The 72,089-nt window shown below is 34.9% G+C and overlaps 1 protein-coding gene across 1 annotated transcript; it reads right to left on the bottom strand.

Annotated features, from left to right (window-relative positions):
- Window positions 1-15,108: 15,108 nt before the first annotated feature.
- LOC131876596 (uncharacterized) lies at window positions 15,109-56,534 on the bottom strand. Its single transcript, XM_059222035.1, has 4 exons — window positions 56,373-56,534; window positions 56,089-56,219; window positions 30,978-31,289; window positions 15,109-15,496 (listed from the first exon to the last, which is right to left on the bottom strand). The coding sequence occupies exons 1-4, from the start codon at window positions 56,532-56,534 to the stop codon at window positions 15,109-15,111; spliced, it is 993 nt and encodes a 330-aa protein (XP_059078018.1).
- Between the last annotated feature and the right edge of the window lie 15,555 nt (window positions 56,535-72,089).

Genomic DNA, 72,089 nt, shown 5'->3' with positions numbered 1-72,089 from the left:
TTTGAAAGTTGGGGGCCTACAACAAGATCCTGGTCAGGCGATGGCAAATGAGAACTCAACAAGTAGAAAATTTATTTTTTTATTCATCATTTCCCATTTAAGCTTTCTCAGTACTGCAGAGTTAGCTTGGTTGCACACCTTGACTTAGTCACACAATCATAAATGAATTGTGGTTGTTGATCCTCCACCAAGCTATCTATGTTTATCTTCACTTAAGAGATGGGGCACTACGCCCATGTACCAAGAAAGCTCCAACGCATACCAACCATCAACTTTCATGTCAGCATGGATCAACTTTGGTCCCCACTTTATGTTGTGACTTATTGACAAGAGCTAGGACCTTGACACTCCCATTAAATCATCTTGTCGAACTTAGATGTTACATCGAACTCCCTTGCCTATCACCGAGATTCAAAAGTGTCTCATCAACAAAACAACATTATGGAGTTAAGCTCTATATGCACCTTCAATCAATCATGCAATTGTGCAAGCATCCAATCCGTTAGATTGATAAAAATGGCTCTTCATTTAGTGCACGGAATATTACTAGAATATTGAGCCCACTTCGCCCATGTGTCAACAAGTACCAACGAGGTAACCATTCATTGGTCCACTTGGGCCACAACTTATTCAAGTGGGGCCCTTCCTTCTTTTGTTTGGCATTCACTTCTTTCAACAAGACATAATCCTTTGGAAAGGCTCCCATCGATCATGGTAGACTTCCACTTTTACAACAAAATTGACATTTCAGTAAGACTATGATTTTCAGCAAGATCTCTTTTGGCTCTAACAAACCATTGTTGTCACACTGATATTCATGTTTCGGTAATCCCTTTTCAGCATGACGTTGGCTTTTGATAAGACCTTTTTTTCATCCCATCGGCCTTTATTACTATGTCGATATGATTTTTTCATTCCTATAAGGGGCTCATTTTTGGTGTAACCATATGAAATCTTGGTGAAATCCTACTAGAATAAAAGATTGACTTTGAAAACTCATCAGATGGATTTATGGGGCTATGCCAACTAACACAAGGCCTCATAAAGATGTAGACAATCATGGAAAGGTAATGATTTGGCCTGATGATCAACTAGTACCAAAATATACGCACTCTAAGTGGACAACTTAGGAGGATTCTACAAAGGTTATTCTAAGTGTCTTAAGAAAAATTTCCCATAGGCCATCAAAATTTGGCGGTTTTTTGAGGTCTCGACAGTTACAATGCATTTAGAGGAGAGTGTTATTTGTTGTATAAAAATGATTCAATAAAGAGCTATATTTTTTGATTCAAATGTCTCAATAAGGATGCTTGATACATTTTGAGCATTTCCAGCAGCCATTGCATGCCTTGAAGACCATGTTTTGCAATATCTTGCAATCATAGTATACCTTGAGATCACTTTCCATTTTATACATCCTATCAAACAAGTCCACGTGGTATTTAAAATCTATTTGAATAGATATATTTTGTGCATTGTCTACCCTACACAACCCTTCACCTCTCTAATCTAACCACCCCCCCCATGCCTTGTTTAGCTTTACACATTTTGCATGCATTTTTGCAAGTTAGCATTTTTGCCTAGCCCATGTTCTGCTCACATTTTACAATCATTAAAAAATTCCACATGCCTTCTCTTATTATAAATCGGCCAAAAAAAAATTTAATTTGTTCCACATCTCTGAAAAAAACTTATGCCTTTGCCAAACAAAGAACATGTTGCCTACAAAAAATTGTTTTAACAAAATCATTTTGTGCATATTCTGCAAGCATCTCCTAGCATGCATGGAATTCCAGCCCTGCATAATGTTTGGTTATATATATATATATATATATATATATATATATATATATATAATTTTTTGGTTATTGTTTTTTTATTTGGTTTGTTGATTTTTTTATTTTATTTTGATTTGTTAAGTTTTTTATTAGAGGTGGTTTTGAGTTTAGATTAGATTTTGTTATTGTTTAATTTAGAATAGAGTTTGTTAGTTTAAAATTAATTTTATATTTTAGGTTAGTTTTAGATTTTAATTTGTTAATTTTAGATTAAGTTTTGGTTTTTAATTTTTTAACTTAGATTAGTTTTTGTTAGTTTGCTGGTTAGTTTAGATTAGTACTAGTTTTTTTGGTTAATTTAATTAGTTTTTTTACAGTGTTTGTTAGTTTTGATAATCTCTGTTAGTTTTTAGTGTTAGAGTGTTACTTGTTTTGTTTAGTTTGTTAGTTATTTTGTTTAGTTTCTTTTTTCTGTAGTGTTATTGTTTGTTAGTATTTTTTATTCATTAGTTAGTGTTAGCATTTTATTCGTTAGTATTAGTGTTTTGTTAGCTTGTGTTAGTCTTGTTTTAAGTGTAGTGTAGTTAGTGTTAGTTTTTGTTTTTTTTCATTTAGTGTGTTTAGTGTCTTTGTTAGTTTGTTAGTATCTTAGATTGTTTTGTTAGTTAGAGATAGAATTGTTAGTAATTGTTTTGTTAGTCAGCTTAGGCTATTTCTTGTCATGTTAGAGTTAGTGTGTTTGAGTGTTTTATTTTGTTTAGTGTGTTAGTGTTATAGTGTTGTGTCTAGTATCGTTACTGGTGTGTTTAGAGTCTTTGTTTGTTGTTTTGGTTGATTAGTGTAGTGGGATTTTGGGTTTTAGTGTGTTTTTAAGGTGAGTGGTCAATTTTTCAATTGGCTATTTTATTTTCAAACCAATCCTTGCATTTTTGTGCAGGTTTCCCCCTCGTGTGTCAAAGATCATATCTTGAAACTACTAATGTTATTTGATGCAGGATGTTTGTTGAAGAAATTGTGATTTGAAAACATTGTCTAATTTTTAGATTAAATCACATTTCGATTTGGGCTTTAAAATGAACCTTTGTATTTTGTGTTTGGCACACTTATGCATATCAGTGGACCTACTACTAACATACACTATTCTCTGTTAGAAAGTTCAAATAACCAAAAGACAACTAAGAGGGGGGGTGAATCAGTTGTCACAGATTAGCAGAACCATTAGCAATTTAAACTTTAATATCGGAACCTAAAACATCAATACCAGAATAGCAGTTAAACCAATTAAGCATAAATAATAATCACTAAATAAAAGCCATCCACATAACACCAAGATTTATACGTGGAAAACCTAGTAAAGGGAAAAACCACGATGGGAAGCTTACCCATAGTCAAATAATACTTCTACAGTAAGTATGTGAATTACAATTGAGGGGCCTGCACTTGTAGGAAGGCCAACAATGTAGAGTGCACTGCTCATCACAAAAGGAGCCTCACTAACTACATATAAATCTAGACTACAATCCAGAGAAGTCTTGAGCTGCAAAAGATAGCATCTCCTATGCCTGAGTACAGTTCTGGTTAAGCTCAATACTAGAGGACTAAATCCTCTTACATAAACCCAATTCAATCTCCAATGATCAACCAAATCCTCCGCCTGAATGGTATTACATTATTTGTACATTACATTCCTTGACCATGACCTCTAACATATAACCATGATAATCTACAATGAGATCTTACATCTATATATACAAACCCTTGACCATAAACAATTAGGTCAGCCACCAGATAATAAACCAATTACATAATTACAAACCATGTCATTCTTAGACCAAACAAATAATATCCAACACATAAGACATCCAGGAAATACATCGAGAGGTCCAATCCACATGTTACATTAAATTCAGTCCATAACCTAGATCAATCAGGACCCAGTATAGGTCCACACGCTTCAACAATGATCTCCATCCACCAAGTCTCAAACATGATTACCAACAACATCCTAAAACTCCACTAGAAGTTGTACCAACACCACTTATGCAATTCATCAAAGATCTTCACCAAAAGATCTGTTAGTGAAACCCTCATCAGAACCAGAAACCAAGCTTCTAAGAAAGTAGGATAGCATCCAATCACCAGACCTAAACCAACTAACCAAATATGAGAATGAATATTATGAACAAGCCAATTCCATCACCAAACTATACTGGATCCTACCAGATCATTTTGGATCCAATTTAACTAGAAACCACTCAACCTATCGGGACCAAAAGGTTGTTAGTAGAGCATCGAAATAGCTAGTGTTGGCATCAATGACAAAATATCAATTCAACACATAATCAATTCCACCAAATGGCCAACAATCTCCCCCTTTGGTATTAATGGCAACACTATATGTGAAAAACATCTAAGTACCAAAAGAATGCCAAACAAGTCTCCCCCAATGGAAGACAGCTAACAATCTCCCACATATAGCTCTGAATATCAATATCTCCCCCTGTGAATAATATCTTTGTAAAGCTCTGAGTTTATCCCTTTTCTTTTCTTTTCTTTTTCACATCAATATCACTCCCCCTTTGACATCAATGCCATAAATCTGATAGAAATATCAAAGCAAGAACATAAACCACTAAATCACAAAGCTGACTACTCCCCCTGAGAAGTAGCATCCCACATCAGTGTCAGAATGAATAGTATCTCTGATAATGCATATTGGATTGATGCCAAACCGCATCAATCAAATCTCTACTAGAGGGTTAGAAACTCCCAATCTATCTCTCAGGTACTCAAATGATTCATTGGGCAAAGGTTTAGTGAAAATATCTACAATATTCTCTTTAGTGTTCACATAAACCAGTCTAACTTCATTTGCTTCCACCTTCTCCTTCAAAAAGTTGTACTTGATAGATATGTGCCTTGTTTTGGAATGAAATATTGGATTCTTTGATATATCAATAGCAGCAGAGTTATCACAATGAATAACTACGAGTGCATCACAATCCACCTTTATATCCTTCAACATTTGCTTCATCCATAAAACTTGTGTACAGTTAGTAGCAGCAGCAACATGCTTAGCTTCAACAGTAGATAAAGAAGTACATGACTCCTTCTTGCTGATCCATGAAACCAACTCCTTTCCAAGAATGAAAGCTCCACTAGAACTGCTTTTCTGGTCATCAACATCTTCAACCCAATCAACATCTGTATATGCACATAAATTAAAGTTATCATCCTTAGGGGTACCACAAGCAATATTCTAATGTACCTTGCAAGTATCTAAAATTCCTTTTTCATCGCCATCTCATGATTTTCTCTAGGATCACTCTAAAATCTTGAAACAATACAAATAACATTCATAATGCTAGGCCTAGTTTGAGTCAAATAAAGTAAACCTCCAATCATAGATTTGTATCTTGTAGGATTTACCGATGCTGAAACATCTTTTCTTGTCAATTTCTCACTTGTAACCAGAGGAGTACTTACTAGTTTAGAATCTCCCATACCAAATTTCTTCAACAATTTCTTAGCATATTTATTTTGATAGATGAAAATAACTTTGTCAATCTGAGTAATCTGCAAACCTAAGAAAAATTTCATCTCACCAATCATAGACATCTCAAATTCTTTCTCCATATTCTTAGAAAATTCTATGCATAACTTATCTTCACCTCCAAAAATAATGCCATCAATAAATACTTCAATAATCAGTATATCATCATTAGTAATCTTATAATATAATTTACTATCAACACTACCCTTAGTAAAACCAAGCTTTAAAAGATGTTTATCCAACCTTTCATACCTAGCTCTAGGTTCTTGTTTCAATCCATATAAAGCTTTCCTTAATCTACAAACCATATTTGTATCATCTGATAGTGAAAACCCACTAGGTTGCTCAATATAAACTTCCTCATCAAGAACCCCATTCAAAAATGCATATTTAACATCAATATGATAAACCTTGTAGTTTTTATAAGCAGCATAGGCAAGAAATAATCTCACAGCTTCAATCCTAGCTACGGGTGCAAAAGTCTCTCCATAATCAATTCCTTCCTTTTGAGAATATCCTTTACAAACCAATCTAGCCTTATTCCTTATAACTTGACCATCCTCATTCAGTTTATCCCTAAAAACCCATTTGGTTAAAATAACATTTTTATATTTAGGTTGGGGAACCAAGGTCCATGTGTTATTTTTCTCAATTTGATCTAATTCTTCTTACATAGCTTTCAACCAATATTCATCTTTACATGCCTCAATTATTGATACCGGTTCAACTTGTGAAATTAAACATACCTCATTAATTGCTTGTCTTCTTCTTGTCATCACTACATTTCTCTTATCCCCAATGATCTAATCTTCTGAATGATTGAATCTCACATACCTAGGAGTCTTCTAACTTTCTGTTTCTCTTCCCTATTCTTCAGTTACTGTATAATTCTTTGATAATGTCGGAGTAACTAGTTTAAATCTTTGTTCTGGTAAAGGTGCTACCAATTCAGATATAATTACTTCCACTATTGGTTCCTTCACATAAACTTTGATTTGACTTATGTTTAGCTCATCTACTTTGACATTAGCACTCTCCACAATTCTCTCTAATCTCTTTTTATAACATCTATATGCTTTGTTTTCATTAGAATAACCAATAAATATGCCTTCATCACATCTAGGATAAAATTTCCCAATGACATCATCTCTCCTGATATAACATTTACTACCAAAAATTCTAAAATACTTAACTGTAGGTGTATTGCCAAACCATAATTCATAAGGTGTCTTGTTAGTTTCTCCTTTGATATATACTCTATTGAATGTATAAACTATTGTGCTCAGTGCTTCTCTCTAGTAGATATGAGGTAGACTAGCTTCCATCATAATTGTTCTAGTAGCATCCAAGATAGTTTTGTTCTTCCTTTCCACAACTCCATTCTGTTGAGGTGTCCGGGGAGAAGAAAATTGTCTTCTTATACCATGCTTGTCACAAAAGTTGTTAAACTCACCGGATGTGAATTCTCCACCATGATCTGACCTCAAACATTTAATCTTCAATCCTATCTCAATTTCTACTTTAGCCTTAAAGATAATAAACTTCTCAAATGCTTCAGATGTTTCTTTCATAAAAGTAACCCACATAGTTCTAGAATAATTATCAATGATTAGCATGAAATATCTATCACCTTGAAAACTTTTAACTCTAGCAGGGCCACACAAATCAGTATGAATAAGATCAACAACATCATTTAATTTATCTTGTATAATCCTAAAAGAGGTTCTGACCTATCTACCCATTTGACATTCTTTACATACCAGATTATAGGGCTTCATAATCTTAGGTATATCCCTAACTGCCTTAGTTGAATTTATCTTCACAATACAATCAAAACTCACATGATACAGCTTTTTATGCCATAGCCAACCCTCATCAATCTGTGTAATCAAACATGTCTTCTCACTGGAGTTCAAATGAAATATATTACCTTTTGTCAGTGTACCAGTTGCAATCTCCAAACCAGATCTATTAATGATTTTGCATTTTCCATGCTTGAACTATAATTGAAATCCCTTATCTACCAATTATCCTACACTCAAAATATTATGCCTCAAACCTTCAACATAATAAACATTGTCAGTATTGTTCTTACCATCCAATGATATAGTTCCTTTTTCCTTGATCATACATACTTTGTCATCTCCAAATCTAACTACACCACCATCAAATTCTTGCAAAGACAAAAACTTCCCTTTATCTCCAGTCCTATGAATGGAACAACCGCTATCAATTACCCATTCATACTTGTCTTCAATTTTAGCAACGAGTGCCTTCTCTTCAGGTACATTCTCTTCCAGTTTTGCATCATCTTTTTTGATAGCCAGGAACACCCATTCCCTCCCATTGTTGGATCCACTAGTAGAGTTTTCTATCGGTTCATCATCAGACTCATTAATACCTTCCTAATACACTATGTAGCATGATTTGTCTTTATTTTTCTTGTACTTATATTTGTTCTGAAATCCAGAGTTAGGCTTAAATGACCTTCTAACTCTTTCTTCAAATCTTGAATTTATTTCAAGACATCTAAATGCAAAATGACCAATCTTATTACATGCAAAACATTTAAAAGGCACTTTTTCCTACCGGTCCTTTAGGTACTCTTCTAGCAAATAGTGCTTCAAGTTTCTCAAACTCATCATCTTCTCTCTTCATATCTTCTAATTCCTTTGCATACAAAGCTTTCCAATCTTGCTTACCGGTTGTAGATGTAGATGCATGGAAAGCAGGTTCAGTCTTCACAGCTCTAGAAGGTCCAAATTCTTCAAACTCAAAAGTAGATAGTTTCCCAACCAAAGTATATTTGTTGATAGATATATTAGCCATTATTATCAACTCATTAATAGTAGTAGCCTTCATTTTTTAAGCCAATGGTAGGGCTCTTAGGACTTTAGAAATAATTTCATCTTTGCTCAGAGTTCCACCACAACATCAAATTCCCATAACAATCTCATTTGCCCTTTCCATGAATACAGTAATCCTTTCATCTTCTTCCATCTTTGGGTTTTCATATCTCACCCAGTAACCATCAAGTTTAGCAATCTTCATTGTAGGGTCACCTTCATTAAGAGTCTCCAACTTATCCCATATAGCCTTCCCAAATAATTTGTTGGTTAATCCCATTATTTGTTGATCAGAAAGTGCACACAAGAGGGCTTCTCTTGCTCTACAATCATTCTCAAGCTCCTTGTCTAGGTTTGTCAAAGGAGGATTGCCAAATCCCAAATTATAGAGTATGACACCATTCTATGTGATCTCCCAAATCTCCTTTCCAAGACATCTTAGATGAGTCTCCATCTGAATCTTCCATACTATGTAATTTGTTTCATCAATCCTCAGAATATCCCTTTGAAAGATAGCTCCAAAAGAACTGGATGAACTTGAACTGTTAGTCACCATAGGATCTTCCTCAAGTGGTTAAGCTTTTTGCAGAGAGGACCAAAGCTTTGATACCAATTGTTAGACAGTTCAAATAATCGAAAGATGACTAAGAGGGGGGGTAGAATCAGTTGTCACAGATTACTGGAACCATTAGCAATTTAAACTTTAATACCAGAACCCAGAACATTAATATCAGAATAGCAATTAAACCAATTAAGTATAAACAATAATCACTAAATAAAATCCATCAACATAACACCAAGATTTATACATGGAAAACCCAGTAAAGGGAAAAATCATGGTGGGAAACCTACCTACAGTCAGATAATACTTTTGTAGTAAGTATCTGAATTACAATTGAGGGGCCTACACTTGTAGGAAGGCCAACAGCCTAGAGAACACATCTCATCACAAAAGGAGCCTCACTAACTACATATAAATCCATACTACAATCCAGAGAAGTGTTGAACTGCAAAAGATAGCATCTCTTATGCCTGAGTATAGTTTTGATTAAGCTCAATACCAGAGAACTAAATCCTCTTACATAAACCAAATTTGATCTCCAATGATCGACCAACTCCTCTACCTAAATGATTTTACATTATTCGCACATTACATTCCTTGACCATGACCTCTAACATATAACCATGATAATCTACAATGAGATCTTACATCTATATATACAAACCCTCAACCATAAACAATTAGGTCAGCCACAAAGATAATAAACCAATTACATAATTACAAACCATGTTGGCCTTAGACCAAACAAATAATATCCAACACATAAGACATCCCAGAAATACATCAAGAGGTCCAATCCACATGTTACATTAAAGTCAGTCCATAACCTAGATCAATCGGGACCTAGTATAGGTCCACATGCTTCAACAATGATCTCCATCCACCAAGTCTTGAACATGATTACCAACAACATCCTAAAACTCCACCAGAAGCTGCACCAACACCACTTATGCAGTTCATCAAAGATCTTCACCAAAAGCTCTACTAGTGAAACCCTTGTCAGAAACGAAAACCAAACTTCTAAGCAAGTAGGATAGAATCTGATCACCTGACCAAAACCAACTGACCAAATATGAGCATGAGTATCATGAACAAGCCAATTCCATCACCAAATTATACCAGAGCCTATTGGATAATGTCAGATTCAAGTTAACCAGAAACCACTCAACCTACCGGGACCAGAAGTGTGTCGGTAAAGCATCCAAATAGCTAGTTTTGGCATCAATGACAAAACATCAATGCAACACATAATCAATTCCACCAAATGGCCAACATTCTCTTCCCTAGGTTTCGTGGTCCTTGTTGCAAGAGAAAAGTGTTAGTGACACTCAAGTTTTCATTTTCTCAAAAGGCTTACCTCCCAAGAATCCCTTAAGGTTGGGTGAGAGGGAATGACCCGAGTGATAACAAGCTAAAGCCAATCTTATTCCAAGCCACTATAAATAAATTTTTTTGTGAAGATACTCATAAGCAATAGGTGTGGATGTGTCATACCAACATATTCCTCCATCTATATCCACAATGATACATTAAAACCCACAAGGGCTGGGAAACCTCTTAATTGGGAAAAACACCACATGTATGACCACCTGAATGGATGCCCTTGATAGAAACCAATTATTTTAGTAGCCAAAAAATTTATATTTGTTGGTGCAAGAGGTTGGACTTCTGAAGTCATCCCACATTCTTGCAGTTCAAAGTTGAGATAGAAAATTTCTCAACACCTTCAGGTCTTTAGAAATTCAAAGTTTGGTATGCCTGAGAAGTGAGTGTCATGCAAGGAGGAGCCAATGCCAACCAAATTCTAAACTATCAACTTTGAATAAGTGTGGTTTGGATTTATTAATAGTAGGAACCTATCAAATATTATCTCTTTTAACCTAGGGTTGTAATTGATTGTGCTCTTCTTTTGTCAAAAATTCAAATGGTCATTCTGCCTACTATGATTTGCATGTGTTCAAAACAAAAAATTCAATTATAATCAAACACAACACCTAAAACTCATAACATTGAAACTGCACTTTGCAAACCCCCAAGCTTGTCTAACAGTCAAACAATGCAAACATTTGCATGATCTCTTGCAAGACCAAGCCCCTAAACGAAGACCTACACTCTACTTTTTCAAACAAAGACATCATAGTTCAAGGTCCATTAGAAAATAGATCTTGAATAACTACTGTAATTGGGACATATTACTGAGATATTTTTATGAGCGCCCTTTGAGGAATGAACTAGACCTACATATTCAATACAATCCTAGTGCTCCTACTTTAGACTGCATATCCTCGGGGAATCATTTTGCAGTCCTAATGTTTTAAGGTTTCAAACCTTTAGTCCTTGTATATTAGTCCTTGCATACCTATTCATTCATTTATTCAAATCCTTAGTTCTTAACCATCATTGGTAAAAAAAAAAACTCTTGGCTTGCAATTAGGTCATTCTCTTTGGTCTTAAATTAAGCATTGTCTATCTCATCACCTTTAACCACTTGAGTTCTATCATACTTGGCTTGGGGAAAATTATGAATATATAGGTATAGTGTAACTTTATTGGAGTTCATCATATCCTACCTTACAATACCCTCTTTTTCTATAACATTGTCCTTGTGTCTATCTATCATAGCACAAGTTAAATCTAGCCTACATAATCATTTTTCAGACCTAGAGTTATTGGTATCTTAATTTAAGAATTGTAATCCATTTGAGGTCTTGTCTTTGTACTCCTTAGGTTATCCTCGCATTCTATAACTTGCATTTCATTCAAAACTTTGAGTCTCATATATAGTGTCATTTATGTCAATGATCAAAAGTATCATATATACCCATGGCTACCTTGGCTTTACAAATTCAAGATCTCAAGAGATAAATATATGGCATTCAATTCCAACACAAATAGTTAATGACCCCTCTTGAGAGATGAACTCACAATATTAAGAATGACAAACTTCAAGGAATGCTAAACAACTATACAAGGTGGAGCAACAAGTAATTGAAAATCAAAAGCCAAATCTCAAACAAGATCACATGACTCATTCACCAAGACAACAAGACATTTCTTCCAAATACCCCCCAGATAGACATATTACACCTCTAGTACAATCTATTGAGTCATCTTTGAAAGAACTTCTTGAGCATAATCTTATCACATTGTCTAACACAATCACACAAGGATGTTATTTTTTGAGTAACTATTATGCATATCATAGATAAAACAAACATAAGACTTCAGATTGCATAGAATTAAAACATAACATTCAAGACCTCCTTGATAATGGTATCATTGAAATTGAAGATCCTAATGACACCCAAAGAGAAACAAGGCACTGCTCAAGCATAATCAAAATTATGAACCTATATCTAGAAAGGCTCCACATGTATCCTCCATCTCTTCTACCATTCCTTCATCTCCTCAAGCTTCTCAACAACAATCCATACCATATCCCTCAAACAATGAACCTAATGATGACACTTTTCATGTTGACCCTTAAGGGCTATCTCTTATGGAAATCCAAGCTAATCCAAATATTGACACAAGTTCCTCAAATCATTTAAAAATCCTAGAACCTATGGAATTTTGTACTCCAATTCCAAACATACCCACTCTAGAGAGCCTCATTCAAAATGCTTCCCCATCATGCCAAAACATGAATACCTTCCAAGAATCCCCCATGCATATGAAAAATCTTATCCCTTCCTTAGAAGTGCCTCCATTTCAAGAGGTTAATCCAAAGAATTAAGAAACAAGTCCCATCATAAATCAAGATCAAGACACTGAAACTCTCCAATCCCATTCAATGGCTGGCCAAGATCCTATCTCCCTATAATTCCATGATGATCCTCTTATAAATTTCCATTTATTCCAAGATAATTCCCTTGCATTGAAATAGATAAGAATCCTTCCAAAAATTATTCCTAATTCACTTCCTAAGAAATATCATGATGCCTCTTCCACCTTTTCAAATGATCCTATTCAAAATGAAGAGTTGAACACCCTTTCTACTTTATCCAATGGTCCTCTTCCATGTCAAAATAAAAGTATCCCTTCATTTCTCTATCATAATCCTCCATGTCCTCCATAAGATTCCATTTTCCAAGATGAGAATATCATGCCTCCATATCCACCTAAAGATCCCATCATTTCTCTTATTCCCCCTTGTTGTTGCCCAAACCCACAGATTGGAAAACTTAAGGGTTTGCCAAATCCTCAACTAATCTAACTAGCCTTGACCAATAAATAGGGATGGTTGTAGACCAAATCCCTCTGCACTTAAGGCTCCACTGAACCTAGGTGGGAATACCTCTTCCTCTCAAGCACAAAAGAGATTATTTAAAGTGGATTTAAGCCTTTTAGCAAATTACAAAAACTGGCAAATTGTTGTTCTACAATTATGCTTTATTATGTGCTTTAAGTGAATGCCTTTGAAAAGAAATGAAAATGATTATGATAGTATATTGAGAATAAGAATGCTTTTAGGACTTAAAAGAAATATGTGAAGATCAGTTCATATAGAATTTGGGAAGAATGTTTCTCTATCAAGGACCTTAAATGCATGGCCAACCAGAACCTTAAAAGATAAATAATAGACCAGTGCCTCTATCTAGGGGTATTTATGACACTTTGTGGACATAAAATCTTATCAACTCCTGAGACAATATTAATCATCAACTATGAAGGTTTCAGTATGTGTTACACAACAATGAAAAACACAATCTCACATTTAATGTAACAACATGTGATGACACATCATAGAAAATCATATGACACATTTATCAAGAGGACAAAGATAACTCATCAACATAGAAGTCTGCACAATACTTAGAAAAAGAAACAATGAACCTTTATATATTAATCCTTAGGAGATGATTACATACATAAGTTGCACTTGAAAATACTCCATTATAGTTTGTTTGCAAAAAAAAAGATACTTCTTCATTCTATAGACTTCCCTAATACATATAACTTGCAGTCCTTCCAAGTAGTATGTTTTTTTTGAATCCTAGATGCCATTACATACAAAATGACTCATTATAAATACACATGCTAAGAGATACGAATGAAAAGACATACCCTTTCATTATCCTAAACAACTAACTGAACAACAACTAAATAGCCTAACTAAAACATCAATTGCACTATAAACACAAAACTAAACAATGACTTAAGATTTTCAATCCAACCACTGTCTGCACTTCTGAATGTGCCACAAATAGCCCGCATCTTTGTAGGTTGTAGCATTGAATACTACATCCTTGGTTGCATTATCTATCACGTAAAATTTCTCCAACTGATCATCTGTGTCATCCATATCAAAAATATTTATTTTGGCAATGGCTTGGGTTGCACTAAGCAAAGACTTACACTCAAAAAGCCATACGGTATTATCCTTGATTACACCTGCATCATCTACCAAACTGGGAACCCCATGCTGAACAATTTGTTGGTACTCATCAAATTCAGATTTCAATTCCTTTGTAAATTCATCATGTGTGACAAGAAAACCTTGAACCTTCTTCTTTACCTTTTCCCTAGTCGATTCATCTTGTAACAACATGTTGAGTCTATCTTGAATTCTGGTATTAGACACCATATTATCCATGTTCCGCCAATATAAATCCCAAAATTCATTCAATGCCTTCTCCATGTTATCATATCTTTTACTCATCAATACACAAGCAATATCAGCCCTGATGCTCTTCATCTCCCTCTTCAACTTAGTGTGCTCATAAGATAGTTTTCAAATTTCTTCTTCCAGTGGCCTCCTGAATCAGTAATTTGAGGGATTAGATGCCCACTCCTCTTAAGAGTTTCCTCATATAAAGCCTTATATTTATTTTTCTTCGCTATCTCGTGTTTCATCTAAGCTTTATTGAATTTTTAGATATTAATACCTATGTAAGCAGTGACCATAGGATCTACCTCTCCAACTTTCGGGGTCATCATTTGACCAAAATATTTATCCACATCTATGATTTTTAGCCTTTTATTTGGGGGGTACAATGCCCATAACAACATTTCTTGTTCAGCCAGATCATACCTCGATCCAATGAATATATCTTTAACCCTTTGGACATTCAACTTGAAGTTCTTATTGTATGCATGTAATAAACTATCAAAAATGAATGATGCACTCAAATCCCATCCTGGGAAAAGAATAATACCTACTTCCACTAGCAACTACCTTCCTCTTTGAGGGATCATTGTCTCCATTTCTACATCAATATCAGCTTTAAGCTTTTGCAACATTTCCTCCTCATTCTCTGGTGTGATATTTGGCATTGTTTCCCTCAGCTTCTTCCCTTTGAAGTGGTATAAGAAGGATTTAAACTCTTTAGACTTGATGAATTGATCATCTAAAATAAATGAAGTGTGCTATGTCATCCTTTCATATGTTTTTGGATTTACCACAATGAGGATCTTATCTTGTGCTTCTGGTTCCTTCTCTTTCCCAGGTGCATGGAGCTTGGAAACTACCTCGTTCTCCCCTGAATCACTTTGAGATAGGTCTCCCTCCATGTTTTCTATTCTTTGTCTTCTCATCTCTAGTTCCTTCTCCAAGGTCTCCATAACCTCTGCAAGCTCCTCTACTTCCTTATTTTTATACATATCTTCAAACTCATCCTCCTGATGAAAGTAATCTCCCAACTCTTGTCTCTTCCTGCTTGTGTGGATGTAGCCCTCAGGATCATAATGTGTTCTAGATGTGTCTTGGAACAAGTTGTACACATCCACCAACTTCCTATCAATAACCTCATATGCTCTAGTAGATACAATTTTAAAATCTAAGAAATGAAGTGTGCCAGGGAGGAAGTCTTGCTTGTGTGCACCTCCAAAATGTTTGGCATTAAAAAAACACTTAATTCCTTACAATTTCCAAAAAGCAATCATGTCCAGTGCAGGCTTCGATGGCACATAGGGGTAACCTTCAAATCCATAGCAACGAAAAAAGTGAAGTTTTGGCATGAGTACCAATCACCCTAATTGTTATTAACCTTCAGATTTTTATGCTCATGAGACCTAAGAAACTTCTTTACATCCTCAGAAAATGATCCCTGTAGAGGCTCACCAAAGAGCAAGAAATTCGGCTTAACAAAGAATTATTCAAATTTGAGGTAAAGAGAATTTACATATCTGTAATTCCAAAGAGAAACCCATAACTGCACTGGTTGATCATGTCCATTCTTCCCAACTGTACATACATTCAAACCTTTTGACCATAACCCTCTAAATCTCCCATAAAATAAAATAAAATAATATGCATTAACAGTGAATAATGTTTGAAATGCTTTTCTGGATTTTCTTTCAAGTTCATGAAGTCTATCCACCAGGTATGAAGAAAAATCAAAAGCTCTAGGCTCATGTCTCTAAATATCTACTACTAAAACCAACAGTCCTATGTTTGCCACATCAGGAGCTTCAACTCCTCCAACTTGACCACATGCCATATATGTATACTGTAAACAATTATTGAAAATAGTCATATATCATAAGGAGGACCATCTTCCTCTATTAGCCTCCCCTTCTCTGGTTTGTAGATAGCAAGGTTCCAACCCTGGTATGTAGTATCCATTTTTATGTATTCCTCTTCCAAATCCACAAATAATAAGGGCACATTCGCCTCCAGATCTACTACAAAAACTTCCTGAACTGTGGCTACTACAAAGTGAACTAAAGCAGTCCTGTCGAGCAACAAAATGCATCGCTTGTTTGTATCATAATTTCTTACCAGGAGCTTCAATAAATCAATATTTAGAAACACATTAGGTACCACAAGTTTACCTAAATTGGTACTCCATGGGTTGTAAATTGGCATAGGCTCATTCCTACAAAGGTAATGAAAAAGAAACAGCTTGTGCCCTCGCACTGTTGTGAGTACATGTCCAATTTCTCTATATCTGTCTTCCAACTGGTCACGAATAGGAAAATTTACCTTAGCTCTATGTGACCTAGCTCCTGGAGAGTCCATTTGATCTATCATGTCTTGATTTAATTTCCTTCGAGCCTCACTGACTTCACCCTTTGATTTTTTTGATGGACTACTGGATATTTCAACGACCTTTCACTTCCCTTTTGAGCTTGACCCTTCCATCTCTACCAAGTCTTCTTCTCTATGCTCAGCAACTCAAAATATTTCTGTAATGAACACTTGATAACTTTCTACAATAACTTTGTGCAAAATGTTGTTATGCAACACTAGCTATATATCCCCAAGGAGTCCAATCTTGTACTTAATTACTACAATCTTGATGGATATTCTTCGTGTGGCATCGGACCTACTCAATGGATGCATTTAATGGAAGCCATTTTGTCAGTTTTTCACATCAAGACCTTCAATGCTTAATCGACGAGACTTTTCCCGATGATTCAATTGTTTGGTGTCGTTTGTTATGACTTTACTGCTTCTTACCTTCTAATCGGCACAAGCTATACCAACTGACTTATCGAGTCTTGGGATAGGAATTTTTCTCCTATCCTAATGGTTCACTTTATCTTGATGGGCACTCCTTCAATTTCGTCTTTTCTTTTTGTTTTCACGCTCCATCGAAATAACTCTCCCTGATTTATTCGCCTTCAATTTTCTTTTACTTAACCCATCGAGTATCGGCATAGTTCATTTTATGTCCCTCTGATGGTCCGATGATCTTAATATACCAATCCGCATTTTGACTAGGCCCCCCATGTTATCGACATAACTCACCCCGAAGAATTCCTTGCAACTCACCATCTGCCTTAACAGTCCTATCGGGATTCGGCATAGCATAAAAGTTCTTCTTTCAATGACCCAATGAGTCCTCACTTAATGTTTACTTTATCGGTATAATTTACACCAATATTCCTGATGATTCTCCAATGCACTTTTATGCTTTATACCTCCGAGTCTATTTTATTAGTATAGGTAATACTGATAGTTCCGCCTCCTGATTCTCCATGTCATTAGGGATCATCCTAACTATTTTTGCACTATCCCGATATTGTATTTTTCTCCGATGGACCCGCCTTTACTTCCCTTTAGTCATCGAGTATCAGGATAGAGTTTTTTCATTATTTCCGATAAGCCGATATATGCCGATAGAAAATACCCACCTTCGACCTCATCAGAACAAGCTATCCCGATGGTATGATTTTCCAAGAGCACGCAACGTGTTGAATATTTACTTAAGTACCTTAATGAATCTTCCCTCTGATTTATTGGTATATATCATGTTGATAATCCTTCTTTTGTTGTTTCATCGAGACTACTTATGCCGATAATTGAAATTTTGCAATTTTGAATAAATGAGCCATCCACCTTGAATATTAGTGATCCCAACTATCCTACATGGTTTGATACATGCTAGAAAACAATCTTAGATTATACCATAATGACTTCTCCACTGCTAAATGCTTCCATACTGGATTTCTTGTGCAATCTATACTTAGTGCATGCCCTTAGTGTGCCCAAGTGATACCTTGACATTCCTGAAACAGTTGATCCTTAGAGAACTTTACTCATGCTAATAAGGTTCATGCACATGCAAACCAGCAATAAATACTCATATGATAAAAGAAAAGGCCTCCATATAGCACAAAATATTTTGTAAAAATATGTGCTAACAGTGGGTCTTTTTGGGGATGTATGTTCTCTTCAAGGACATAGCAAGATCCTAGTTATCTCTGGAAAGTAGACCAAAAATGAAAATTGAAAATTGAAAGCAAAAAGAAATTTAAATATTATGATACAAAAATACTTCCTGCTCATCAATAGAAAAAATGCTTAAGATACTGAGCATGAACTGGGAACTTCTGCACCTAACCATCAATATCCTTCAAGTAATAAGATTTTTCTCCACCTTTTTCTGAAATGATAAAAGGTCCTAGCCAAAGTGCATCAAACTTGCCATGCTTCCCTTTATCTTGATCTTTGGCATTCCATTTTAACACCCATTCCCCTTCTTCAAATGACCTATCACATGCTTTCCTATAATGTAAAGCCTTTACCATTTGTTGTCTTTGTAGGTTTCTTTCCTGAGCTTCTCTTCTACATTCATCCAACTTAGCCAATGCCATCAATCTGTCTCCCATAAAGTTTACTTCTTCTGAAAATTCTTCCGCAACAAATTTATAAACTGGGAGCAGATTATTCAAGGGTAATCGTGCTTCTTTTCCATATACAAGCTCATATGGAGCGAATCCTATGGACTTCTTAACTGTCACTCTGTTAGCCCATACTGTTAATGTCAATTTCAAATCCCATGCTCTTTTATTATTACCCAACATCCTTTTGATAATTTTCAACAAGTTTTTATTGTTCAATTCTACCTGTCCATTTCCTTGGGGATGATAAGGTGATGAATATGACAAAGTGATGCCATAATTTTCATAGAAATCAAAAAACTTATTTGATTTTAAAACACATCCCATTATCTACCACAATCTTCCAAGGCACCCGAAATCTAGTCAAAATATTTTCCAAAAGAAACTTTATCACAACTTTGTTGGTATCTTGTCTTGTGGGAATGGCTTCAACCCACTTAGTAAAATAATCAGTAGCCACCAAAATCCATTTATTCCCACCACTAGATTTTTTTTCTATCTCACCTATGAAGTTAATACCCCACATCTATAATGGTTCCTTTGTATGCATGGGTCTGAGAGGAATGGCTCCATTATATTTAAGCTTCCCTGAAAAACTTTTGACAAGCCTCACATTTCCTGATATAAGTATGGCAATCCTTGAAAACTTGAGGCCAGTAATAGTTGGTATTAATAATTTTATGAGTAGTGGTCTTAGCTGAGAAGTGGCCTCCACATACACCTTCATGTAAATCTTTTAAAACAACAGACGCTTGACACTCATCTAGACATAATAGAAGAACACCATCTCTATTTTTCCAATAGAGGTCTCCATTAAGTAATACATACCTAGATGTTTGAAGCTTTAAAGTTCTCTTCTGACTATCATTTAAGTTATCCGGACATTTCATGTATTTCAGGTAATATACAATATTTGCATACCAGGGACACCTCTCAATGCTAATATGTACATCCTCCAACTCTACCTGTTTTACTTGTGCTGCTTCAAGATTGGATTCTGCCATCAACTTTGCTAGAGCTTGACCTCCTACCAACTTTGTGATTTGTAGATCAATATTGAATTGTTGGATCTGGTTTATCCATCTGCATCTTCTTCCAGTAGTCTCCAATTGTCTGAAGATGTCTTTAACAACAACATTTGGTACATAGGCAATAACAGTGGCACCAACTAGATAGGGTCTAAAAGATATCACATCTTTCACAAGAGCATAAGCTTGTTTTTCATTCAAATCATAATTCAATTCTAATGCTTGCAATGTTTTGCTAAAAAATGCCACTGGCTGTTCATGACCCTCATCATTTTTTTGTAACATGACAACAACAATAGTATGGAATGAGGAAAATGAAAATACTTGAAAAGAATTAGAGAAATCAAGTGATTTTAAAATAGGGGATTCCTTGATGGTTCTTTTGATATTTACAAAGGCTTCAAGAGATTCATTAGTCCATTTTATTTCAGCACCCTTTTTCAACATTTTAGTAATAGGCTTTATGATTTCAGAGAAATTTGAAACAAACCTTCTCACAAAGTTGATTTGACCAAAGAAAGATTGGATTGCTTTAACATTTTTAAGGATTTGAATTTATCAATAGCAGCAATCATTTTTGGATCAATTCTAACTCCATCTTTTGAGACAATATGACCTAACAATTTTCCTTCAGTAACCCCGAAATGACATTTTTAAGATTCAAAGATATGCCATATTCTAGTGCTCTAATAAAAATCTTTCCTAGATCATCACAATGATTTTCTGCCTTTTTAGAATAAGTAGCCATATCATCCTGATATACTGCCAAGATACAATCAATCATACCCTCAAAGGCCATGTCCATAGCCCTCTAGAATGTAGCTCCTTCATTTGTCAGTCCAAAAGGCATCCTAGCATAAACATAGGTACCCCAAGGTGTAGTGAAAGCAGTTTTGAACTTTTCTGCCTCCCTAACTTTGACTTGATTATAGCTTGAGAAGCCATCCATCATAGATAACAATTCATTCCCTATGACTTTCTGCAATAGAGCTATCATGTTAGGCAAAGCATAGTTATCTTTCAACGATGAAACATTTAGATTTATGAAATCTACACATAACCTAATATCACCATTTTTCTTTTTTACTAGTACTAAATTCAACACCCATGTTGAGTGCCTTATAGGTTCAATAATCCCCGCATTTCTCATTTTCATTAACTCCTCCTTCATCTTAGGAGCCAAGGTAGGGTTTATAGGCCTTTACTTTTGTCTAAAAGGTTTCACATCAAGCTTCAAAGGTATCTCATGCTGAAACAAATCTTCCTTGTATGCTTTAAGGTCATCATATGACCAAGTGAAAACGTGCCTATACTTCCTCAGTAAATTAATCAATTATGTTCTGATTTTTGGTGTGAGCTTCTTTCCAATATATACTTCTCTTGGGTTTCTTTCACTTCCCATGTTTACCTTTTCAACTTCCTCACATCCTCCTGAATTAGGCCTGAAATTCATTACATCTTTATCATCAAACATTCTTTCAATCTCTATCAATCCTTTTGGGATTTTATTAGTTTTTAGCTGCAATACTTCTTGCCCAAGTATAGTTGCTTTGTCATCCTTATCCTCCATAAGTCCATTCCAATCAATCTGCTGGTTCTCATACTGATCTTCACAAAATAAGAATTTTAGTAAATCCCTGTCATCATCAAAAACTTGCCAACTTTTTACATTATCAGGCATTGATAGTCTGGTCTTGATTTCCACTTGCGTAATGTCATCCAAAGGGATGTCATTGTGCTTGATAGCCAAGTTAGCCATGAAGTCTACCCAAATATTATTTGATCTTTCAATCCAATTGATGGAGAAAGCATCAAATAATTCAATGCAATCCCAAACTTCGTTCCTGTAGTTTCTTAATTTTTCATTTTTTGCAGCAAATTTGCCTCTAACTTGTGAAATGGCTAATTTTGAATCACCATAAACCATTAGTAATTTAATACCATGTTTATTCGCTAGTTTAAGTCCTAATAAGAGGGCCTCACATTTGGCAACATTATTAGTGTTGGCAAATGCACACTCCAATGAGAAATTGTAGGTGATTGAAGGTATTGTCATTGACGGCAACCTTACAATCATGTGATACCAGCAGGCAGACACAGGCATCCGCACCGACAAACTATACACCAACATACAGATCACCGGCACTCAAAAAGATTGATCACTGACACCCTGGCCAATAGGAATTTTGTATAAATGTATTTTGTAATTAATTGTAAAATCTTTTGTAAGCCGACATGGCGGATTGTAATATGACTCATATATGTATGAGATCATTGTAGATCATTTAGTGTAATGAAATAATGTAAAATATGAAAAGAAGGTAGCAGACCTAATATGCAAATTATTGGATAAGGGTTTATGTATATTGCAGAGCTTAAACCGGTACTGAATCTAGCATAGCAAATGCTGATCTGAAGCAGTACAAGACACTGGACTAGTGTAATCCATTTTTGTAAGTCAGTGTGACTTCTTTTGTAATTGAGCAGTGAGCTCTAGGCACTTGGCCGTCCTGCATGTGCAGGCCCCTATTGTAAGTAGTAATATTCTCTTATTGGCCAGTAAGTGAATATTATGGGTCACAAATCCCACTGAGGTTTTTCCCACACCGGGTTTCCTCATGAAAATATTGTGTTATGGTGTGTTTTTCATGTTGTAGTTGTTGTTCTTATTTGTTGCATTATTTCTAGTTTACCAGTACACAGTTTTAATATGCTTTTCATGTTATAAGTTAAGAAAATTATTATACCAGTCAGATACTGATTCACCCCCCTCTCAGTATCTTTGGGAATCCTAACAATTGGTATCAGAGTCTGGTCCTCTATTTTCAAAAGCCTAATAGCTTGAGGAATATCTTGACACCGGTAGAGATGGAAAATTTGAGAAAGCAATTAGAAATAGCTCTTTCAGACTATGATGCGAAAAAAGTAAAGAATATCAAACTTGAAGATGATATGAAGGCTGCACAGGATATTATTCGAGGAATTCAAGAGAATTTCACTATTGCAAGGAATAAAAGAAGAGAACTTTGTGAAAAGATGCAGAATGAAGAAAATGAAAAGGAAACTCTTAATGATCTGGTGAACCAACTGAGACAAGATAACTGTACAAGGAAGAATGAGATGCAATATATGACTATGAGATTTTGTAAAGAAATTGAAGATAGAAAGAAGAATGAAGATGATTTGGCTAGAATATTAAATGATGTTGAAAATGAAAACACAAGACTTAGTCATGAAAATGATATGTTGAAGATAGATTTGATGCACACATAGAATGATAGAACTGAACTCATAAGACAAAAAGGAATCTTGGAGAATGAACTAACTGCTGCAAATCAAAACAAGGAGAAATTCAAGAAAAGTTCAGAAGAACTTGTCGACATGCTGAAGAATCAGAAACCTAATGGTGATACAAATGGCCTTGGCTTTGAAGTTGGTGAAAGCTCTGGTATTGTAAACAATCATGATCATAGTAAACTGGTAAGACAACCTAATGCTTACAAATTTAATGGGAAATGCTTTAATTGTAACAAGTATGGTCATAGAGAAAATCAGTGTAGATCTAGAAATTATCAGAACACTAATGCACCCACCGGTCAATGTTCTAAATGCAACAAAGTTGGTCATAATTCAGAAAATTGCAGAATGAATGTAAAATGTTATGTTTGTGGAAGATTTGGACACTTATCTAATCAATGTAGAACACATACTGGCATAGGATATGGGAAAGCTATTCAGAAAAACAATGTGACTTTTTATGCTTGTAACAAGATTGGACATATTGCTAAATTTTGTAGAAGTAATGCATCACCAGCAAACAACAAAGGTCCTACCCTAAAGGGTAAAGAAAAGGTTGAAGAGGTAAAGCAAGAATTCTGAAAATAATGGATGAGAAAGTTAGATCAGAATGTCTATGGGAATACTCCTCCACCGGTAGAACAGAGTAACACTCCACCGGCAGGAGACTCTTCATCTAACTGAAGGAAAATCCTTTGGGGGTTTAGCAACAAACTGAAAAATATGCTATTATACCCTCAGTTGATGGTAAGAAGTTGAATTACTTCTTTACTAGTAGATGAGTTAAGTTGAGACTTAACCGACAAGCATTAAATGCGATAGTTGGAGAAAAGAACATTATAAAGTAAGTGTTTTGGCTCTTTTTCATTCACCGAGCATTCAAATCTTTGAGAGCGTGAAAATTCTCGAGCGAAGGCATCCTTAACAAAGAAGTAAAGCAGTTCATCCAAAGAACTCATGCCTAAGGTAGATTGAGGTATTTATAAACATGGCATCCTCCTCTGTTCCTGAATTTATAGAAAAACCTACTGTAATTGAGGTTATCAAGTAAGTGCCCTAGACCCGTATTCAAGCTTGTTCCCAAAATAGCTAAGAAAGATGATAACATAGGTGCATTCTCTCAAATTCCTAAAGTTGTAGTATATGTTGAAGATCCTAGAATATACATACACTTTCATATAGAGGAATTAGGAGATGATGAAATCAAGAACATATATAAAACTATGATTTGTGATGAAAATGGCAATATTAAACCAGAACACAAGGTAGTAGAAACCTTAGGTTTTCTGGATATTCTTAGCATTCCTAATTTTCCTGAAGATGTGATAAGAATAGTCCTAAGAAGAGTCTATGGTGAATTCTTTTGGTTGGATTCAATTCATAAGATCACCAAAGAAGTCATTAAAGTAGTAATAGGGTAACCTTCCACTAGTAGCAGACCTGGCAGAACTAAAAGGGTCTCAAATGACACAGTGATAGATCTAACCGGTGCAACATTTGATAAAAGGTCTCTAAGGGTAAATGATGTGAAGGACATCGATGCCAGATTTATCAGTATGAACTTAGGCTACAAAGCTACACATGCAAATAGGGTAAACTCAGTATCTAGCTTATGTATCAAAAGTGCATATGACATGGTTAATGATAATGCTAGAATAGATGTGTGTGAATGGCTCAAAGATGAATTGATAGACAATCTGAAAAAGATCAAAGGAGATAAGAAAAGAACCTTTAGATTTGGAAATTTTCTTGTATGTTTAATGTTGTACATTACTAAGCAAGTAACCGGTATTGGTAGAAAAGATTTTGGCTTTGGTATACCGGTAGGAAAGGAACTATTGGATCTATTAAACAACATGGGAGAAAACAGAGAGAAAAACATAAATGAACACTTTCAAGCACTGAAGGCTCAAATGAAGACAAGAATAAGACTATCACAAGCAATTGTAGATAAATATCAGAAGGAAATATGCTTTGTAATTAAAAAGGATGAAATCTGGATGGAGGCAGTTGTCCCTAGGACAATATGGGTAACTGAAATGGGATATGAAACAGGTGATAACATTATTGAAACTTATGCAAAATCCCTCCTTGAAGCACCCAAATAACCCTCTAAGAAAATCTTTAGCAGTGCTGAAACAATAGAAAGTGGTATTCAATCTAGGAAAAGAGTCAAGAAAGTTGAACAAACAGTAAGGAAAGGCACTAGACAAGAAAAAGAACTTAAGGAAGATGTATTGAAGCAAATTGGTATCAAAGAAAGTGAGTTGGAAGGACTTCAACTGGAAACTCATCTTTCACCAGTTGCAACTTCCTTTGAGAATGACATGCCAGCATTATTCAAAAGGGTAGAAAGGAAAATAAAACCCTCACCGGTACCCTCACCCACACCTAGAAAAACAAGACAAAAACAACAGGCAATGAGGTCTCCAGTTAAGAAGTTAACTCCTAAGAAGAAGAAGAAGGTAAAACAAGATATTGCTCCACTGGATAAACTCCTTAGTAAAATAACAGAAGATGGAAAGTTGAAAAACATCAGCAAACTGTACGACACACTTTCCGCTGATGACAAAGAAAGCATAGAAAATAGTGTAATCTTACACTTCGATATTTACAAGAAATTTTTGATGAAAATTGTTGATGAAATACCAAATGATTTGTATAGAAGACTAGAAGTTAGAAGGGTAGCCATTGTTGAGTTGGACACGAAGATAAAAATTGAAAAATTACTTGCAGTGCATCCAGTAAACTCACCTGATGAGATAGAGAAATTAATCAATGAGGCCAACCAGACAGTATTTTCAACTGCTCACCAGTATGTAGCACTGATGGCAGGGAGAGTGAATGAGTTAACAGAAGAAACTATAGACCAATGGAACATATTCTTTGTAGAAAAGGAGAAACAAGAAGAGCTACTAAGACCTAAGACCATCAGGGTATACCAAAAGGACAAGGATAAGAAGAAAGGCAAGGTAGGTGGACCTCCAAGCCTAAAGATAACTAAAAACTTACCCCCACCTCCTTCTGTAGAAACTACAGACAATCAATCGGCTACTGAGAGTATGGAGACTCCAGTAGAGGATACAAATCTGGAATCCAAAATTTTTTACACTATGAATATAGACACACAAGAAGTAAATGTTGTGGTTGATAGAGAAACCATTGAGGATAAAAGGAAATATGTGGCTATTGAGCCACCGGCTATAGATGTTGAGGTTGAGGTCAATGATACTGTAAACATAGGCATAAAAAAACCTACTCAAACAGAGCAACTGACAGAAGACACCACTGATAAAATATTAGAAGAACCGATAGATAAAATTGTAAAATAATCAGGAGAACCAGAAATGGACAGTGCAAAAGTACAAACTGAGAAACCAGAAGTGCATACAGAGACTACATCTGAGAAACAGGCAATTGAGAGCTCAGAGAAACCTTCTGAGACACAGATGGAGAAACCAGAATAGGTTGAGACATAGGTTCAAACTGAGACAGTGCCACCAGCTAAAACTAAAAAGCCTAAGCCTTTGCTAATAGAAATGAAAACACAAAGTGACCTACCAGAGGTTGAAACAAGCAAGGTTATCACTACAACCGGCAACATGGATATTGTGAAAATAGTTGGGTAGACATCTGGTACATCAATAGCAAAGTTCCAGCCTACAAATGTGACAGAGGTCTTACTCGACTCAATAAAGAAATTCACATAATGTAATGCACAAGCCTATAAGGCTATCGATGACACAATTCCTATTCTCAAATTGGTAGCACCCAAGTGGATTGTGGATAATAAAGATTCTTTAGGTCAACTAGACACATTGTCTAAGTTCATCATCGGCAACATTTTGACAATTGATCAAATAAATGAAGACACATTCAAAGAAATGATGATTAAGGAGAAAGATAAATTCTTTGAGGAAATAGTGAAGAAGAATAAGGAACAAACAGAAACCTTATTACAAACAATTTTGGATTTTAATAAAATGTATAGGGATACTTGCAAAACCGACATCTTGACACAGGACATAGATTTAGAAATCAGCAAAACACAAACTAAGATTAACAATATTGCTGACAATCTGATAGGCACATCGGATTCATTTTTGGAAATAGAAAAGAAAATTGCAGATCTTGAAGAGAAAATTGAGAAGTTAGAAAAGGATAAAGAGAAAATAAAGGATAAGGCAAAGAGCTTAAAATGTAAACTTGGTCCTAAGCTAGATTACCTCATTTCTTTGAGAAAAGAAATTTCTGAGGCTCTAGTTCCCAGACTTAAGACATCGGAAGAGAAAATGCACATACTCACCAGTACATTTTAGAGAACACAAGAGGCATTACAGGATAGAAAAAGATTCAATGATAGCTTAAATTTGATTTTGGTAGATATTTTCCAAATTGTAACCCACTGGTTACAAAAATCTAGGCAGGAACCACACTCCACTGACAATGAATGATAACCTTTGTCATTGATGTCAAAGGGGGAGTAGTGCAATGAGAAAAATGATCAAAACATGACATCATCAGCTCAGGGGGAGCATACATTTTTGGGCACACAGTTTTGGTAAGTCAATTTTGGTAGATTCTTTTTGGACATCATTCTGGACAACTTTTTATTTTTCTCATGAGTGTTGCCATCAATGCCAAAGGGGGAGATTGTTGGCAAATGCACACTCCAATGAGAAATTGTAGGTGATTGAAGGTATTGTCATTGATGGCAACCTTACAATCATGTGATACCGATAAGAAGACACAAGCACCGGCACCGACGGACTCTACACCGGCATATAGATCACTGGCATCCAAAAAGATTGATCACCGGCACCCTGGCCGACAAGAATTTTGTATAAATGTATTTTGTAATTAATTGTAAAATCTTTTGTAAGCCAACATGACAGATTGTAATATGACTCATATATGTATGATATCATTGTAGATCATTTAGTGTAATGAAATAATGGGAAGTATGAAAAGAAGGTAGCAGACCTAATATGTGAATTATTGGATAAGGGTTTATGTATATTGTAGAGCTTAAACCGGTACTGAATCTAGCATAGCAGATGTTGATCTGAAGTAGTTCAAGACATTGGATTAGTATAATCCATTTTTGTAAGTCAGTGTGACTTCTTTTGTAACTAAGCAATGAGCTCTAGGAACTTGGCTTTCCTGCATGTACAAGTCCCTATTGTAAGCAGTAATATTCTCTTATTGGCTAGTAAGTGAATATTGTGGGTCACAAATCCCACTGAGGTTTTTCCCACACCGGGTTTCCTCATTAAAATATTGTGTTATGGTGTTCTTTTCATGTTGTGGTTCTTGTTCTTATTTGCTGCATTATTTCTGGTTTACCGGTACACAATTTTAATATGCTTTTCATGTTATAAGTTAAGAAAATTATTATACTAGTGAGATACTGATTCACCCCCCCCCCCCTCTCAATATCTTTGGGAATCCTAACAATTAGTACATTCAAAAGTTAATAAGAAAGAGTATTTAAAAAAAATTCCATTAGGTGAAATAAGTACAACTCTTGCTCCATTTCCTTCCTTACTACAGGCACCATCAAAGTATAATTTCCAAATTAAGTTTTCATTTTGTTTAACTATTTGTGTAACTTTATTGATCTCTAAAGGTTTATAAATACTTACTTGAAAGTTGTCCATATCAGAATGGAAAAAGAAAGTTGCTTCATCAAGATCAACCTCTTCTATGAGATATGGAGATCTTGGTTCTCTATTTATCCTCACCGTTGTCCCTTCTACTAGAATAGTAGCATAGGATAGATCGAGTTGAACATGACCACCCACCAAATTTGACCATTGCCTAGACAGCAACATTTCATTGTTTGAAAGAACTTGTACCACTGTGATGTATGTCTTATATGTGGTATCTAGGCAAGCTGGAAAACTGAACTCTACATCTTTCATAATACCCACCATAAGTACAGACCTATTGTCCATGGCATAACACTTACCATAAGGTGTGTCAACATGCATCCTGAGCTCTCTCATGACATATTCAGGCATGATGTTCAATGTTGCCCCTGAATCTATCATACAGTTCTTGACCATTTTATTGTTAATTAACAATATCAAACGGAATGGATCAACTTGTGTGAGGTTTTTTGTGATAGACATGCCTAAGTAAATCACTGGAGGATCTTCTTTCAACCTAGAAGCATCTTTGTTTGTATCACCAACATTCGATATGATTTTCAAGGTCTCATCCTTATATTCTGGAAATTTCATCACTTCAAGCAAAGGCATAGAAACTTTTACTTGAGACAATGCTTGAGACATAAAATTTCCACAGTTTGAAGTAGGCTTACTGATCTATTTTTTCTCCACTATTTTGACCAATTTTGGCATTTCATTTTGATTAGTGTTTTCCGGTTTTGTCCCTCTCTTGGTACCCACATCCTTGCCCTTGGTTGCATTGTTATTGGTTCCACCAGATTTTGTGACCTTGGCAAAAATACATGTTGGCTTGCCCTGCTCATTATTTGCATTCCTATTTCTCAGTTGGTAATTACTTTTCACTTGTTCCATAGCTGCAATAGTGAAAGCTTTCTCCTCTTCAGTCAAATTTCTCAAAAAAGGAACTGCTTCCTCCTAAAACAATTTTCTCAAGGTAGGGATATCTTCATCATCATCAGAAAAAACCTGCTATATACTATATTGCAAATTCTCTCTTCTTTGGTGCATATCATAATTTTCTTCTTCTTCTTCAGATAAATCCTCATTCCTTCACCAATATGGATCAAATGAAAGGGTATTCATAGTTGGTTCATAATCCTCATTGTTATCTCCCTCTTCTATCAAGCCCTGGGCATTCATGCACTGCTCTGTAGCATGAGGTAGATTACATACATTACACCATGGATATTCATCTACAAAGTTTGTGGCTTTCTTTAATGGGTCAGGAGTTTCTTTGTATGTACTTGGTTTTACTGGTTTTCCATCTTTCCAATTTTTGTTATATGGCATGTCATGCAACCTCATCCTATTGTAATTTAAGTTTGTGGCTTTCTTTAATGGGTCAGGAGTTTCTTTGTATGTACTTGGTTTTACTGGTTTTCCATCTTTCCAATTTGTGTTATATGGCATGTCATGCAACCTCATCCTATTGTAATTTATTTGATTATTGTTCCTATATGGTGGCCTTTCATTATGATTTTGCTTACCCTTTAAGTCCTTAAGCATGTCCATGATCTGAGAAAGATCATCTTTCTTGGAAATCCTGGAGTTGTACAGTTTTGGATCATCTCTCTTAGCAACCTTCCCAGCCACCTTCCTATTATTTTCAATAGTAGAAGTCTTGAATTCTTGTTGTAAAGTGTCAGGTCTATGAGACAAAATCTCATAATGACTTTTGCTATCAAAAGAACTCAAATAAAAGTTAATAAAAAATGAATCAACTGGTCTAACATCTTTGGGTATTCTATTTAATACTTTATTAAATTTAGCAACTGAATCATTTTGATTCTTCCTTATGCTTGTTAATTCATGGGATGCAAATGAAGGATCATTGTGATCTCCAAATTCTTCCAAGAATAGTGTTACAAATTCATGCCAGCTACAAATACATCTATCAAGAAGGCTTCTATACCATTCCCCTGCATCCTGTGTCAAATATTGAATAAACAACTTCATGAATACATCTTCACAAGGAATCTCAAATTCTTCAATGATATGCATTACATTAATTACATGCTGCTCTACTGAATCAACTCCATTTCCTAAGAATTTTGGGATTGCTAATCTTAAATCATTAGTGATATGATTTGGATAACCAACAATGCCAGTGAAATCCAATTGTTTGTATCTTTCAATGATTAAGGGTTGCCTGTCAACATGATGGTTTCTTTGATTGTTCATAATTCCTCTATTGAATCCACCATTGTTGCCATAGTTTCCGTTGTTACCATTGTTTCCACTACCATTATTATTGCCATTATGATTTCCATTATTACTATTCCTACCTCCACCATTGCCACTTCCATAATTACCATTGTTACCTCTATTATGTCCATTATTTTGATTGCTGCCATATCCATTATTTCCTACATGGTTGCCCCTATTTGTATTAATCCAGTTCACATCATTTCCCCCATCTCCATTCCTTCTTCCATCCTCCTGCCTCTCTTCACTTTCATCCCTATGCACATCCCTCTATTGTCTATTATCATTTACCAATGGGTTATCATAAGTTACAAAAGGTTGGTCCATTCTTCTCATATGAGGGGGACTATAGTTTGGAACTACTTGTCTACTTGTTTCACCTCTCTCTTCTCCTACCTTGTTTGTCTTGGGGTTTGAAATATTATTTCTCTCTATTCTGAGCTTCTATAACACCCAATTTGGTTGCCTTTTAAGTGCCCTCGCCATCTTGGCATCATCGGCATTCATATCAGCCATCTTAAGAATAAGTTCATCCCACTATTTTGCTTCTTGTTCCTTAGTAGTCATGATCTCATCATGGCTATGTCTATTATCCTTTGAATTTATTTTATAAAAAGGGTTTTCCTCTCTATTCTCAGATTTGCCAGCAGATGAAGAATCTTCCTCCCTACTAGGAAAACTCTTATATCCTTCAAATTCCATGTTTGATTTTTTCCCTTTGTTCCTTTTCTTGGGACTCAACTGAACAAGATCTTCTTGTCCTTTGTGCAAAGACCTCCTCCCTTGCATAAATCTTAATGACAAATTTCTAGGGGTTTCTTTAATTTTCTCAACATACCAACTATTATTCATGTATTACATGTAGAGTCGCCATCTCTTAAGAGGAACAATATATTTTACTAATCTTCCGAGCTCCCTCCTCCAGAAGAGTATGAAGAGAAACCACCAAAAATTTTGAATACTTCTTACCACAACATCCCAGAAGACTCACCAATTTGTTGTGTGACTCAGATGGGGAAAAGAAAACTTATAATATCTTCAATGAAAAAATACTAGAGCTTCTAGGTGAATGTCAAATTATGTATGACAACTCCCCAGCAGAGTCGTCGGTCTGTTGGTGCCCAAAACCACAGATTGGAACACTTAAGGGATTTCCAAATCCTCAACTAATCCAACTAGCCTATATTGTCCATGTTCCTCCGATATAAATCCCAGAATTCATTCAATGCCTTCTCCATATTATCATATATTTTACTCATCAATACACAAGCAGTATCAGCCCTGATGCTCTTCATCTCCCTCTTCAACTTAGTGTGCTCATAAGCTAGTTTTCAAATTTTTTCTTCCAATGGCCTCTTGAATCAGTAATTTGAGGGATCGGATGCCCACTCCTCTTAAGAGTTTCCTCATATAAAGCATTATATCTATTTTTCTCTGCTATCTCATGTTTTATCTGAGCTTTATTGAATTTTTAGATATTAATACCTATGTCAGCAATGACCATAGGATCTACTCTCCAACTTTTAGGGTCATCATATGACCAAAATCTTTATCCACGTCTATGATTTTTGGCCTTTTATTTGGGGGGTACAATGCCCATAACAACATTTCTTGTTCATCCAGATCATACCTCGATCCAATGAATATATCATTAACCCGTTGGACATTCAACTTTAAGTCCTTATTGTTTGCATATAATAAACTGTCAAAAATGAATGATGCACTCAAATCCCATCCTGGGAAAAGAATAATACCTGCTTCCACTAGCAACTATCTTCCTCTCTAAGGGATAATTGTCTCTATTTCTACATCAATATCATCTTTAAGCTTCTGCAACATTTCCTCCTCATTCTCTGGTGTGATATTTGGCATTGCTTCCGTCAACTTCTTCCCTTTGAAGTGGTCTAAGAAGGATTTAAACTCTTTAGACTTGATGAATTGATCATCTGAAACAAATGAAGTGTGCTCTATCATCCTTTCATATGTTTTTGCATTTAGCACAATGAGGAGCTTACCCTGTGCTTTTGGTTCCTTCTCTTTCTCAGGTGTACGGAGCTTGGAAACTACCTCATTCTCCCCTGAATCACTTTGAGCTGGGTCTCCCTCCATGTTTTCTAGTCTTTGTTTTCTCTCCTCTAGTTTCTTCTCCAAGGTTTCCATAACCTCTACAAGCTCCTCTACTTCCTTATTTTTACACATATCTTCAAACTCATCCTCCTGATGAAAGTAATCTCCCAACTCTTGTCTCAACCTTCTTGTGTGGATGTAGCCCTCAGGATCATAATGTGTTTTAGATGTGTGTTGGAACAAGTTGTATTCATCCATGATCTTCCTGTTAATAACCTCATATTCTCTTGTAGATACAATATTAAAATCTAAGAAATGAAGTATGCCAGGGAGGAAGGCTTGCTTGTGTGCACCTCCGAAATATTTGGCATTAGAGACACTTAATTGCCTTACAATTTCCATAAGAGAAATCCTATCCAGTGCAAGCTTCAATAGCACATAGGGGCAACCTTGAAATCCATAGCACCGAACAAAAGTGAAGTTTTGGCATGAGTACCAATCACCCCAATTGTGATTAACCTTCGTATTTTTGTTCTCATGAGGCCTAAAAAACTTCTTTACATCTTTAGAAAATGATCCCTGCAGAGGCTCACCAAAGAGCAAGAAAATCGACATAACAAAGAATTCTTCAAATTTGAGGTAATGAGAATTTACATATTTGTAATCCCAGAGAGAAACCCATAACTGCACCAGTTGATCCTGTCCATTCTTTCCAACTATACTTACATTCAAACCTTCTGACCATAACCCTCTAAATCTCCCATAAAATAAAATAATATGCATTAATAACGAATAATGGTTGAAATGCTTGTCTAGATTGTCTTTCAAGTTCATGAATCCTTCATGAAGTCTATCCACCAAGTATGAAGAAAAATCAAAATCTCTAGGCTCATGTCTCTAAATATATGCTGCTAAAACCAACACTCCTATATTTTCCATATCAGGAGCTTCAACTCCTCCAACCTAACCACATGCCCATATCATAAGGAGGACCATCTTCCTCTATTAGCCTCCCCTTCTCTACTTTTTGGATAGAGAAGTTCCAACCCTGGTATGTAGTATCCATTTTTCTGTATTCCTCTTCCAAATCCACAAATGATGAGAGCAAATTTGCCTCTAGATCTACTGCAAAAACTTCTTGAATTGTTGCTACTGCAAAGTGAACTAAAGCAGTCCCATCGGGCAACAAAATGCATCTCTTGTTTGTATCATAATGTCTTACCAGGAGCTTCAATAAATCAATATTTACAAAGACATTAGGTACCACAAGTTTACCTAAGCTGGTACTCTGTGGGTTTGAAATTGGCATAGGCTCATCCCTGTGGAGGTAATGAAAAAGAAACAGCTCGTGCCCTCGCACTGTTGTGAGTACAACTCCAATTTCTCTATATCTATCTTCCAACTGGTAGCAAAATAGGCAAATTTACCTTAGCTCTGTGTGACCTATCTCCTGGAGAGCCCATCTGATCTATCATGTCTTGATTTTATTTCCTTTGAGCCTCACTGACTTCACCCTTCAATTTTTTTGATGGGATACTGGATATTCAATGACCTTCCACTTCCCTTTTGAGCTTGACCCTTCCATCTCTACAAATTCTTCTGCTCTATGCTCAACAACTCAAAATATTTCTTTAATGAACATGTGATAACTTTCTCCAATAACTTTGTGTGAAATGTTGTTATGCAACACTAGCTATATATCCCCAAGGAGTCCAATCTTGTACTTAATTACTACAATCTTGATGTATCTTCTTCATGTGGTATCAAACCTAATCAATGGAAGTCATTTTGTCATTTTTTCACATCAAGACCTTCAACAGCTAATTGGTGAGACTTTTCCCAAAGATTCAATTGTTTGGCGTCATTTGTTATAACTTTACTACTTCTTACCTTTTGATTGGCACAAGCTATCCCAACTAACTTATCAGGTCTCAAGATAGGAATTTTTCTCCTATCCTGATGGTTCACTTTATCCCAATGGGCACTCCTTCAGTTTTGGCTTTGCTTTTTGTTTTCACGCTCCATCGGCATAACTCTCCCTGATGCATTCGCCTTCAGTTTTATTTTACTTAACCCATCGGATATCGGCATAGTTCATTTTATGTCACTCCGATGCCCCAATGATCTCAATATACCAATCCGCATTTTGACTAGGCCCCCTGCGTTATTGGCATAACTCACCCCGAAGAACTCCTTGCAACTCACCATCCACCTTAACAGTCCTATCAGGATTCGACATAGCATAAAAGTTCTTCTTTCGATGTCCCGATGAGTCCTCACTTAATGTTTAATTTATCAGTATAATCTACACTGATATCCCCACAGGCACTTTTATCTTCATCAGGGTTCGAAATAGCCTTTTTCTATTCCTCCCAAAGTCTCGATGAGTCTTTGATGCACTTTTATGCTTTATACCTCTGAGTTTGTTTTATCGGTATAGGTAATACCAATAGTTCCACCTTCCGATTCTCCATGTCATCGGGGATCAACCTAACTATTTTTGCACTATCGCGATATGGTCTTTTTCTTTGATGGACCTGCCTCCAGTTCCCTTCAGTCATCAGGTATCGGGATAGAGTTTTTTCACTATTTCCGATAAGCCGATATATGCCGATAGAAAATACCCACCTTCGGCCTCATCGGAACAAGCTATCCTGATGGTATTATTTTCCAAGAGCGTGCACCATGTTAAATATTTACTTAAGTGCCTCAATGAATCTTCCCTCTGATTTATCGGTATATGTCATGCCGATAATCCTTCTTTTGCTGGCCAATGTTGTTTCATCAGGACTACTTATGTCGATAATTGAAATTTTGCAATTTTTAACAAATGAGCCATCCACCTTGAATATTAGTGATCCCAACTATCCCACAAGGTCTGATACATACTAGAAAACAATCTTAGATTATATCATAATGACTTCTTCACTGCTAAATGCTTCCATACTAGATTCCTTATGCAATCTATACTTAGTGCATGCCCTTAGTGTACCTTGACATTCTTGAAATAGTTGATCCTTAAAGAACTTTACTCGTGCTAATAAGGTTCCTGCATATGCAAACCAGAAATAAATTCTCATATGATAAAAGAAAAGGCCTCCATATAGCACAAAATATTTTGTAAAAATATGTTCTAACACCCCTCATGATCCCAACATCTCTATGCAAGTTGTTAATGAACCTTTTATAGATCAAATGAGTTCCTCTACTTTTATTGGGTCTGATCTACATTGTGTCCCTATCATTTCTTTCATTCTATATCCATCTCAAAATGGACTCACATCTTCTTTCAAAAGCAATGAGCATCCCATTAATCAAAGGATTAATCAAGGCAAGTAGTCAGGCCTCCATGAACAAGGTACATCAAAATCCCTCCATATCAAAGAAAATTTTGATGATCGTGATCCCAACAATAAAGATGAATTTCAAGATATTGGTATCCCTATTAAATCCCATATCCCTTCTTCTATGTCCAAATATAAACCTACCCCTTCATCCCTTCCATCCATTTTAGGTCCGTATACCCCTCCAACCCTTATTTAGGATCAACAAAGGCATGCATTTCTAAGAACCTTACCACCATCTACTTATATCAACCCATCCAAAAGGCCTTCATATCATTCCTATCCATATATGAATTACATTCCCTTGAAAAAAAATATTGATGCCAAGAATAAAACCCACAAGTCTAAAAATCCACATGCATTAAAGGATCAACATGTCACATCTAATCGACATGTAAAAACAAAGCAAAGTGTGATCCAAAAAGAAAAAAAGATATACGAAAGGCCACAAAGGCTCATTGAGAAAAATAAAGAAAATTCAAAAGCAATATGGGTTCCTAAGGCACTTGTTAAAGTAGTGTGTTCCAAGGAACTACAAAAGAGAGAAAATTCAAAAACCATATAGGTTCCTAAGGAATTTGTAGAAGCAATGCATTCCAAGGAACTGCAAAAGAAAGAAAAATAAAAAACCATGTGGATCCCCAAGTGACTCCTTGAAGCACAGCATCCTAAGAAAAAATTCGAGTTGACATCCAAGATTTCTATCATTTCTTATAAACCTCTACAACCTTTCAAATCCACTTTGGGTCCTCATGTTCCAAAATCCATTGCCATTCCTCCATCAAAACCTCAAAATCCAAAATACACTTTTCCTCCATCACTCCACCAATCCTCAAGTTGTGTGCCAATGTTGATCCCACCTACATTTCCATTCACTTATGCTCTAGTCTTTCAATATCCCATCTATTATCCAACACCTATTTTCCATCCTTCCATTTCTCTTATCCAATCCTTATCGTAGTTTCACTTCATTATCCTACCTATATCTTTGAGAACAACTTCATAGCCAAGGTCTATTGCAACATATATTTCAAGGGTACCATCCAAAGAAGTGAGATTCTTGATTCCTTCTTCCATCTTCTATCATGCATCCATTATCTTCCAAAAAATCAGAAAAGAGAAAAAACAAAAGGAAAAAAGTAAAAAATAAATAAAAAAAATTAAAGAGAAATAAATTGATCCATGTGTGAAAACCACTTCTTGCAGCGCCTTGGGAAAGTACCATGATGAAAACCTGGCAAGCAAGCATCATGCGTAATCCATTATTTTCTTGCACTATTCACTAGGAGTAAGTTCCATTCATGTTGTCTTATTTGCCACATCCATCTAAAATCCCTCATCCTCCATTATCCTTCATCCTCTATTATCCCTCATTTCTTTTATATCCATACATATCCTTTTTTCACCTTTGATCTTGACATGGTTAAGGACCTTTGCAGGCTTCGTGTGTCCTATCTATTACACCTAATCCTACCCTTCAGCTCCTATCCATTATTTTTTCCATTTCTTGCTTCCATCCTTCACTACCACCTTTGATCTTTCTTATCATATCTGCCTCCTATCCAAATATATTGATTGGTCTTGATCAAAACTAAGGACAAAATGAAAAACATGTTTTCAAAAAACCTCTTGACATGGTCATTTCTTTGGACCATATGACATTTGTTACACTATATCAATGCCTTATATTTCTATATATTGTTCATTTGCTTGGATGAACATGTTATCTTATTAAGAGGTAGTCCTTGAAAATCACATAAGCTTCCTCCATCATTCACTTATTTATTCATATCATGTTAGTTCATTCACCCACTCAAACTCCCTTGTACCTTGCTAGACACTAGATGCATACATTTAAAAATCTTAAAAATCATAAAAAGTCCTAAAAAAATCGTTAAAATCATAAAAAGTCCTAAAAAACCCTTAAAAACCAAAACATTTAAAAACCCTAGAAATAACAAAACTTTTCAACAAAATCTTTAAAAAAATCATAAACATTGCAAAAACACAAACATTTAAGACAAGCTTACAAATTTGGACTTCAACAAGGTCATGGAATAATGAGACTACGATTGAGAAAGCATAACAACACCCTATCAACATATCTAAATCAATATGATAACTGGATAAGAATCATTTCAACAGGAAACATAACGTCCATTTGTTTTCTTATGTCTTTTATTTTTTTCTGATTTTATCTTTGGTGACATGTTTTTTTTCTTTTCCATGATGTCTTTGAATAGAAAGGTGAGGATGGGACATGTTGATTGGTTTTCGGCTTGTAGATTGTTCCTTAGTAATATGATGACTTGTCTTAGGAAATTATTGTCTAAGATCATCAAGGACGTACGAGTCTCATGTGAACTGGGGAATTCCTTAACTATCTGATGTGTTTTCCTACACGCAAATTGTATGTCAATTAATTTGGGTTGTATCTATATCCAGATGAGTTTATCCTTTTACTATAATAAGCTCAATGATGATATAAGCTCTTAAAGATCACTAGTACATTTGAAGCACTTTTCTGATGACCGTTCGTCGGAACTCAAACAACAAAATGTTAGAATTCTAGCGCATTTTGTTGTCACTATTTTTTCATCGATGATTTCGATGACGGGATTCATGTTGAACTTCAAACAACACCACGTCAGAAATTTCTATGCACCCGTGGTATGTTTTTTTGATGAGGAGACGTCAAAATTCTGACCCTGTTGCATCCTTTATCACCATAACCTCTATCAATGACCCTTTATATATCATCATAACCTTTGTCGATGCATTTTTACTTTGGTAGTATCCATCGGGATAAGTCTTACTAATAGCCTCATCGGCTATCGGCAAGACAACATTTATGCATTGTCGCTAGGCAGCATGTTTGTTTGACGAGGAGACATCAAAATTCTGACCTCGTTACATCCTTTTATCATCGTAACTTTTGTCGATGACCCTTTAACATCATTATCTTTGCTGATGCATTTTACTTTTGCTAGTTTCCATCAGGATGCGTCTTCCCGATAGCCTCATCGGCTATCGGCAAGACATGATTTCTCCATTGTCACTAGTGTGTGTTCTTTTGATGGACCATCTTCAAGGAGATGTCAAAATTTCAATGATTAAGATGATGGAGGAGGCTACATCTTGTGACATTTTTGTCATCATAGGTATGGCAACATTGTCAGTTGTATTATGGTGTTCATTGGAATTCCAACCTTTCGCAACATTTTAAAAAAAAAAAAATCCCTACTGCTTTTGTCTACACCGATGACCCTTTATTGTTGTAACCTTTGCCAATGCATTTTACTTTTTGCTAGGGTCCATCAAGATAAGTCGTATCGATAGCCTCATAAGCTATCGGCAAGATAGGATTTCTCCATTTCCACTAGTGTGTGTTCTGTCGATGGACTTAAACAGTGTATGCTATCCTGATCACATGCTTCTACTTGTCGGTGTTACCATCAGGTTGACTTTTGCAAATTACAAAGGATTAATATCAGTAGCATTAATATCAATGAGCTTACAAAGGATTAAGCACAATAGGTACTTCATTATCAGGAAGATAAAGATAAAATAGCTACAATAATGCATGAGAAGACTTATCATAAGGAATCATAATAGTAAAAGCCAAAAATGTCTTGAAACCAGTACATAAATCATTCATAAATAGTCATACAGATAGTCATATTGTTGTTTAAAAATACTATCAAAGGAGGATATTATAAATATAGAGCCTAGAACTCCGTATGTAGTCATGGATAATAGTGTAGGGTTAGGTATAGTCCTAGACCTTGTTTAAAGGGTAACATATGATAGTGCACGTTCCTAAGGAAAACTCTACAAAATAGTGAGCAGCAAGACTATCAAGAATAGTCAGTCTTAGGCATGCATAGCTCAAGGAGATAATGATTAACAAAGAAATCACTTACAAAGATATATCTAGTCATAAAAGATAATCATCTGAGTTGGAAAAATGAGAATATTGAAGAACACAAAGTAGACAGTGCCATCATAAGGCGTACACTCCATTTCAAGGCCCCAAACTTAAGGGAAATACAAGGAGATTCCATCAATGCCAATTGTAGTCCATAAAAGTCTTGACGCAAAGCAAATCAAAGACAAAGTACAGTCATAGAGAGATAAGAAGATCAAGTCTATCAAAGAAAAAAAGAACTCAAAGGCATTCAAAGATGTAATAGTCATAAGGCATGCACAGAGGCTCAGTACAATGGTGATACATTGTTGCAGACCAGTAGTGAGGAGTGAAGAATAAGGATTGTGATAAAAATCAGATTCTAAATATAGAGGCACATGACAGTAAGTTTGAGATAGACAATGCAACATGGAGATATGATCACCTTCTATGAGAAATGAAAGTGTGGTCATGATAGTATTTTTTAGTAGATTGGACTACCATAAACATGCACATGGAAATGACTAAAGGGTGGGAGTTTTAGTTAAGTGAACTTCAAGTTAGAATGCAAGTTCTGAGTATCATTCATCAGTTCAAGCATTAGTTTTTAGAGAAAATGTGGATTTCTAAGCTCATCATTAGTTTGAGGCCTGAAAAGGTGGATTTTTTAGGATAGTTTCATCAGTTCTACATTAGTTAGAAGCCCCTCATAGGTCATACATGAGACAAGATGGCTTTTAGATAATTTAACAACTAAGTTACCAATTTGGGTATGCATACGGATATAGAATCGGGTACGGATTCACAGAATCGGCAAAAAAAAAATCATTGGGTATGGGTACGGGTATGTCCGTACACACACACACATATATATATGACATAAAATCTACTCCAATGATATAAAATTAGCTGAGATAAAATGTAATCTTGAATTTATTTAGTTTATGACAGACTTAAATGAAATCAAAGTAAACACTCATACAGTGAATTGCATAGATGCAGAAACTGATTTGATTAATGATGCTCAATTAGGTCTTGAAACCCTTAGAAAAATATTGACAATACTAGATCTAGTCATCAAGATAGTAGGATGGCAAAATATAGTGATAAATAATGCCACTATAACTATTGGAAGATCTCAGAGCTGATTACTAATCAATATGATAACTAGTTGACCAATAAGAAATCACTAATAACAGTTTCACATCCTTATGACAGTATGAAGAAATCAACAAAAATAGAAATAAAGATCAGATTGCAGCAATGATGATAGGTTGTGTATTTATGACAATTGCAATTTGAATAACAATTTGGGTCAGATCACACCCCTTACAAAAGGTTACAGCGTATATGAGAAAGCAATTTAAATTGTAAACTTTGTAGCCAGCACTACTTTATTAATTTGCCCCAAAATTAGGCACAACAGATGATGAATAATCACTGAGGACCCAACCACCTAAGAAGGACCTTGGAGGAATCCAAGGGGAATCAGGCTCGGAAGAGGACCCAGGTAGAATCAGAATCAAGATCCAGGGGTTTTAATGAAGAATCGGTAACTTAGTTTAACAATCAGTTTCCAGTAGTTCCACCTCCTTTTATGCATGCTCGTTCTTGAAATTTGACACAAAATAAACTCAAAACGAACAATGAATGAACAAAATATGTCTATTCTAGAACAAAATAAACTCACAAAACCAATGAGGCATGCATTCACTTGTAATGGGGAACTGTCTCATAGAAGCATGTTCACAACCTGCAACACTGAATATGTAACCTACAAACAAGATGCTTAGCATCAATAAGATTAATAGTGGAGCATAATGAAATATTGAAAAATGTGTTAATTTATTGAGCTTCTCTTTGTTTCAAGAATAGTTTGATTTTTACTACTTAACAGGGCCAACCACGCGAATGTGGAAGCTCATTTGGCCCCTCCCCCCCCCCCCCTAATATCACTCTAAATTCCCCGTTAATGTCTAACATTATTTCATCCATTAATGAAACATAAAATTCATTAATTATCATGTAACATTTATTAGCACATAACATTCATTAACATGTAACATTCATTAACACATATCATTCTTCATTAACACATAATTAAATTCACTAACACATAAAATCCAGTTGTTAACATATAATAAGATTACAATCATGTTTTTTCTTTCTTTTTGAATCTTGGAGGTAAAGACTAATTGGACCATCGTTGTCATCATCATTTGTCCCCTCTTTAGTTCTTTTGCCATGTTCTCATGATCTAGTTAATGTATGCCTACTCTTGTACTCACAACGAGGACGTGTATGCAAAGGGGGGTCCGCTGCAATAACAAAGAAATGGGTTAAATTCATGAGTTGTATTATTATTACAAGTATTACTTTAATTAAAAGAAAATTTTAGGGGTGCTCTTTACCTGATGGGGCCACATCATCTTCCTAATCATTTTGTCTAGCCTCATCCTCAACATCTTGAACACCCTCTAAATCCTCTGGAGTTGAAACACGGAAGGTTACATTAATCAATACACCAATTACAATAAATTCATTTAAAGGAATAAGCGTGGTCATCTTTACCTGGTGGGGCCCCATCATGTTCCTGATGTTGTCTACTTGGATCATGCTCAACTTGCTCATCGTGGTCTATATGCTCTAAAATAAAATAAGGGCTAGCCGAAACTCTATCTGTTTCCATTTCCTGCGGGTGGCATGGCTCTACTATTAGGACATCATGAATAAATTATGTAATGACATTAGAATTTAAAACACAATGAATTAATTATGTGACCATATATATAAGTGAAATAAATTTCTATCAAGAAATCAATATCAAATAGATAATATTCTAATCACATACCAATACATTTAATTCATGTCATTTATCTTCTTCTTCCAACTCATCATTATGACCATCATCATCATCATCATCATCATCATCATCATCGTCGTCATCATCATCATCATCATCATCTTCATCTTTTTTTCTTCTTCATGAACATTTCCATTAGGAACATCATCAACTAACTATAGATCATGATCCTCATCTACATCATCTTCTACTTCTTTGGTATCTTCTTCTTCCATCACATTGTACTTTACCGGCCTTCCTCTTGGATCATGTGTAACAAAAAATGACCAACCTGGTTTATGAGGAACATCTGAGTAAAATACCTTCTCACATTGTCTTGGAAGAACATAGGGCTCATTTCTAGCTTGCTCAAACGACCTTGTATTAACTATTGTAAATCCATTATCATGTTCAATAACAGTTCTGTCAGGATCATTTTCATTCAATTGTAGCCTATACCATTGGACGATGAAAAGAACTAATTTGAAGGACCTAAATTCACACTCAAGTATATCATCCAAAATCCCATAGTAGCGATTTTTTGAGAATCGATGATGTATGTCGCTTCTAGACAAAATATTAGTCACCTGAAATACTGCACTTATTCCAGAATCACAAGTTTTCTTCGTGTCATCCAACTTTTTGATGCAAAATTTATAACCATTACACCACATAGCCTTGTGGTGTTTCACCTACAAAATGTCAAACATGTATAATATGTACATCATTACAATTGTAAGAAAATTAAATAATATGGGTGATTAATATATTTATACATACATGTTTATCTCTTAAACCATATGTTAAATCAATTTCTCTTTGTGTAACACTGGAATCTCCATTACGGTGAGCTTCTTTAACCAATGAAGCCACACCTTCCCATGTTAATGCGCGACTAGATTGTTGACATCTTTGAATCCATACCATCATCCAATCAAGATTGTTTGCAACATACAAATGTAGTGCATCCCACTCTCAACCAACTATACAAAAAAAAACTAGAAATTTACAACTGAAGTATATTGAAGATTACAAATAAATTAACTGCAATATATATAAAAATAACTACAATATCGATTAATTACCTCTCACTTTTCTCATTGTACCTTTCCCCATCAAGTTCTCCCCTTCAAATTTGTTAATGGAGTTGGGATCCTGAATATGATCTACATGGATCTTTGTCGTGAACTTAGGAAGGTATTTAGTAATGTACACCATAGTCTGGTATACCATATATCCCTCCACCATAGAACCCTTAGGATGTGCTCTTTGTCGAACCAAAGACTTCAAAAATTTCAAGTGCCTCTCAACCATCCACATTGATCTTGTGTGTATAGGTCCACGCAATTAAATCTCCTCAACTTGGTGTATGAGGTAGTGTTTTTGTGCATTGAAAAAAGTTGAAGGTAGACACTTTTGCATTTCACACATTAGATGAGGAATTTTTCTCTTCCAATATTTTATATCTTCCATATGGATTTCTTTAGATGACAACCACCTACAAGAGATTCAAGATGCAAATATCTTAATGAGACTTTACAAAATAATATAAAATATTACATAGCAAGTAATATCACTTACCTCATGTATTTTCCAAGATCATATATAACTTGCTTGACATTATTGTCGAAGTGGTCTGGGAGAGATAGAGGTAGAAAATACTGCAACAATTATAAAATCATCTTTTTCATTATTTTCTAACATAATACAATGAAAAGTATATACAGTATACAAAAATATAGTAAATACACAAGAACACGAATTACCTTAATGAAGGTATGCCAATCATGCATTTTCATCCCTAGCCCAAATTCACTTTTCTTTGTTATGAAATTGTTTATGTTTGCATCAAATCCTGTGGGAAATCAAATTTTTTGTATGACTTCTTTTATAGCATTGCTTTGTTGCTCTGTTAATAACCAAGGAAGGGCACTTATATTAATCTGGTCTCCTTCTCTATTTGATTGAATGACATTTTTCATTGCATGATTGGATTCCTGAATGTCACTACCAATTTTGATAATTTTTTCTTTGTCACACCTTCCATCAAATATTTTCTATATTGTCTCTATTATATTCTTTCCAATATGCATAGTATCAAACAAATGCACAACTTGTAGCTGCTCGTAGTAGGGCAACCTACCAAATTGTCTAGGATAACTCTTTAGTCTCTTTAAAAGGTGGTCATTAATGCCTTGACGACCTTCATGAGGCATATAATATGTTAAAAAAGTGAACGATGATCATCATCAATTACATCATCAGTAAGAAAAAGACAATATAAAATTACAAATTCCAAACATAAACCATTAGATGGAATGACATTACCTTGATGATTAATTCTATTATATTCCAACTTCCACAGGTGAGGTGTCATTCTTCATGGCTTTGATGTAGTCTCTTCTTTCCCATTGAAAAGATATTTTTCAGTATTTTGATACTTATGATTTTTGTGGAGGAAGTGTCTATAGTCATCAAATACTTGCTTTCCTAAACTTTTTGAATAATGAGATTTCATCTTTGGACCACAAACTGGACATGCAAATTCTCTCTTTGTTTGAATACCTACAAGATCATGTATAATTTGATTAAATATGATAATTTTTATATTTACAATTAGGTGCAAGTTGATCACTATAACATACCAGAAAAATGTGTTAGCCCTAGGGCATCATGAATTGTCCATACAAGCATTGCATGGAATTGAAATTGTCTTTGTCCTATTGGTCTAGAGACATCATACATAGTGACACCATTCCATAACTCCAACAACTCGTCGATAAGAGGCTCAATATATACATTCATATCTTTAACTTGGTACTTACCTAGTTGAATGAACAAAAATATTACATTATTATTATGACCATTTTGCTGTAATATTTATAATTTAATGTGGATGACTATTAAATGAAAAAATACCTGGAACAATCATTGCCAACATTATGTTCTCCCTCTTTACTGACATCCATGGAGGAATGTTATTGTTGATCACAAAAATAGGCCACACCAAGTAAGTAGATCTCATCTCTCCAAATGGATTGACATCATCCGCTGCCAATGAAAGCTTGAGATTACGAGGTTCTTCTTTAAAGTGTGGCCACTTTTCATCTATGTATATACATGCAGAATCATCTGCAAGCATTCGAATAAATTCATCTCGACTTCTATTGCGTACATGGTAGTCCATAAATTGTGCTAAGCTTTCACACCTAAATAATCGTTGCAAACATTGAATAATGGGAATATAATGAATAACCTTGCGAGGCACATTTTTTGTTAGTTGATCTATTCAATATCTACTCATATGATATTTAGGGCATTCTGTTGCAAATTCATGTTATTTATGATATATAATATGATCATTGGGACATGCATCTATTGCTTGATACTCCATTCCAATATCTTTCATAATGGAAAACAATTCCCAGTATGAGAGAGGTAGAATATTTGATGGTGGTAACAAAAACTCACCTATCAATCTACAACCAAAAATATAATTTTTTAATATAAAGAATCTTAATGGTGCATGTTTCACCCTTTATTAACTATAATAAAATAACAAGAAAAATAGATGAAAAAAGATGACATATATGACATACCTTAACATACATGAGATTTTTATGTTGGATAAATTGTTCATAACCTTAAAGTTCACCAACAACAATATAGTGGAGAGAAGAGTTGTTTGGGAGCCTTCGTAAAGGGGCTTGTATGCCTTCTCAAGTAGAGGTACATCATAAACAACATCAAAGTCATCTTGATCATCATGATCAGTTGCGCTAGCACTAAATGTGTCATGGATCAATGTATTTGTACCATCATCTTCAATTATATTTTCAATGTGACCATGTTGCCTACAATGTTTCTCAACTATTGTGATTATAAGTCTTCTAGTATTTAAGCCCTTACAATTTTTGCAGGGAAAATAACATTTTCCATCACCTTTTCTTTTCAAGCTAGACCACAATCTAGCAATTGTCTCCTTATTTTGTTCTTTGTTGATATTATTAGACATGATCTTTCTTCAGAGGCAAAAAAAAATTGGGCTATGGAAACTTTGGTCTATAACCTTCACAAACTAAGCAAAACGATGTCGTAAGTACTAAAGTTTTCTTAGAACTAGTTATAAAGAACTTGAAATTTTAGTTATGAAATGATGTTTCAGTATAATATACCAAATTGAAATACTTAAACATAGAAAAATTACAAAATGAACCAAAACCATTGAACATTAAACACAGTAACATCATGAACAATAGTCATTGACAAATCACAAGAGCAACAACTATATTAAAACAATGTCAAAGCACTTTGATAATATCAAAGTAGTGTTAAGGTCAAGAAGGTTCACAAAGATTTGAGGGATCCTATAGCCTCTCTACATCACTAGGATTCTCTAGAGTTTGCAAACTAGGGAAAGCAGTAAGTCAAGAGTAGCTACATTTAAAGGAGCTTGAAGGTGACCAGTTCACATCCATCTATGATTTGGCTCTTGTAAACCAACCATCAGTTGGGCAGCTTGAAGGTGGCACTAAGATGAGACAAGGCAAATAGAGATCCTCTCAAGGTGTAGATTGGGGGATAAAAAGCTTATCAGACATTTCTTGGAGTGATCAAAAATGCAAATGTGATTGTGGCTACTTATCAAATGGTTTTCAAGATTCTTTTGAAGCAAAAACATGTGTTGTTATTAGATGGTAGATATGGATGAGGTTTCACTTTAACAAATTTTGCCAAAATGTATGCTTCAAAAGTATCTTAAAGAATGTCATGCCCAACTTTTGGGCACGAACGGAAATTTTTTTTTTTAAAATACTTAACTAATTAACGGCTTACTTAACTAGTATAATCCACTAAGTGTGATCAATTTAAATAAAATAAAGCATTTTGGGTTGGGTCTAAACTATATTTGCATATAATGAGTAATTAAACTCGATTGGGAAACATGGTTTGCTAAGTTAACGACAAGCAAATATTCCTCCAAAAGGGGAAGTCACTAAGCATCATTAATAAATAATTAAAAGTCCAAGTGTAACGATAAATTTCAAATTTAAGCGTTTTAAAATTTCTCTTATCTTCTTATCCACTAGAATTTTAAGTTTAGTTAACATCGTCATTAAAACACTTTACTAAAATATAACCCCATGGTATAAAGATACTTTATATCCTTGGATTTAATTGGCCCTCTTGGCCCTAAAAATAACTTAGTGTTTACATCCCTTAATTATTTATATATTTCTTTTTTTTTTTTAAATCTAATCCACCTGGATATTAAAATCCTTCTACATTTGTCAATTATTGTAAAACTTAGTTTAACAAAATAACAAATTTAATTCCTATTATTTATCATTTTAAGACTACTTTTATACATATATATATATATATGTATATATATTTATATACATATATATATATATATATGTTTTACATAATTATTTATATTTTTTAGTTGTAAACCTCATGTATGAGGGTTTTTTTTTTGTTAATTATAATCCATAAACTCACTTGTTTATTTAAATTATGCGAGTGTTGCCCTAACCCGAAACTAGGGTTAGGGCGAACACGTTAATACCAACTCCTCTTTATTTGTGCGGATGGGTTGTGTGTGTGGAGCCCCTTTTTTTTTGTTTCTCCCCATTTGCGTGCATGAGTATGGAGGAGAGCCGACGGCCACGGGAGGGGCACGCAGAGCCGATCCCGTGCCAACCCCCTTCATTTCCTTGCAACTGCAACAGTTACGGCGGGTAAACAGGTTTCGTTTGTTTTTGTTTTAATACGGCGAGGAGGGGAAAGCGGGGAGTTGGAGTGGGGCGGCGAGCGCGGCGGGCGGGGTTTTCCCCGGGCGCCGCTGTGGTTACCCACAGTGCGGCCGGGCACCGCTCACTGTGGGTAACCACAGTGGCGGCCAGGCGCCTCCCGCGCCACCGCCGGCCACTGTGACTCCACAGTGGTGTGGCCCCAACCTTCGTCTGCAACAAAAAAAGAACGCGAAACCCCCCATTTTGTTGTGTTTTCTTTTTTTTTTAATTTAAGATGCGACCTCTTTTAAATCTGTGTTTAAAGGAAATAAAATATACACATCATTATATATATATATATTCATATATATATATATATATATATATATATATTTTTAATAAGTCCCTTATTTTCTTCTTTAGGGTTTAAGGGAGTAACAGACATTACATGTCTATTTAAAAGGGCAAGAGCAGAATGTTTTGGATATAAGAATATATATATATATATATCTGTGTGTGTGTGTGTGTGTGTGTGTGTGTGTGTGTAAATATTAGGTAAAAGTAGGTGCAACCAGAATCATTAATGAGGCGTATCTGTTTTCAGTCTGTATATTTATATTTTTGCAGGGTTTTCATAAGGTATATATATATATATATTGGTTTAATTAGCAAGGGGGTTAGTTTCCTCTTTTTTGTAAAACCAGATCTGTAAATATATATATATATATATTTTTTTTGGAAACAGATTCTTGTAATGATACTCAATGTTTAAGTATGTTTATATATATATATATATATATATATATATATATATATATATATATATATATATATATATATATATATATATATATATATATATTTGTACATGGTTAATAGTTACACAAGTAAGCATATTTTTTTTAAAAATCATAACTTATATGGACTTTTATGGGAATCATATTATTTTTTTGTGAATAACAACAAAGTACATTTAAGGGGTCTCCTACATACATTATTTTTTTTTTTTCTCTTGTCACTAAAATACTAAAACTGAATGCTAAGTATTCTTTTTTTTTTCTTGCAAAGAATAGTCTAATATAACAAATTTCATTTCTGCAATGAACAGAAAATAAAAGACTATTTTTTTACTTAAATTTACAGCAGTCTAACATTGTAAAGAACATGCAGCATTAAAATCCATTTCTTGCAGAAATCATAATAAATGCAATGGCTTCTCTTTCTTTTGTGAAACATATAAAAATTTTCATACAATCAAATGTATCACTTCTTTCATTTGCAGCTATCTAAAATAGGGAAAACATCATGTATTTCATTAGCAAGGTAGATACAAAATTACTATGGATACCAAATAACATGAATACAAATGGGTTGAAGTCCCAACAATGTTTCTTCTCTACATAGTAACTTAAAAACAACACAACTCTTTTTTTTTTGAAAAGAATACTACAAATGCTCACTTTGCATCTTTTACTTAAACTATTACATTAAATCTACCCTTTTCTCCTTTTTCTTTGAAACACCTTTCTGCAACACAAAACAGCAACATAACCCTTTACTTCATCCTTTCCCCTTCCTCATGCAACCTGCAATAAAACACATTTTGACCATGGGAAGCTCACCTCCCAGCCTAGGCTTACTAGAAGCCACCCCCGAGCTTGGAGAACCAAGCACTAGACGGGTTACAAACATGCAATCCCCACAACAAACATAGGAACACATTTACATTCAAATATCCCTTCCCAAGCTACACATTCACCACTTTCATGGTGACTCTTCCATGGGTGGAAGTGGACCAAGTACCAATGGGGAGAATGCATGCCAAAAACAATACAACATAAACCACCTCATGGCAATACAAATGCAACCAAAAATACTTCCATAATCCTTATGCCCCCCAAAAGGCTCATGGCCATATTTACTCCCCTTATGACCCCCAAATGCATACACAAGGCTATGCATCAAGGGTCACCAAGGACACCCTTGAGAACACTCTCCATGAGGAGAGCCTCTCACCCATGGCTGTCAAACTCCTTCCACCCCAAGATCTTCCTACCCTCCCAAGGATAGGAGATCTTGGACACTCCCAAAAACAACAAGAAATACAAACAAACACATAGAAAGAAAACTACACATTTTAACTTCAACACAAAAACTTCATAAAACACAATCTTTCAAGCAACTCTTTTCTTTTACAAAACAACATAAACTAACATTTACAACATAACAAGAGGAAGAAGGGAGTAACCAACCTTGTTCTGCCAAAAAGGTTTGCTAAGTTTAGTTGGGGATGAGCTGCCCAATTCCACACTAACTTTCTCCAAATTCCACCAAAATGCTAAACTCCTACTAACTTTTTTCAAAACAAGCATAATCTCCAAGAAAGGAGAGTGGGTGATTACTCACTAAGTTTCCAAATTCTTGCCTAAGAAGGCCTCTCACACACTTCCCAACCCCTTGGGTGAGGTGTGAGTTCCCATTGGTTGCCCTTCCCAAACTCTTGCACTTTACTAAAATTGGAAAGGGAAAAGGTGGAAGAAGATGGGGAAGAGAGTTTAACTTCTAAAAGGAAGGTTCTCTATCCTAGGAAGAACTTTCTAAGTTTGAATTTTCGTTCATCTTGAAAACACCACTTTTTGAAGTGACTACATAGTCACATGGGAGAAGCCACATGTTGCAAAACACCCCTAACCCATAGGTATACCCTTTGGACCTTTGGAAAAGCCTAAAAACTTACCCTAGGAGTCCATTAAACCCTTTGGAAACCCCACTGAAGTTTACCTACGGGTCAAGCTTGAGTTGACCACTCCCATGACTCCCTACCCAAGGCAGATTTGGGACCACACTCATGTTTTTGAATGGCTTTGGTAGAAACAAAACTCCCTCCAAGAGACAAGTCAAAATCAATGACACTTAATCAGCACATGTGTCAAGTGACACAACAAAAATACAATATAAAAATTACACATGGAATTTGTCTCTTGAAGGATTACACATTTACACATAAATTAAATTTTTACACTCAAGCATTATACACATCACAAATAAAATACATTACAAGGGGGGGGGTGTTGTCTCTCCAAATAGACAACTCCCGGCTTAACAAACGCACATTGGTCTAGGCTTGGTTCTCCATTAAATTCCATGGTCACATGGATAATTCTCCTGCGCATCTCAATTAACACATTAGTAACTCCAAATAATCACAATTATACATAATCAAATACATGGATTTCATTACACATCAAACACTCATACATTTGACAACAATAATTCAATATCTCATTTGTTTCAAATTAAATTTCACATAAGCAATTAACATAATTTCCCAAAATTGAACCATTCATAAATAAGCATCATTTTTCTATCATCAAAATGAAATCCTGCAAATTCCCAATAACGACATTCACCATCATAATGTAATTCTATTCTAGTAACATATCTAAAGTTTCATAATCCTCATGCATGAAATAAAACATCAACATATGTGAGTGTGATCCAAATCATGGAATCATATAAGTTCTAAGTCCATAATGCATAAAATAAAGCATCCATAATAGTCTCAATATGCAAAAACTGAAAATGTCAAACTAAATCGGGGTAGGGCCTCACAAAGAATAACTACGAATAGTGGAGTCCATTTTTGTGTTAGAGGTTTTGTTCAGTTTATATTGAACCCATTAAGCAAATTATAAATATTTGTATTCATAAAGAAAAGAAAAAGTTACAAAAAAATTGAAATCTACACTGTCAGCAAAATTCAATCTGATGGTAACACTTAAGACAAGTAGAAGCATGTGATCATGATAGAATACACCGATGAATTCCATCGGCAGAACACACACAAACGACAATGGAGAAATCTTGTCTTGCTGATAGTTGATGAGGCTATCGATAAGACTATTCCCGATGAGAATATTGGAAAATCTTATGCCGAGGAGACATAACATATCGAGAGGAGCTACGCCAAGGGAAAAGATATCGGGGAAATTATGCCCATCGCCTCAACACATTTTAAGCTATCCCATTGTCTGATGAGACTAGCGGGATAACTCACCCCGATCAGCAAGAAGAGAGGTCATCGACTTGTATTATCTCGATGAGTAAGAAGAAATCAAGAGGTTGTGAAATTCATCAGATCAACATATTTTGGTCAACATCTAATCTCAATGTATCGAAGAAAGGGAGAGAGTTATACCGATGGTGCCAAAAGAAAATCACATCGGGGAGACCTGTGCCTATGAGCCATTGTCAAATCAAATTTCAAAACTAAAGCAAAGGACTCTTATAAAATGCTTGCATCAAGTTCACAATCACCCAATTTATGGGATGTTAATCATTGTGATTTTGGCATTGAATACATTTGTTATATAATTGAAGTTGCTTGACATAAATTTCACACAGTGAAGGAAATTGGCAGAATAGAGACTTCTAATTCATAAAGGGTAGAGTGAGAAATTGCAGTTGTAGAAATGGAGGTGTCTAGTTCTATAGGGAAAAAGAGATCAGCCAAGAGTTCAGAGTTAGGAGCTAAGAAATCCAATATAGGAGAAGACGCCCCAATTAGAAAATTGAACCAAGATATGATTGATCAAATGCAAGCGCCCAGCCCTAAGTCTAGAAGATCGAAACAACATCTACCTGGTTAGGATCAATTGGAAGATAGATACAAGGATGTCGGGGATGTTTGAACTAGGGTAAGGGGCTATGAACTATTTTTATTCCATTACTTGAGGATAAATAGGGAGGTGTCGCTCTGCAACCCCTGGGTTACAAATCTAGGTAAGCTAATTGTCCCTAATGTTTTTGTATATGTGAAAGTTTTAGAGATTCTAGTGAGAAATTATAATTTTGCGGGCAGATACATTCAAAATCCAAATGGAGAATCCTTCACAAGGTTTTTAGTAATTACTATAAATGAAGTGTTCAACCTAGATTCTGGTTTTGATAAACCTTTGTCTTTTGGGGAATTGGAAGAGGAATATCAAAGAATAGACACTACATGCCTTGGGTGGAAACTAGTTCTCCATAAAAAAGAAGTGGGAGAACTTACAAAATAGGTTGGGCCACCATTTAACATTAATTTGTTCATACATTACCTTCAATACACCTATATATCTTGTGGCCAGTTAGGAGGCATTGAGGTTCCAGACCTTGTGAGTATTGGGCCATTGGTTTTAGCTTCAGACATTCAAATGTATGAACCCAGGTTGTTTGATTATGCATCATATTTGGTGGAGAGATTGCATGAGGTTTTTTTGAACCTCAGGGATAAAAATTTCCCTAATTTTAAGTTTTACTCATTATTGATGCATTTAATCTTATTCTATGGATGTTTTAGGGGTATGTGGCCTGAGGAATTGAGGCTTAATGTCATAAATGGGACAGGGGAGGAGAAACCTATTCAATTATGGACTTATGTTTGGGATTCTCATTACACAAAATCAAATTATATCAAATTTGAGGAATGTATAGTAAAGCCAATTTATCGGATGTATGGATTTCCTTGTGATTGATCAATCTCATATGATATTAAAATATCTTCAAGACCTAAATATTTTCATGACAAAAAGATAGCAAATCATAGCTGGGGAGATTGGTATGTCCATAAGGGCTTCACATGTTTTAGGATATATGTGTTTGAAGGAACTCCCTATATGTTTCCAAAATGTGTTCCCGACCGAATAGCATACTTGGAGATTGTCAGACAATTGAGTGTCTCAAATGCTAAGAACTTTGGGGATCTGTGTAAGTAGGATTTCTTGCCAGGTACTCTCAGCTTTGGAGATTTCATAATTGTTTCAACAAAAGTATATGATGTAATTAACAAGAAATTAATGGAAGAATTTAATTTATTCAAACATTTTGCAAGAAATAATTATGATCTGGAAGGATATATCCATTGTTGCAAGAAAAGGCAAAATCTAGGTGATTATTTGTATGTGATTCTGGAAGCGGAAGACATATTTAGGAACATAGAAGATGCAGAGGCTCAAGAAGTGATTGATAACCTAAACAAACAATCGGAGGAGAAAAGATAGAGTTTAATGGAGATGGAGTCAAAAGAAGAAATGTCAGAAAATGAACCAGAAGACACTGAAGCCATTTCTAGGTCACAAGCAAAAGATGTGGAAGAAGAGTTCAATGAAGATGATCAAATTATAACTAAAATAGAAATTTATAAAGATGCAAGATTGGATGGACATGCTAATTTTTGTGGCAGATGATGTATTTGTTAAATCCAAAGAATTTAAGTCTTTTCTTTATAATTTCAAAGGCAAAAGGCTAAGGGAGTCTATCCCAAATGTGACACCTGAAAATGAGGCAGAATTATTGAAGAAACTAAAAGAGGATATAGAAGCAAAATTGGTGACAATGACTCCATAGAGAGGGAGACAATTACTGATAGACATCAGAGTAATTCTTTTTCTAGGATGGGACCTAAGTGACTCTTTTATTTTTGATAGTTTATTGCACTCTGATAATAAGTTATTCAAATTGGATATTTAGGCACTAGTACATTTGGGGATGATTTCTGATAGCCTATTGTCAGAATTTTGACTACTTTTCGTCGGACTAACATCGAAAACTTGTCGTCGGGAATTCTGACAATGCCATCTAATGTCGGACTTCTAACAACATCCTGAACTCTTCTGACGGCAGCCATGATCGCTCATACGGCCAAAGAATGTCGTTGGATGGACGTCGGAAGTCTGACACTTACCAAGAATTTGCATCAATGACGATTGCGATGAGCATCCGGCAATAAAGTATCGTCAGATGTTTTTTCAGTTAGCATCAAAATTTTGATGCCTATCAGGAACTATGTACCGATGAGGATTCTATTGGTCTGACAGTTTGGCCATCGGTGCAAAGTTGGGTTGATGTCGGAATTCCGACAGTGTTTTGTTTTTATTTATTTTTAAATACGCATGTCAATTACAATGGTGCTTGTTGTTTCCCTTTTAGCATGTGGGTTATGATTCAGACCTTGACCTTAGTTTTGAGACCTCAGTTATTGGAGGCTATTAAGCCTATTGGATGGGGTCTTCAACCTTTCTTCAACCTACCCATTCCCAAATAACTCACCTTATGTTGTTCTTGGTACAAGTTTATAAGCATTGGGTCTATCTGGCATGTATGCATCTCTAAATAACCAGCATGGTGTACTCTCATCTCCCAAAGGTCTATGTTGCAAATTTGAAGTGGATGTTAGTGCCTTGTGAGACCGCATACCCATAAAATCTTTTGCTATATCTGTTGGAGTGAAATGAGCATCATCACAAACCTGCAACATGTGTCATTATATCCAATATACCAAAAAATGAATAAATAAGTACTGTCAATAGGATGATTTATCATTGTTGAATGGGGGTTGGAATAAAATTAAATACACATTAAACTATATAATAGATAACACAAACAAAATGTGTCGACTTACATTTTCGGTAACAGAGGGAGATAATGCATTAGATAACAAGCCATTACCACAAGAAAGGTTATCTTTCTCTTCCCTTTCCTTGTTCCTCCCATCTTTCCATCTCTGAGTCTCTACAACTTGCACTCTATTTGGTTCATTTCTACCATTAAGGTCTTCTCTCATTTTTACATCATAGTTTTCCATACCGAGAGAATTATCTATAACTCGTGACTATAATAAACCTATCAAGTGATTGAACTTCTCCCTGAATATTATAAAATCAAGTCCTTATCAATAAAATTTTCAAAAACATCCATGGAACATAACAAAAAGCCTAGTTGTATGGGATGTTACTCTAAAAGCCTAGTTGTATTGTAATTGACAGTTCATCTAATGTTGAAGTGTTGTAGTTGTATGGGATGTTACTCTAAAAGTTGAACATCAGAAATATATTTCCTTAATGAAGCTCACTCTAAAAATACCTTATTCAAATATATAAAATCAAAAAAAGACCAGTGCTTTAATTCCTTACTGATTTCGTACCTTTGCAAATAAGAAATTCTATGTATAACCTTAGAGACAGTTTTAATAACTTGTTAATGAAACAAGACCATCATTTCAAAGGATTATATATGAGTTGTAATTATATAACATCCAGTTAGTCTTACTGAATTTAACCTTGTTGTGAAAGACCAACAAGACAATTTGAAGTTTGTCAATCAATCCTCCAAACTGAAAATCAATCTTAATCACAACAACATAAGACTGCACAATGAAACAATCTAGGTAAATAGACTTATCTAAGGAACTAATCAATTCAATTGAAAGATAGATATCATAATGAAATAAAAACACTTAAATATTTATGTTGAAAATATAATACTTAAACCAATTGATTTCAGCATGTATCATCCACCAACCTGATACTTCTAGACAACGAGTTCATAAGAAAAGCATGAAAGATGGTCTTGATAAAAACTATAAAGAACTTATGTCATATGTTTTTCCTAAAATATCTTCTATATATAGATGAGGGTCTAGTTTGAAGATGAAAGGACATACCCTTTCATTAAAATTAAAACTAACAAAAAACTAACTAGAAATTAACTGCCTAAAAACTATCCTAATAGACTAAAACTAACTTAACTACCTGGACACATTACATAAAAGCACTTGAAAACAATAGTTTGCAATGTTTGAAAATAATTTTAATCTCCAAGGACCCTGCCACATTTCTGAATATGCTTCAAGTATTCTTATGATTTGTAGGTGTCTGCATCATGGATCGAGTCCCTAACAACGATCTCCCATGTGATGAACTTTTCCATTTGTTCCATAGTCCTTGTCAATTCCAAACCATCAGAATGAGCAACATCAAGAGTAGCACTGAGAAGGGTCTAACATTCTAAGAGCCACTTATCTTTATCCTTGATTTCTCCATTCTAATCTGTCAACTCTACAAAACCATATTCTATTATTTCTTTACATTCATCAAATTCACTCTTCAATTCTTCTCCAAACCTTTCATGTGCATCTATAAGACCCTGTATTTCTTCAATTAGTTTTTTATTAGCACCTGTCATCCTCTTATCATGTTGCAATGTTCCCAACTTGTTGTAGATCCGATGATGGGACAAGGCAGTGTCCATGTTCTTCTGATATACAGTCCAAAATTCTCCCAGAGGTATCAACAATTTCTTAAATCTATTTGTTAGCAATACAGAGGAAGTGTCTGATCTCACACTTTGAATTTTCCTTTAGATCCTCTTATTATCTTGTAATAACTCTTCATATTTGGCACCCCTGGCGAATAGTAGGGTGAGAAAGAGGTAGATATCATTAGTTGGCATGTTATGTATAGAATCGAGCCCTAATTATTCTATTCTCGAAGGGGCCCTGACCTAATAGACCGAGGGCAGGAGAGACAGGGGGCCCAGCCAACCGGACTAGAACAATGAGTAGAGCACCGAACGGGATCCATCATGAATCATTGGTAGTGGTTGACCTCCTCCTCTTAGAAATGCCTCATACAAACCTTTATATCGGTCTCTCTCTTTTATCACCTTGATTAATTGTGCTTTATTAAACCGTGAAAGATCAATACCCATATCTATTGTTATAACAGGGTCCACTTCACCTATCATGTTCCCAAAGGCCATATCCACATCAATGATTTTTGGTCTTTTGTTAGGAGGGTAAAGGGCCCCATAACCATAGAGCTTCCTTGTCTTGATCAAATCTCGAACCAATAAAAATATCTTGAACTCCTTGGATATATAATTTGAACTCTTTATTTTTTGATTTCAGCATATTGTCAAAAATAAAAGATGCACTTAAGTCCCATCCTGGGAAAACAATAACACCGACTTCAATTAAAAGTTGTCTCCCTCTATGAGGGGTCATATTTGTGACCTCTACATCAATCTCTTCCTTAATTTTTCTCAATAACTCTGCTTCATTTTTCAAGGGTAATATTAGGGATAGAGTCCCTTAACTTTTTGCCTTTGAAATGATAAAGAAAAGATTTAAATTAATTAGAATGAACAAATACATCATCTGTAACAAAAGCCGAATAGGCATCATACCGAGCATCACTGTGAATACTTAACCTAGTGATAACTTGTTCCTACAAGTCTAATTCCTCAACAATATCAGGTGTCGGTTATCTAGATATGGTTTTAGTATCCTATGATTCTTCTTCACCTTCCTCTTCTTCTACTTCCATTTCTTGTAACCTCAGCCTCTTCTCTTCCAGGTCTTTATTCAAATTATCAATAACCAATTGGGCTTCTTTCTCTTCCATATTTCGAAACAAGTCCTTTGATTCCATAGAAATGTGCACATAATCTCCCAGGCTTTATCCTTTCTTGCACATATGTATGTATCCTTCAGTGTCATAATTATCTCTGGCAGTAAACTTGAACAGATTTTATTCTTCAATTATCTTTCAATCAATGGCATCATAAGCCCTGGTTGATATAATAGTAAAATCCTTGAAACTAAGGGTTCCAGGCAGAAAAACTTGTTTGTGCATGCTTCCAAAATGTTTATCATTTGATACACTTAGTTGCCTCACAATTTCCAAATAGGAAATTTTGTTTGGTACAAGTTTTGGCAGCAGATGGGGGTTTCCTTCAAAGCCATAAATTCTAAAACAAGTGAAGTCCTTATGCACTAGCCAATCACCCCAATTATGGTTCACCAGACCTCTATCATCAAAGGCTGCAGGTCTTAAGAATTTCTTAATTTCAAGTGAAATTGATCCCTCAAATGGGACACTAAAAAGTTGATATAACGGTTTTACAATCCATTCCTCAAACTTAATGTAATTTGATCTTCCATACCGTGAGTCCCATACCGATGTCCACATCTATACAGGTTGTTGTATTCCTTCCATGTCTACTATGTTCAATCGTAGACTCAATGGCCAAGTTTCCAACAATCTAATATTTACAAACACATTTGGAACAACCAGCTTGCCTAAATTCGTCATCCATAGGTTATGAATTAGAACTTCCCTATTCCACCTCAAGAAATGAAACAAGAAAAGTTTGTAACCCCTTAACCCTAGTCCACACATCTCTGACCCTCTTAACTTTGTCCTCCAGTTGATCTCTAACAAGCAAATGTTGTTTTGATCTTCTAGATTTCGGCCCTAGTGCTTGCATTTGGTTGATCATGTCCTGGTTCAATCTTTGTGCAGGAGAAGCCTCTGATATTTTCGGTTTCTTTGATGTGGACTTGGACCCTTTAGAAATTCTCTTTTTCCCTGAAGAACTCGAGGCCTCCATTCTTGCGATTGTGAAGATTTCTTAGCCCTAGTTCTTCAATTATGTTATCTACATGAAGAAGATATGTTGTGTGAAGAGTTATGAACATAAATTCTCTATTCATGTGCTTTTATTTCCCAAGTGATTTCTCAATTAGCCTCATGTGAGCCACCACTTCAATTGAGATAATTAAATACAAGTTGCTTCTCGTTTCAGTTTGAATTAACTCTACAACGGCTTATCGGCATTACTTTCCAATGAAATATTTCCTTGGCACCACAAAAACATTTTGTTCTAATTTATTTTATCGGCATGTGTTTTACCGAAATTTCCATTGGGTATCGGTATAGCCCTTATCGCCTCTTACTGATGGTTTTTTCTTCCCCGATGAACTTTTTCTTTTGTGTTTCCATCAGGTATCAGTATAGCCTGTCAAGCCACATCCTGATTACTTAGGTTACCTCGATGGCTTGTAACTGTTTGTCGATAGTGTTTTATTATGAACATATAAGTGTATGTCTTCCCAATAGACCCATCAGGTATCAGGTTGCTTATTTCCTTTTGCTCCGATAACTCATGTCTTCCCGATGGCTTTGCTATTAAGCCAACTTCGGGGTAAGTTACATCGATGGATAAATAAGCCTTTTTCTATAATGAAACATACTTATCTTAATGAAATATCATTTCTTAAAATGTTATATATAAGCAAAAACCTCTTAAAATCTTAACATCTGAAATGTCACATAGATCCTGCTCTTCCTAATCAAATTTATCGAGATGAAAACCTATGAAAACTGAAATTCAATTGCCCTCTTACATTTCTAATCACTTTAGGAATTGTCTGATGAGTTTAGCTCCCAAATAAACCTCAGATGTCTTATCCCAACTCAGTGCCACTCCTTAGTCACCCATCTTATGGTTGAATCTCAGGAGAAGGATCATAGATAGAAGAGGACTGATGTTGTGATATCATCCCTACACGAAAAATCCAGTAGTAACTATTCTCATGATAGAGAGTGTTCAATATATAAAACCAAGAAATAGAGGAGAACAACATTTTAAGAGCATAATTAATTTGAAAAATTATATTCTAATAGGATGTTCATTGTAACACATAGAGTGTCCATGAATTCACTTAAGCACACATGTTGTGCATGGAGCATGAAGAATACACTCGAAACATGAGGAATACAAATGAATACATGTGAGTCATAAGACACATTAAATGAATACCTTGAAGCATGAAGAATACAATGAGCACTTAAAGCATGAAGCATACAAATTAATACAATTGAATTATGAAGCATACAATGAATACTTAAATCATGAAGCATACTCGTGAATATACATGATGCATAAAGCAGGAAGCATACATAAAGCATGAGGCATCCGGATGAATCCACTGAAGTGATAAAGCATATGCTTGAATATATGTAGAGCATGAATTCTCTTAAGTCATGAAACATACATATTGTTACATGCAAGGTAGGAGCATGAAGCATCCACGCAAGACATGAAGTAATACATACAAATACCCCCTAAGGTACAATGCATATATGAAAAAGTACACGTATAAATCATACAATGAGGAAATCATGTTGAAGACACAACAAACACATTAATATCCACAATTTATCAAGTATATATACATAAAACATGCATTTAAGAGAAATATACATGAGGCACATGGATGCACTTAAAGCATGAAGTATGCACATAAAACATAAAGAATATATATAGGGCATACACATGAATATACTTGGGGCAAGAAGCATTCATGAAAAACATAGAGTGTACACATAAGGCACAAATACATGTAAAGCATGAAGTGTATGCATGAATTCACTTAAGGTATACAACATACACGTAGCATAAATTATTCATAAATACCATAAGATGTGCATACATATAGCATAAAGTATACATAAATACCATAAGATGTGATGTGTACACATAAGGCATAAGATAATGGATACATGTAAGCAAAGAATCGGCATACATAAATAAATGCAAGGCATGAAGTAATGCTCATACAGCATGAAGGAGCTATGTAAAGCACAAACCATACATATGAATACATGCAAGGCATGAATCATACATGTAAACCATGAAGTAATACATAAATACACATAAGGTACAAGAATATATGAGAAAGGTTCTCATGGAGTGGACATGCTGAAGACACATCGATCATGAAGCATACAAGTGAGAGGTATTCATGGAATAGACATTTCAAAACATCTCATTCGTGAAGTAACACAAATACACATACGATATAAAATGCATATTTTAGACACATGACAGACATGGTGCAAGCACAAGGTATACACAAGGGAAGTGTACATATAAAACACCCATGGAGTAGGCATGCTCAAAACATATTAGACACTTAGCAGTTAAAGGCATACTCATAAGAATGCAATGTTGGCCAGATTAATTCAATTTTTGATTTATTTAAGAAGAGGGTTGAATCATTAGTTCTAACTGAGTAGTTGTTAAAGTAGGTTCGTCCAAAGCACTAGCAGAATCATGCTCTGAATATTATCAATTACATTTGACAATATAATTTTCATGCTCTGCATCATAATGCTCCAATGTTGACCTACCTAATTCTTTGTTTGCTAATTGAAGCTTACACAAATTCTACTAAGGATGTCATGGGAGCCATCTTCTTATAAGATGGTAAAATAGTATGCTACTATTCAAAGGTTTTCTTTTCAACAATGAGGGACTATCTAGCTTATGATTGAACTTTATGCATTAGTCTAGGCAATGAGAAAGTGTATAAAAAATAGTATGAGAAAGACTCAAATTATGGGCAATACAAATAGCAAGAAAATACATGATCATCAAGGGAAAATATAAGATAGGTTGACAATATAAGATAGCAACCATGTATATCATACAAAAGTGATAAGGAGAATGCCTAAATAATAGTCCATATGAATCACCAAATAATAGTAGCATATAGTCATAATAATCCTCACACAGAGCAACCATGGAGTCAAGTAATAAAAAATAGAACAATAAATTCCTTATAAAATTGGTTAGACTTAAAATGATAAGGAAAATTTAAAAATGATAAGGAAAATGTCAAGTAATAAAAAAACTTACAAGGATGAGGCATATTCATAACTTTTGCAGTCCTAGCAAGGATATCAACACTAGAAGAAACTCATACTATTAGTGTACATACAAGACATTATGGGAGCTCATTATACCCAGCAACTTGTGGTATTTTTGTTTGTGTTGGCTTTGTTGGACCCTACAATTAAGATTAAATATACATTATTCAATAAGTTTAACTGTGCAACATAATGAAATATTGAAAAGTGTGTTATCTTATTGAGATTTGCTTGGTTTCAAGAATAGTTTAATATTCTCTACTTAATAGGGCCAACCACATGAAGGTGGAAGCTCATTTGGCCCCTCCCCCCCCCCCCCTTCGTAACATCACTCTAAATTCCCCGTTAACATCTAACATTCATTCATTCATTCTTTCTACCATTAATAAAATTTAGCATTCATTCATTAATATCACATAATGTTCATTAACACATAACATTGATTAACATTAATTAACACGCAACATTCATCAATGTTAATTAACACATATCATTCATAACCATTCATTAGCACATAATTACATCCATTAACATATAAAAATCAGCCATTATCAAATAAGGTAGATTACAATTCTTTTTTTGTTTTTTCTTTGAAGCTATGAAAAAACTAAGTGGAACATCATTTTCTTCATCATTTCCCACCTCTTCATTTGTTATGCCCTTTGCTCATGATCTTGATGTATGCCTAGTCCTATACTCAGGATGAGGATAGTGAAGTGAAGGGGGATCCTCTGCATTAACAAAGAAATGGGTTAAATTCAAAACATTTTTTATTATTGTTACAAGTATTTCATTAATTTAGAGAACATAATTGTTGCACTCTTTACCTAATGGGGCCACATCATTTTGTCTAGCCTCAACCTCAACATGTTGAACACCCTCTAGATCCTCTTGAGTTGAAATACTAAAGGTTACATTAATGTTGAACACCAATTGCAATTAAATTTATTTAAAGGAATAACAGTGGTCCTCTTTACCTGATTGGGGAACATCACGTTCCTAATGTTGTGTACCTGGATCATGCTCCACTTGGTCACCACCGACTACATGCTCTAAAACATTAACAAAAAAGGTTACATTAATTACTACTCTAATTACAAATTAAGATGTTTAATTGTATTAATAATTACATATATAAATTTAAATAGAAAATGAATACCTCCACTATTGGGATGCACATCTGGACCTTCATGTGCAGGTGGTGTTTCACGATTAGCAAGTTGCATTCCAATGTCATGCACATTGTTATAATTGATTGCTTATTTAAAACAAATATAGTCACTTTATGTTGGAACTCAACATCAATTAGATTATTGCAGGTAAAGTATTCAATTTGAAACAATTTTTATTTAGCTTATTTACCTTTGTGATGGATGCACCAGAATCTTTTATTTTCTCACTCAATTCTCGTAGCTGATCAGCCACGGTTGTATAGCCTTCCTGGTAGGCAATTCTCTTGTCATCTTTTGTGGGCGCTCTATTGAATTCAAAGCCCTGCATTTTTGCTTGGTATCGTGAATTTTGCTCACATTGTTTGATAAAAAAAAAACGTTTGCAATTTATAAATATTTTGATTCGATATTTTATTTACAGATACTTACAATTCATGTGGCAAGTTTCATATAACCACCAGAGTTGAGTTTGTGTTGCACGTGCTTTTCTTGTCTTGTCTTGGTTGCCTTTGACGTGTCACTCCGTCTATGAAAAGTTTCAAATATGTTAGATTATATAAATATAAAGAGTAATTAATTAGTACATAATTACATTCTTAATAGTATCCCATACCTTCTTTTGGCGTGTGGTGGTGTATTTCCTTTTTTCCTTTCAATTCTCTCTTTGGCATCCAAAGTCAGATCCTTCCACTCCCTCTCTGGAATCATTGGGGGACGCTTGTACTTTATGTTCTTCTCTAAATGGGTCATGTATTGGTCTCTCACATACTTTAGATATGTGCCAGCTTGTTCAAGGAGCTTGGTTTTGTCAAAGGTGTCATTTCCAAACCACTCAACCATACGGTTTGTCAATTCATCTTTTAACCTTTTTTCTTGGTCATTCCACCTTTTAAAGCAAAAACAAACATGTTAGATTCAGAAATGAACTGAAGCTACATTTATTATAGTTCAAGAAATGGATCAAAGGAAACTATTCTAGAAATGATATGAAATCAAAATAATGGATTAGGGTGAGTTCACATATGATGTTCCACCTTTTACGTATGGTGGGCCCAAATATCTGCAATGCAATGTCATTAAGATTTTTATAAAAAATATCATTTCCTGCAAAAAAATTAGGGATCATTAGTCCAAACAAGTGATCAGAAAGTAAATTACAATTAGACTATATATAATAATAATTTTAAAGTACCTGGAACCTTCTGTATCTTTAAGGGAATCATTTCTTTGTCGCTCACCACCAATGTGGCCTGCAACATTCCCATACTAGCAATACGAGAAGATCTAGGAAATGATGGTATGTCATCAGTAGTAGTCACCTCTGGCACATCCTCATGTGCATCTCCTGCTGCAAAAGATGAATCCACTATGAAATGCCCCCAAGAAAGAACGCTTGAAGGGAAATAAACACATAACAGGAGATAGAGCAAAAGAGGGATCTACCAACAGTGGGCAGGACAATATGACATGCAGTAGAGGATGTTTGCATGCTACGTGTTGCCAACATTGTAGTCAGTAATATAGGTGGGGCTAACCTCTGATGAGGCAATGGCAGAATTTGCACAGGAACATTGACAGCACCTGAATAATAATACATTAAATTAATAAAACAATAAATATATGAAAAGTGCAAGAATTGTAAACAAGGATGAACCTTTATTATGAGCATTGACAGTATCAAGTATGATGTATTTTGGGTACTCAAAGTGATAAGCCAAGCAAGTGATAATCCAAGAAAATCATCATCACCTGAACTACCTGCAACACCCTAATCATGGCCACCAGTTTCATGAGGACGCATAAATTGTTGTAAAAACAACACATACATATTTTAATTAATGACATAAAAGAGTATAAAATATAAACCATTATTGAACTTTTATTATAATTAAAGCTTTCATTACTACTTACTTGCAAGTTTTCTGTTGTCCAAATTAATTTTTGCACTCTCTCTCGTATCTCATCAGTCTGAGGCTCCATAGATGCCAAAGAAACAATCTGTCTACTAATTTTTCTAATAGACTTTTTTATCAATTCCATAGGGTTTGTGGAATTTTTAGGGTCATCATCGCTTAATCTTGTTGAGTCCACATCCCTAGAGATGTGCTTAGGTACAGCAACTTCATTTCCCTTTCCCTGAACATTCGTCTAAGACAAGAATATCATTAACAATTACAAAATTAGTCAAAACACTCAAAAAAAGAACATAATAATGTAACAGTTTGCTTCTATCTAATTTGTACAATTACAATGAGGTTTACCTACTTAGTAGAAGTGTCGTGACCTACATCCTGTTCTGCGCTATGTGATGGATCCATGTCACCCTGTGATAAAGAAAAAATATAAAAAACGTTAGCAAAATTAAACTAATAGACTTAGCAAAAAAACTTCATAATAAAATGGTATATTGGAGTCATTAATTGGAGGTTGGTTAATTTAAATAATATATAGTATGTACCATCCCCATGATAGTAACTTTTTTTGTATCTATACGATTCAAATTGTAATCTATTAGCAACTCTTCCCCTGCACTTATTGATTTTATCGCACATACGAATACATGATTTCCCTCGCGCGCCTCAAATATGCAATTGGGTTGTTTATCAGTTGACCCAAGTTGCGTACTATTTATAAAACCTACAATATTCCTTGTTTCTTTTGGCCTTCCATCAATGTATATAGCCACTAGTTTACTTTGATCATTATCTTTCTATTGTATATAATTTGTTGATAGTGCATACCTATGCATACTTTTTTTATATCGAATAATCTACATCCAATTATTGTAATTGTAACAAAGTTTGACAAACTCCTTCAATTCAGCAACTTTGTTGTAATATACCTTTATGTCGTCCATGGGAAATAGGCCCAAAAAATGTAACGATCAAGGTGTTATGCAATATATCCTATCGTTAACACAAAAATTGATGTTTATTGGAGGAAGTTCCTTGGGTACCCATTGTTTCTGTAGATGTTTGTACCTCAAGGGCACCTCAATGTTTCCTTTGGTCTCATCATCATAAGAACATGACCCCCCTTGAGCAAGGAAAAGTTTCATGTGTTTATTGAATTTTCTTCTAATCTTTTTACCTCTAGTTGATCTCCCAATTGTAGACCTACTACATGTCTCACTTTCATTTTCTATTCTTGCATTTCCCTCACTCAAGGAAGACACATCTGACAAATACCTATTTGGTGGTACCTGCACTCCATCAAATGAGAGAGTTATTTGGTAATGAGAGAGATATTTTGCAAATTAGTGTAATGTTGATGAAGAAGTCGGCCCTAAAGTTGATGTTGAGATTAAAATTTGAATAAGTCCAACTGGGGCCTCAAGTGTTGATAATTGTATTAGATTTGTTGCTAATGTCGAGGTTTGAAAAACTGACAAAGTTTGTTTTCCAAGTAATTATTTAAAAATAAACTATTTCTATAGGGTGTATTCATCATCATCATCACCATCACCATCACCATCACCATCACCATCACCATCATCATCATCATCATCATCATCATCAGCTTCTTCTTCTTCATCATCATTAAGTAACTGTCGATCATGATCATCATCTACATCATCTTCTACTTCTTCGGTATCTTCTTCTTCCATCACATTATACTTTATCATCCTTCCTCTTGGATCATGTCTAACAACAAATGACCAACCCGGTTTATGTGGAACCTCTGAGTAAAATACCTGCTCACATTGGCTTGGAAGAACATAGGGCTTATCCCCAACTAGTTCAAATGGCCTTGTATTAACCATTGTAAAACCATTATCATGTTCAATAATAGTTCTATCAGGATCATTTTTATTCAATCATAGTCTATACCATTTGATGACAAACAAAACTAATTTGAAGGAATTAAAGTCGCACTCAAGTATATCATCCAAAATGTCATAGTATCAATTTTGAGACTCTTGAGGATGTATGTCATTTCTCGATGAAATATTTGGCACCTCAAAGACTATAGTTATCACAGAATCACAAGTTGTCTTCGTGTTATCCAACTTTTTGATGCAAAATTTATGACCATTGCAGCACATAGTGTTGTGGTGTTTGACCTACGATATGTCAAACATGTAAAAATTATTGCATCGTGAGTTGATAAACATATGGGTGATTAATAAATTTATATGTACATGTTTATCTCTTAAACCATATGCTAAATCAATTTCCCTTTGCGTAACATTGGAATCTCCATTACGATGAGCTTCTTTAACCAATGAATCCACACCTTCCCATGTTAATGTGTGAGCAGAATATTGACAACGTTCAAATAATACCATCATCCAATCAAGATTGTTTGCAATATACAAATGTAGTGCATCCCACTCTTCACCAACTATGAAAAAAATAAATAGATGTCTTACAACTGATTTATTTTGAAGGTTAAGAATTAATTAACTACAATAACATCTTATAATTACCTCTCACTTTCCTCAATATACCTTTCCCCATCAAGTACTCCCCTTCAAATTTGTTAATGAGGTTGTGATCCCAAATGTGATCCACCTGGATCTTTGTTGCAAACTTAGGAAGATATTCAAAAATGTACACCATAGTCTGGTATACCATATATCCCTCCACCATAGAACCCTCAGGATGTGCTCTTTGTTGAACCAAAGCCTTCAAAAATTTCAAGTGCCTCTCGACCATCCACATTGACCTAGTGTGTATAGGTCCACACAATTCAATCTCCTCAACTTGGTGTATGAGGTAGTTTTCTTGTGCATTGAAAAAAGCAGAAGGTAGACACTTTTGCATTTCACACATTAGATGAGGAATTTTTTTCTTCCAATATTTTATATCTTCTTTATGGATTTCTTTACATGACAACCACCTACAAGATATTCAAGATGCAAAAAAATTATATTACATAACAAGTAAAACAAATCGCAAATATAATATCTATACAATGAACTGAACAAATATCACTACTTACCTCATGTATTTTCCAAGATCATATGTGACTTGCTTGACATTATTGTTGAAGTCGTCTAGGAGAGATAGAGGTAGAAGGTACTGCAACAATTATAAAATTATCTTTTCATTTTTTTCTAACATAATACAATGAAAAGTACGTGCGCAGTATACAAATATATAGTAAAAACACAAGAACATGAATTACCTTAATGAAGGTATGCCAATCATATGTTTTCGTCCCTGGCCCAAATTCACTTTTCTTTTATATGACATTGTTTATGTTCACAGAAAATCCTGTGGGAAATCAAATTTTTCGTATGATTTATTTTATAGCATTGCTTTGCTAGTCCATTAATAACCAAGGAAGATCACTTATATTAATCTGGTCTCTATGGCTATTTGATTGAACGACATTTTTCATTACATGATTGGAATCCTGAATGTCACTACAAATTTTGACAATTTTTTCTTTGTCACACCTTCCATCCAATATTTTCCATAATGTCTCTATTATATTTTTCCAATATGCATAGTATCAAATAAATGCACAATTTGTAACTACTCGTAGTAGGGCAGCCTACTAAATTGTCGAGGATAACTTTTTAGTCCTTTAGGAAGGTGATCATTTATGCCTTGACGACCTTCACGATCATCAATCACATCATCAGTAAACAAAACACAATAGAAAAGATGTTTTATGACATAAACCATTAGATGGAATGGCATTACCTTGACGATTAATTCTATTATATTCTAACTTCCACAGGTGAGGTGTCATTCTTCGTGGCTTTGATGTATTCTCTTCTTTCCCATTGAAAAGATGTTTTTTAGTATTTCGATACTTATGATTTTTTGTGGAGAAAGTGCCTATAATCATCAAACACCTACTTTCCTAAACTTTTTGAATGAAGAGATTTCATCTTTGAACCACAAACTAGACATACAAATTTTCCCTTTGTTTGAAGACCTACAAGATAATGTATAATTGGATTAAATATGTTAATTTTTTTAATTATAATTATCATGCACAACTTGAACACTATAGCATACCACAAAAATGTGTTAGCCCTGGGGCATCGTGTATTGTCTATACAAGCATCGTATGGAATTGAAATTGTCTTTGTCCTATTGGTCTAGAGATGTCATACATAGTGACACCACTCCATAACTCCAGCAACTCATCGATAAGAGGCTCAATATATACATTCATATCTTTAACTTGGTACTTACCTAATCGAATCAACAAAAACATTACATAATTATTATGACCATTTTACTGCAATATTTATAATTAAATGTAGATGACTATTAAATGATAAAATACCTGGAACAATCATTTCCAACATTATGTGCTCCCTCTTTATTGACATCCATGGAGGAATGTTATTTTTGATAATAAAAATAGGCCACATTGAGTAAACAGATCTCAACTCTCCAAATGGATTGACACCATTTGTTGCCAATGAAAGCCTGAGATTATGAGGTTCTTCTTTAAAGTGTGGCCACTTTTCCTCTATGTCCATAAATGTTGAACCATCTGTAGGCATTCGAATAATGTCATCTCGACTTCTATTGTGTGCATGATAATCCATAAATTGTGCCAAGCTAGTGCACTTGAATAATCGTTGCATACATGGAATAATGGGAATATAATGAAGAACCTTGAGAGGAACCCTTTTTGTTATTTGATCTATTCGATATCTACTGATATGAAATTTAGGGCATTCAATTCAAAATTCATGTTGTTTGTGATATATAATATGATAATTGGGATAAGCATCTATTGCTTGATACTCCATTCCAATATCTTTCATAATGGCAGATAATTCTCGGTATGAGCGAGGTAGAATATTTGATGGTGGTAACAAAAACTCACCTATCAATCTACAACAAAAAAATATAATTTGTTAATATAAAGAATATTAATGGTACATGATTCGCCATTTATTAACTATAATGACATATATGACATGCCTTAACATACGTGAGATTGTTATGTTGGATAAACCATTCATAACCTTCAAGTTAACCAACAACAATACAGCGGAGAGAAGAATTTTCTGGGAACCTTCGTAAAGGGCCTCAGATGCCTTCTCAAGTAGAGGGACATTGCGAACAACATCAAGATCATCTTCATCATCATGATCAGCTGTGCTAGTACTAAATGTGTCATGGATCAATGTATTTGTACCATCATCTTCAATTGTGTTTTGTGGCTCATGATTGTCATCTTCCATGGGATCACTATCTTCAGCTTCGATATTCACACCTCCATGTTCCTCCACTTCAAAAACCATATTCTCTAGGTTGTGTTGATCCATATCATGTGCTCAAGGGTTCTCGACCTATATAAAATTGATAAACATAAATAAACCATGATCATGATCTCATCATCAAGTGATTTCTTATGTATATAAATTGTTAAAACGATATAATAAAAAACTTACCAATGGATGATAATCATGTCCACCTTCAATGTGGCCATGCATCCTACAATGTTTCTTAGTTGTTTTGATTAGAAGTCCTCTATTATTTAACCCCTTACAAATTTTGTAGGGACAATAACATTTTCCATCACCTTTTCTTTTCAAGTTATACCACAATCTAGCAATTGTCTCCTTATTTTGTTGTTCACTGATATTGTCTAACATGGTCTTTCTTCACAGGCAAAAAAATTGGGCTATAGAACTAGTTATATAGAAATTTAAATGTTAGTTATGAAATCACATTTCAGTATAATATACCA

Source organism: Cryptomeria japonica, chromosome 6 (genome assembly GCF_030272615.1).
Source record: "Cryptomeria japonica chromosome 6, Sugi_1.0, whole genome shotgun sequence".
Taxonomy (NCBI): Eukaryota; Viridiplantae; Streptophyta; class Pinopsida; order Cupressales; family Cupressaceae; genus Cryptomeria; species Cryptomeria japonica.
The sequence above is the reverse complement of the archived record's forward strand: the minus strand, read 5'-3'. Positions and strand labels throughout refer to the sequence as shown.

Coding starts and splice junctions, on each gene's coding strand:
- LOC131876596 (XM_059222035.1), bottom strand. CDS start 56,534: ATGAGAGAAGACCTTAATGGTAGAAATGAACCAAATAGAGTGCAAGTT. Junction 31,290..56,088: donor GATGAGAGTACACCATGCTG/GTTATTTAGAGA, acceptor GGATGTGCATAG/GGATGAAAGTGAAGAGAGGC. Junction 15,497..30,977: donor AGAAACCATCATGTTGACAG/GCAACCCTTAAT, acceptor TGTATCTACTAG/AGCATATGAGGTTATTGATA.